Raw genomic sequence first — 72,089 nt, 5'->3', positions numbered from 1 at the left:
CCAACGAGACGCTTGATATCATATCAAGAATTCCAGGAACATCGGCACACACACGTTGGAGAACGCTTGGGAATGTTCCTGGATGGAATTCAGATTTGGCGACCAGAATTTTAGAAAAGGTCGTCTCACTATTAGTCAGGATTTTGCTACAACTTTACAACGTCAACTCTAGAAAGCCCAAGCTCCACCTTTGGACTTTCTAAGATTAAAACAGTACAAACGATTATAGTTGAGCATTATTACCATGAAAATGAAAAGGGCATTGTACAGAACAAGATAAATCGATGAGTTGAATGAACAAAGAAGTTCCTCGAACAATTTCTTCGGTACAACTTTGTTTAGACACTTTTTATGCTTGATTATCATCGACTTTTTGTATTATTTATCGATTCTTTATCGATGTTGTTAATCTATGAATTGCAGAGGATCGTCACGCGACCCGAGATACGACAGGAATTTTTGATCGTGCATGATGATCAACAGAACGACGACGCACAAAAGTTCGAAGTATTAGTTTAGATAAAGATTTGACTTCGCGTCGAGAATGAACCGACGATATAAATACCGAAAGCTTTTGTTCGAACCGAAAAACGTTTCGTGTCCGAACGGATAATATAAATCGACCTTAATTCGTCGTAACGATACATTAATCAGGGCAATATCGGGAACGTCGAAGCTCATGGTTAACGAATAATTGAGAAATTCTGGTTCCCGTTCCTCGTATTCTTACCGCAGGAGGGAACCAGGAGGGAGGAGGACGTTCAGGATCGAACGTCGGGAGCTAGCGAGGTCACTGAATAGCTTAAAGGTCGACCGCCTATATCCACCGAGTGAACAATATCCCGTGGGAATCCTTTTCCTGATTGAAGGAGGGCGCGATAGCTGTTGTTACCGCGGCTACGTGTGCGCTTTCCACGAGCGCGCAACTTCGAAATCCTTCCAGGAAAGATGAGGTACACAATGGGGGAATACTCCCGTCCGTAGTCCTTCAATGGGAAAGTATTCGAAGGCTCAGTGAACACAGAGCAAATGAACACTTCGTAGCGACGTTCCGCCAGTTAACGAGGGAACGAAGAAGGTCGAATCGAAGTGGCGAAGTCGGTGCCGTTTTATCGATGACTTCACGCCGATCTTCGCTCGTACGATCACAGGCGTAGCAGATAGGGTTTATCGTATCTTCGATTCCCAGTTTTTGCAATAATGTCGACCGATATCGCGAACAGCGTACAGAGCGAAACTTTTTAACGCGTTGAACGAAAGTTTTAGCGACGGGGTGAATAGAATTCCAAAATGTCGGAATGGCACCGGAGAAGATGGAGAAGTTAAAGACGCGAAGAAACGAGTTTAAAGAAAAAGAAACGCAAATTATACTGTTTCTGGTAATAATAATAATTCTAAAGGCCTGTTTGAACCATGTTATGCAAAAAATTTCAATCGGTCCACTAATAACAGAATAATTCGTGGTGATCGCGTTATTCCGGTCGCCTTTTATACACAGCATTTTGTAAATTTTGTCGAGCGATCGCAGAGCGGCAATTGCCTCCGTATTCTTCTTTTTTCTTTCATTTCTTCTGAAAGTTATCGTAGTCAGAGTAGGCGAGTTATTAACAGGTTAGGTTGCAGACCTTGGAGGAAGCGATAATGGGCCCTGAATTTATAATAGTAGGTGTTATCATTTTACGATGGAAGACCAAGTTTGTAGCGCAACCTAATGATACCTTTTAACAGGACGTATACCTGTAACGAAAAATTATGTAAATTTATAACGAAACGCGAGTTCGCAGCGGAGGTCATATTAGACACGCAAGATGAAGGTGCAGACCAGTGGTCTAGAGCAGAGCTAGCGAACTTCTTACACGCGTTCAACGCGAAAGATCTTGTTTCGTCCATTTTCGGCTAACAGCCTCGGAGGATATTCGATGGACGATGGACCCTGACTTCCACGGCGTCGTCTTTGATTTTCAGTTTCGTAAAATTACCACGGACACGCTTATTACGTACGTTTGCAAGCGCACAATGGAGATCTACCCGATCGGTGGGCAATGTGTTAAGATTACATAAAAGATCAGGTCGAATCGATCGGACGCACGATCGCAGCTACAAGGTTCGAGGACAAGTGGGTCCACGAAGCGTGTTCGTCGACCACCAGGAAACCGAGGCTGGTCCCACCGGCAACGGGAAGAGATCCTCGGTGACCCGAAATTCGTTCTCATGCCGTTTCGTGGCTCGTCGACGCGTTCGCCAGCGCCGCGATTAGCGTTCCGGCGGCGATGATGACTCTGGAAGCGAGCCGATAGAAGGTGCTTTCGAGGTCGCTGTCCACCCTGAGGTCACCCTCCTGTACCGACCGAACAATATCCCGATGGGAACCCTTTGGCCGCGAGCGAGAAGCGAACGACGGAGAAACGGAGAACGCTCTTGCGAGCGAGAGCGAGACGGCGAAGAGGAGAGGAAAGGAACGAGGCGGGAGAGCGAGAGAGAAGAGAGACGAGAGGCGCGCTAGCTGTTCACATTACCTTACTTACTATACGGGGTCAATGCCACCGCGTCCGTCCCGCGGCCCCACTTCACTTCACTTGGCTTCACTTGGCTCTCCCCCTTCGCGTCCTCTGTCTCTCTCCCGCCCACGTCGTCGCACCCGACTCTCCTCTTTTCCCTCTCGTGGTTCTCTCTCGCGTTCCTCCTGAGGCCTTCCTCCCCCTCCCCCGCGCGCAGCTCTCTGCGCGAACCGAGCCGAGTTCCTTCCTTTTCCTTCCATCCACACCCGATCCTTAGCGTGTCTCCTTCTCCTTCGTCGGTGCCGTCGTCTCCTTCTCTTCCTTCTCGCGTCCTCTTCTCTGCGCCTCGTGCTCCTCTTCGCCCGCGCCGCCGCCCTCGCACCCTTTCCCCCCCGGTTCCACCGCGACCACCCCCACCGAACATTCTCATCGACCGTTCGTGTATAAGAGCACAGAGAGTGGGCTCTTCGGGTATCGTCTCCCGTCGTCCTCCCCCTCTGCTTACATTTCTTCTTCCTTTCCTCCGTTCTTTCATTCTTTCGTCCTCCCCACCCCCTTGTTCGATGCACCGCGTCCTCAACCTCGTCGTTGCACCGCGCGCTCCATCGTCTGGACTCCTCTTCTTCGACGACTTCTCCGTCCGTTCTCCGCAGCTTCTTCCTCCTCCGGCTTTCCTCTTCCACTCCCCCTCTCCAAGCTTTACTCTCCACCCCCTCTCTCCTCGACCAGTATAAACTATTCCAAAAATTCGTACTGTTATTATTATCACTTAACCATTCCCAGCAGCCAGGCCTGCTCCCAACACAATGCGAGACTTTGTTCGCGGTCGATCCAGGAGCGCGCGTCCGCGATCCCCGTCGTCTCTTAGCCGAGGAGGCGTCTGCCGTCTCTTTGGTGGTCTCTCTCTCACGGGTCGAATCGATTTTACGAGAGTTCCTACTCTACTTCTTCGCCGCCTCCCTCGCCGCGCTTGTGCTTTTTACTTTTTTTTTTTTCCTACCTTTTCGTTTCTTTTCTCTTCTCTGCGCTCTCACCCACCCCCCGTCCCCCGTCCCTCGCCCCCGTGTCCTCCTACTCAGGCATCCCCGCCATCCCCCTCCTCTTCTGGCGCTGTAGCTCGCTTTCCGTCGGCGCTCTCTTTCTCGCGGCGTCTGTATTCTTTCATTCCGGGATCGAGGGTGAGAAAGGATGAATGATCGTTAGGGAGGATGGACCCGCGGTTCGGGATTTAAGCCTCGTTCCGCCCGGGATTGAAAGAAGCCGAGGGATTCCCCCCGAAGCTACGAGTTTACCGCCACAAAGAGGCGAACGGGATTAGAGGTCGCGGGACGCCGCGAGGACGCGACCGATAAGGGCCCGCGTCGCGAATCGGAAACGCCAATCGTCGACGAAACGTGATAATGGAAATTAAGGGTCGTTCGATTCTAACCCCTTAACAGAAATCGACAGCTTCGAATACTTTTCTAATTTAAATACGTGTAAAATACTAAATGTAGGGTCATGATGTACTCGTAAAATAAATCTGCCCTTTTTTATATGCATCTATGAACAAATTTAAAGTAAATTAAATGGTATAGAATTTGAAAAATTACTTGCAATTAAATTGGACGTCAAGAGGTTAATATTGTTAGGTACCTACTGCTAGAAGTTAGAACATGGAGTAATGTAAACAAACAAAATTGCTATAAATTACTATACAGGGTGTTCGGCCAACCCTGGGAAAAATTTTAATGGGGGATTTTAGAGGCTAAAATAAGACGAAAATCAAGAATACCAATTTGTTGATGAAGGCTTTGTTAAACAGTTATTAACGTTTAAAGTTCCAACCGTACTGAATTTTTTTCTCGAAATTGCGCAAGATTTCGAGGGTATGTCTATTCACCAAAAATGCTTATAATCGACCCCCGCAACCAAAAATATTTTTTTTAGAATGATTTGAAATTTTTTTTTTCGCCGAAAAATTTCGCACCTAGTCGAATTTTTTTCTCGAAAATGCGTAGGATTTCGGGGATATGTCTATTCACCAAAAATGATTGTAATTGACCCCCGCAACCGAAAATAATTTTTCCAGAACGATTTGTATGTTTTGAATTTAATTGTTAATAATTTTTTAAGGAAGCCTCCATCAACAAATTGGTATTCTTGATTTTCGTCTTATTTTGGCCTCTAGAATCCTATATTAAAATTTTTCCCAAGGGTGGCCAAACACCCTGTACATAGTGAATAGTAATTTCAAGTAAACAAGGAGTTGATTTGTGCTGCGATATTTAAAATAAGTCAAAATATTTCTGAAGAGGTTAGCATTACCTGCGATCGATGGAACGTGATCACGATAAGATATTTTTAGGTTCGTGAAAGATAGATGCTCTCGACAAGGCATTAAGTATTTTAATAAAGTAACGCTAGAAGTCTTTGGCGCAACGTTACTCAAAGTGTAGTACCCTCTATCAGGTTATCACGACTTCTCTCCGACAAATTGTTACAGAATTAACCCCATCACTTTCCGGAAGCTACTCGGTGTTAACATACTCGCGAACACAAACATATATTTATATAAAACTACGTGATATAACATATTGTATTAAATATTACGTTTCGAGAAAGTCCTAAGTAAATTTTTTAAAAATGGTGGTAGATGGTTCTAACATTTGCAACAATTTTTTAATGGAAGCTCCGAGCATTGGTTTTTTCGACCGTGTTACGACTTTTTAGTGTATCGATCCATCATTCGTCAAACGTACGTTCCCGGGCAGAGACGCGCGAGCCAATAGGATTCTTTCGCAGGTCACGTGTCTGTTACCAGAGTACATTTTCTCGCTGGATGAACAATAGTCTGCCTTACCCTAAAACCGACCCTGCTTACTGCACGAATGTATATCATTCCGGATTTTTGTGACTGACTGTATATCAACCTGGATATTCGACAAGGCAGAATCGACGAAAAATGTTGCTCCCTAATGGGTTCGCGCAGCAGTGTTCGTTAACGCCGAGCGTATCGCGAGAAATAAGGTGTAAAAAGCAAACGCGATTTATGTGCCAGCGGCATTACGTCCAGAGGTCACGCACGTACATGTATTGTCAAATTTATCTACTACCGTGTCCTTTGTCATTTATGAGAGCCGTTCGTGGTCTGTACGAACGCCGTGATTGAATTATCTGGAAACACGCTCGCGGTAAATACGTGTCCTTTTACGCCACTGACGTCAATGACGCCAGGCTAAAGTAAATTTCACCATCTGCCCCGTGTGGGTGGTTGTTTCATTCTACGAATCTACGTCATAGTTCATTCATTACAGTTCTATCGGAGGCACAAAGTACGCGCGCCTCTAATTTTACCTCCACCCACCGTGACTATCAAAACCCTCGCAATGATTTCTCGCGAGGGAGGATCCCGAACGCGACCGGGAAATTGAAACTGGGACAAGCTCTAGCTTTCCTCTAAACTGAAATAACAAAATTATTACTAATTTGTTTCTGGTCCAAATGTTAAGGAATTTCTGTATGTATTCAAATCCAAAATAAAAAATTCAAAACCGTATCTACTTCTAGTCGAAGTATCTAAATGTTTTCAATGAAACCATTCGTTATATTAAAATTGTCTTCGAAAATATTTGCAGAGGACTAAAACATAAGGAACAGTATATAAAACTAATTTCGTCGACACGTATTCCGTTGTTAAATATTACGAAACGTCCATTCATAAGTTTGCTTATATCTAGTTAAAGTTTTTCGAGTTTTCGAGCGCGAATATTCATGATAAACATTAGCGCGAACAGGTCTCATGTGCATGAATGTCCGCAACCTTCTGCGATGCAAATGCAACGTGACCAATGTCAAGGCTGCGCCAGCAGCGGTAGCCGCATTCGTAAGTGCTGCAACAAATCTCGCATGCTCGCGAGCATAATTCCGTCCCGCCGTCCGCGTCGAAGGAGCATCGAACAAAGGTTCGTTAATGTCGTGCGAATTTCCCGCTTTACCGAGCGACGATGCTGCGATTCCGTCGCGGAAACAATGTCGGGCTCGTTGAATTTCTACGATTCACGTGACGAACGAGCTTTTGAATATCGCGAAACTTTTGATCGATGACTTCCGTTACGCCCCGGCACCGTCGATCGTTCGATCGTCTCCAAAAGGCTCGCGGAGCTTGCCGAAATTCACCAACGCGAGATTACGGGTATCGCGATTAGATTCGAGGATCCCTCGAGTGGAGATGTGCTTTTAAATATAACTCAAAGTTTCGTGGCGGTATCCACGATGAAGTACCGCGATTTAGAAATTCACGATGTCTCGACGCGTTATTGTAATCGAATTTAGAATTACTTTTAAAAGGCATGCGTGTCGACATAATAAATAAAATTAAATTTTAAATGTAACATCGATGATAAAATCGGGTGTTCTCGATTCCAACGAGCAACGAGATACAAAAGATTCGAGAAACTTCCGAATTTAGGATTTCCTGTCTCGCGTCGTGCGAGTTCGATTGCAGATAATTCAAACCGTAGAGTTCTCCGTGACCTGGAAAGGACGCTTCGGTTTCTTTGTAAAAATGCATTATTCAAACGATTCTCTGATGCAAGGGCGTAGAAAAATTTTTGTGATAATTTCGATAGACACCGGTGTCGGACAACTTACATTGTTATTGCAATATTTAACGTGTTCTCTTATATAAGATTCTTTAAGGTTGGCACTACGCTCGCAATCGTATTCAGTGCCATTTTTTAAGTATATGTTATGATAAAACAGTCGTGACATCGATCTAAATTACGCTTCTTTTTGCAATATCATTATATTTGCGGTAAACAGATCGATATGCATTAAAAGAAGGAAATAATATTCGCTGTAGCTAAGTACGATCACGAATTGGCTTGTACACAGATTTAACGAGTAATATACACATAATTTTAATTAACTTTCAACGCACAAAATAATGGGAGCCTATGTTAAATCCAAAGTTAAACCGACTCGTATTAGTACAAGCATAAAGAATAGTAAAATTACTTGTTTCTTGGTTTAGATAACCTGCAACTCGTAATTTTAATTTTAATTATTGTGTATTATCGATTGGCTCGATAAGTACGCGTGAAAACACGAGCACCGTTTAAAATTTCTATCTCGTATCCAACAGCGCATAAAGGAGGAAATGTGATAAGTCATCCAGCCTGTCACCTACTGATAAAACATGTACAATTTTTCAATTCGAATCTAGATACCGAGCAAAGAGCTCGTGCTCGCGTTCGGCGTTTCATTTAACCGTGGTTTGCCAATAACAATTAACGATACATATTCATGAAATTGACCTATCCGTTTACTGCGTAACCTTCGTAGACCTTTACATCGCGTAACATCGATACAGATCGTAATATACACTCTGGAACCTATTATATATGCTAACATATTTTTTTATCACGTTAAAAAGCGATACAACTGGCTTTCGTCGGAAAATCAATGACGTTATATCAGCTTTCATCTTGCGAGACTTGGCGTCTGGTCGTAAGCAGACTCTAAACGTACACTATGAAACCATCGTACGATCCAAACAAGCCTACTTTTATAATTGGGTAAATCATAGTCGTGTCCAGTAAGTATAATATATTTAACTCTTGCTCAGTCGGAGTCCAGTTGGACTCATGCAAACTTTATTCCAGAGTCGCGAAATTCTAATTTTAGATAAATAATAAATTTTTAATAATGATTTTTAAATAAATTTTCTCATAAATGGAGCAGCAAGCCAAATATTGTATCGTATCGGTCCCTAATATTCTATAGTTGTGCTCCAAATTTCACCACAATCGCTCTAACCGACTTTCCGCGATGCGGTAACAGACAGAATTATATTGTATTTATACAGATTCTAATACATAACGTCGCTTTAAATATCTGACACAAACATCGCGATCCAAGGGAACCCGAGTCGAAAATTCAATTTCGGCGCGAAGCAAGGCAGAAAGCGTGGAAAATCTGTCGTTTGGAGCGAAGTTTCTCAAACTACGAATAATTTAAACCACCCCTTAGGACAGTGGTTTCCAAACTTTTTCAAAGATATCTGTTAAATACCAATGATCAATCTAATAATAAACCTAGATATCCACATTTGCTATATGAAAAATTTTCATTCGTACGTTTGGATTGCAAGACAAAATTCACACTTATTAAAAAACTACTAGTTTCTAAAATCTACGATTTCCAAAATTGTCGTTACGCTGTTCGAATTCATAGTGTCTGTATTACAAAACTGGGGTATCGTTAACAACTTTGTCTCATGAAAATAGGTCGCGAATGAAAAAAAAGTTTAAGAAGCGTTGGCCTGGAGGTAACAAGGAACATCTGCGAAATACCTCCCCCCTCAGATTTTAATGAGACTTTGCAGGTTTATATTGCGGCTAAAAATAAGAGATACGTATTTTTTTTTATACGTATTATACGTATTTTTACCCAAGATTACGAGTTGAAACTACTCTCTAAATTTTCATCCCCTAACGCTATCTTCGCTACTATTGAAAATACAAGAAAGTCTCTGGAATCAAATTCCGTATACTTTGTTATGAAAAACAATATTGGTAAAACTAATTACGAAATTCCTCGCGCCTAGACTGTCAAGAACTATTAAGTAGAGAATCAGAATGATTTTTTATCAACCCCCTGTCCTCTGCTAATCAGTGACAAAAGCTATCCACGCAGGACCTCTGGGAAGAATTTGATCAGAGGGTGCAAAGTTTCGTTCGAGTCCCTTCCCGTCTTCGTTAGCCATTCCGTTTTCACGACTTAACGTCGTAAACTGTAACCTAAAATGTGAATGCTGGTGCAATATATGCAAACATTGTTTGGTTCCCGAGCTCCCTTTTTAGGAGTCCCTCTCTCGCGAGTCCTTCGCCCAGGAACACGAGTCAAAGCGGAATCTGAGAGCCCGCGAAGACACAGATTCTTCGAGCGACAGTCGGGTGATCGCGAATGGACGCGGAGGGAACAAAGATCGCGCGAAAGGGACGTTATCCCGGTGACGACAGGCTGCTGTCGGTTGGCGGTCGTCGTCGAAAATCCGCGGTGATGCGGCTCGTTCCAGGAAGTAGGAGCCACGGGGATCATCGACCCTTCACGGCTATTTCAGTTATTTTGCAGCATGCAGCTATTTTAAATACATATTGTGGAGTAGAGGCGTACGAGCATGAACCATACGGACGGTAAGGACGGCAGAAGAGAGACGGTGGCTGGTAGTCGGGGCAGCGAAGAGCAAGAGGGAGGAACGAGATGGTGGAAGAAGCCACGGAGAGGAGCAGACAGGACCGAGTAAGAGGGAAACGAGGAACTGTTGAAACGAGGAGAGAGAAACGGGGTGGTCGAGAGAAAGAGAGAAGCGTATAGGAAGAGACAGGGAGGGGATGAGGACAACTCTCTCGGGAGGAAAGCAGGGAGAATAGCACAAGAGAAAGAGAGAAAGAGAGAAAGAGAGAGAGATCGAAGGTGAAGAGGGAGGCCAGAGGGGTTGGTATTTATAGCCAGCCCCGTCGACGTCGTCGTTGGCGGCGTCGTCGCCGTTGTCGTCGTCGTCGTCGACAGTCTTGACTCCTTGGTGAAATTTCAGGGAGGGGTGCACCCTCTCCTATCCTCTGCAGACCCTCTCCCGCCCCCTCGCGCCTGCTCCCAGTCACTCTGTTAAAGGAATTTCCTATGATTAGAATGAGTATTTCTATACGCCGCTCTGAACTCCGCTTATGTGTGTCTTAGGACCAGAATAATCCTACACCCGAGTCTGGGTCCGTGGGCGATAGGTTCCTCGATCTCTAGCGAACGAACGCTTCGCGTCGATCGAACCCAGTACCGACGATTACGATGTTCCTGGGATTCCTCTTTGTTGGCATGCTCCAACCAGAGGCCAACCTACGTTGCCTGACTGGCTCTCGAACTGTTCTCGATACGACCGTTTTCCTTTCTTCGCGACACTGCGTTTCCATGAGAGGAATCTTGGACCGCGATGTCGCGCAGAGGGTCGCGACTCCTCCGAAGGGTGATGCTCGTGTTTCGAGATTCGCGTGAGAGGACCACGTCCTCTATCGACAGAAATAATAGCCAAAACCGGGGGATACTTTGTCAGGAAATGCAGGCAACCGTTGGGAAGTAACAGTAATGTTTATAACATTAATAGAATTATTCTGCGTCCCTATAGTGAACGCGTGTCGATCAAGTGTATTACTTCAATCACTCGAACAGTTTTGTTACTAGAAATAATCCCCATGGCTTTCTACACGCATGGACCATTTATCAGGCAGCCGACGTCACGGAAAAACGATACTATTATCGACTGTTTTAAAATGCGTATCTGTAAGGCGATGTCGAAGAGAGGGAAACGGATGGTAATCTGTCGGTGCCATGGCTGGAGAATATGCCGCGCGAGGAAGAACTTCCCAGGGCATACATGACGTTCTTTGTTGATCTTCCCGTGTGTGGCTTTGCATTATCATGCAGCAAGATGACCTGCCTACTTCCTCCGTCGGTGTACCGTCTTCCGCTCGATCGCATCGGTTGACTAACGAAAACGTCTTCGTTAGTTAAAATTACCGTTGAATAGACAATTTGATAACGGTGACCAAACATCTTCGAATTAACTGTTTGGATGAGGAATTGCGACCTCCATTTTGAGAAGAGCTAATTTACATCATTACTAACATTGATACCGACTATCCGAAAACAGGCGATGAATGCCTAAATAGGATGACGACCCCCGTTAACAGCTGAGGGAAAAAAGGATCGTGGATCAAAGGGATTCCCGCGAGTAGGTGAAGAGCACTGTGGAAGCAACCGAGGCGAGACGAGAAGTTGAAGAAGTGGCGGTCAGACGTCTAACAATTTATAAAGCGGAGAATGCTCTCTAGTGTTCGCCGACCGCGCTCGTCAGAACCTGACGAACGCATACCGTAGGAGTTAGCATAATTGACTGCGTACGTTAATCGAGCGGTCATGGAAGAATGCCCCCGCGAACGTTTCGACGCACACGCTGCCTTCTCCCCAACGAGACGGTATTATTTTCAAGCACTTCGGAGTGAATCGAGTTAAGGAAAGAAAAACGGAGCGGAGCGAACAGCAGCCAAACTAACGAGCTCGGAATCCGCACGCAGCGGACGGACGCGGGTCACCGTTTCTTTGCGGTACCACGAGTAGAAAGGTGGATGCGCGTCCTTATTTTACAGTGTCGTGCCTCGTCACGGTCACTTGCGATCGTACGAGCTGACCGAACAGCGAATTGTTCCTCGACGAATGACGATCCGCGGAAACGAATCGCCCGGCCGATTTCAGGCACGGTTTAACCCGTTACGCTCCCAGTTACTCTTCTCTTTCCCTACATTTAAATCCCCATCGCGGCCAGAGAAACAACATTGTATCCTTTTAACGGAATACTCTTTTATCTGAAAACGATACAGCAGAATTCATTCGGAATAATAAGAGTTCCTGAAATCTCCATATAATTACCGTTGTTTTGTACCGACCTGTAGACAAGAAGTTGGCCATCACCGTGCCATACTAATTTCATTGAAATCGTTGCCTGTTGTCGATCACTGTTTTGCTCGTAACGCTCGAACCGTTCTCGTTGTCGTCGGGTCGATCGCCTATTTCGTTCTCGAACGGAAGCCGTCCAGACGGAAAGGTGGTCGAAGACGCGTGAACCGGCGAACGAAACGTATCCCTCGAACGCGAACATCGCCGTTAACGAGCGCAGCGAACGCCGAGCGTGGAACAAATTAGCCTGTAACCCCCGGGGCGCGAGATCATCGTCGCGGTCATTAGTATATGCTGCGAGTGAGATGATTCCGCGCGAATCAATTGGACGATGCGCGTCTCTGGTAGAAGGAGAAAAAAAAAACGACGCTCGAAGCGGCCACCATCGCTTATTGGCAACGTTGCGTACAGAACGCAATATCTCCGGACCAGTGGCTGAGACTGATCGTTCCCTCTTGCGTCTTACCCCCGTGGGTCTACAGCATGGATTAAAAGCAGAGACGGGCAAAATTCTTGTCTGCATAAAATATTTCGAACAACGGTTAAAAATTGAACGAAAAGTTCGTGAGTTTTTATTTTGAATAAAGTTGACTGAAATTTTAGGTACACCCCTAATACTCGAAATGACTTGAAACGGGTTTAGAATTTATAAAGAAAATAATAAGGAATCGAGAATAATTTTTTGTTTGAGTGTTTAAAGAAATTTCAATTAATGAGGCCCCATCGAAGGGTGAGACCCAGAACGCAGCCCCATAGCCTCCCCCTTAATCCGTGCCTGAGGTCGTGGAACGAAAGGCGAGGCGAGCGCCGAGTAAAGTGTCCCGTAATGAAGCGTGGAATGTTTGCACAGGCGAGGAATTCTGTTTCCTTCGGCGACGGTTCATGGAAAATCGCTGTTTACGGCGCGACGCTATAGGACGCCATCGTTCGATTTTGCGCGGTTTTTTTCAACCGGAGGTCCTAATTGGCGTGACCGAAATGTAAGATGGGCAATACGCGTTAAATTTATAACCGCGATTAAAAAGATCTACGGCACAAAAAACCTCAGAAAATGTTAGAAAGAAATACCAAGCATGGACCTGATAAATAAACTACATTTAAATAGATCTGTAAGTAAATTTATATTTAGATTTTACCACGTAAAGAATCAGTTGTTGCTTTTCCGGATATGAAAGTACTGTACTGTAGCAACGACATATAGAATACATTTAACGTAATTACACTAATTTCAACTATTTATCAATACTGTCGAATTTAGATGGCGATTCGAGTAAGGCAATCTTTCTCGATTTAGTCGGAGCATTTATTTTGTTACGAATCACTATTTGCAGTAATGTTGCGTGTAATATGCGGAACGATGGAATGAACTCGATATATGGGCGAACAAATGGGTTTCCTTGGATCGCTCGAAATGTTTTATAAATGATTTCTACCGGGACGCGGAATTTTAGAGTTGTCTAGGTTTATTGGTTAAATCCTCGTGAAAGTCTCTGCCGATAGGCCAAACGCCAACGATCGCGGGAACTCGGAGCTCTAGTATTGATATTCTAGCGTTCGTGTCGTTTTATTTTTGCGCGGATAAAAGGAGACCGATAGTTGAAATATTTAAAGGCACATAAGAATCATAATCGATTAGAAATGCGACGAAATCTTTCGCTTTCTTCTCTTCTATTCCTTTCACCGTGGTTTTGCTCGCTGCTCTGCAGTCTACCCTCTTTTTACGGACGCGAAATCGTTCCTATTTTCTCGGGGACATGGACACATAATTTACATAACAAAGTATAGTTTACATAACGTCGAACAAAGAAACAATACGTCACGATGTTGCACATGATACCTTGATTTTTTGTCGTTAGAGGAACATTCGTTACATGAACGATATACATCTATTTCGATAAATAAAAAAGGGGAGATTAAGGATTCATCGAAATTTTTTTTTAGTGGAACAATATATTTTTGCCATCGTTGGATGATTTCTCAGATCAATACCAATCCATACAATACACAATTCGAACCATACGAAACGCGTAATCGCTGAAAAATGTTTTCTTCCCGTACCGTGAGAAACTATCCAAACCTTAAATTTCCTGAGTCGACGCTCAATCTTGAAACCCCCGGCCCTAACTTCCGAGAATTCTGTTTCGTTCTGCGAACGACGTTCGTTTCAAAGAATTCTAAGAGAATGAAATCTACGAAAAAACAGACCTATTCTATTGAATATATACGATTTAAATGGACGATAGTACGATTCTGGAAAGTTTGATCCAATCTTAAGTCGAGCAGGGTTGTTCTATTGGATATTTATGATTTATGTAGACGGTAGTATGACTTTGGGAAGTTTGATCAAATCCTAAACATAGAAGTCTATAGATCGACTGGGTTGAGCAGATCCGTTCTATTATATATTTATGATTTAAGTAGACGGTAGTATGTCTTTAGGAAGTTTGGTTCTAAACAAGAAAAAGATGTCTTTACATCGACTAGTTTGAAAAGCCTGTTGTATTGGATATGTTTGCTTTAAATAGACGATAACTTCGAAAGTCCTTACATCGACCAAGCAGGTCTGTTGTATCGGCCATGTGCGATTTAAATAGTATGACATTTGGAAGTCCAATTCTAATCAAGAAAAGAAAGTCTCGGGAAAAAGTAGTAAAACAACAATAATCACGAAACTCGAAATCAGCAGCGTCTCGCTCCCGGTCTGATTTCGAGGGTTACATCAAGGTAAAACCAGGAAGTTACTTTTCAAACACCCTGTACCTCTCTTTTCCCCTTTGTCTCGCTTTCTCGGCCGATCTGGCGTCATAGACTCGTCTCCCTTTCTTCGTTCGACTGGCTCGGTCGCTCGTCTTTTTCCCTACCGTCGTAGACCCTTCTCGCCCAACGATCCTAACCCCTAACCAAAACCTGCACCCCCGTTACACTCGACTCGTGAAAGGTTTCCCTCTTTCCCTTCCCTCAGCCACCGCCTCCTACGCGTCGTCGTTCTTCCTGTCTCGCTCTCTCACCCTCTCTCCCTCGCTGTTCCACCCCCGACGAGAGAACTCGACGCTCCTCTTCCACCGGAGAAGCAGTCCCCCTTTCCCTCCTGCTTCACTCAAATCGCATTCCTCTCTTCTCTCTAAGCCATTTTCTACGCTCTCCTTTTCCATTGGCGTCGACCCGCATAAGCGTATCTCCCTCGCTTCTTCCACCCTGTCCTCGTCGTTCCTGAGCTTTTCTTTTCGCCATCTTCCTCCCGCCGACGCACCGACGCGCCCTGCTCTCCCATTTCTTGGAAAAGTTCCGTGCTTTCTGCCTGCCGTTCCTTCTTCGCCATACTTTTCCACGCTGCGACGGAATCCACTCGCCCCCTTTTCTTTTTTCTTCATTCGTATATATGTATATATGTACAGGATGTTTCATAACACGCGGTATCTGCATTAACGGGGCACGCAGAAACAAGAAAACAATTGGTGATAATATCTGCCCTATTCGACCCTGTTCTCGAGTTACAGCTATTTTTCTGCATATTCTCGTAATTTTTAATCGCGAACATAGAATGGTCAACTACTTAAGGGAGGATTTCATTTTTCTTGTATATTAAATTTGAGAATTATACTACCAAAATTTTTCGAGAATTCTTTCGAAAGATAGAAGTAGTCGAACTGATTTTTCATCCTGGAAAAACTCGGTCAAGGTCAATTTTGCGGTATCTCCCCGACATCCGTTTCCATCGAACCAAGGGTATAGAAGCCGCCTATTGTGCTCGTGACATATAATTTAGTAACACCCTGTACATGTTATTTTGCCGCACCCTGTGTATAGGGAAAGAGAGAGTGATAAAGATAGGAAGTCTCTTTCCGCCTTCTTGAGGAAGTCTCGTGTTTGCATTGTTCCATTCACCCTTGTCTTCCCGAAGCCGAAGTTATCAGAGGCGTTCAGCTCGTCGACCATTCGATCCTACGTTGCTTCGAACAGACGATTGTTGCTCTCTTTGGACCGAACAGATCGTAAGATTCTTCTCCACGAGACAAAAAAGTTGTCATCCTGGTCTCGACGTGCATTAAACGTTATCTAACTCGATAACTTACTTCATTTACTTTTGTAAATGTTAAACACGATGTTCTTCGAACATTTCTTCAAACGCACAACAAATTGTAATATTCTGTCGATCGGTTCCAATACAATAGCAGCACAAGCCCTATTTATTAACCACCTCCGGTACAATACCAATTTCTTTAAAAGTACATAAATACGTTTCAGTTTTGGCCGCCAAAAGGCCCTTTCAACCTAGAGCTCGTCCTTTGTCCGAAGATTTTCATGGTCCTGGATTTCTTTAATTTTTTTAAAAGCTTCCGCTCTTCTCTTCGTTTTTCTTTGAAGTGAACGTCCATCGTTTCGCTGGCCCGTTCTCCTTTTTCATTTTTAGTCATATCGTCCATTCTATCGATTTAATTAACGTTCTTTCATTTGGCTGCGCCGAAAGGACACTAAAATCCTTCAGCGACGAACTGTATCGCTGGTCCAGTGTTTCCCTCTTTGAATTTTTCCGAAGCTTTTCGCCGCTGGGTTTGTTTTCTACCCAAAGAAATCCGGGTTCTCTGTGTAGTCTGTCTCTCGCGAGACCTCCATTTTTCTCCTTTTTGTTTGCGTCATCCGCTGATTTATTAATCGCGCTAGAACGAATACACAGGATGGCTCACATAACTCTTTACAACTCGATACCTCGGAAACGAATTCATCGATCTTGGAATTTTCTAGAATTTCGTGGATTCGAAGGGCCTTCAAACTGGAATAGACCGGGGTGGAACGGGGACTGACTTAAAATTTATTAACGCAAATTCCTATGGAAAATTATATTTATCAATTCTTTGAACGGAAAAAAACTTAGTTTCGCCCGAAATATTATTTTTGACAGACGTTTCTATTAAAAAATATGACGTTTTGAAATTTTGATTTACAGCTACACGAACCACTCACGAAATTGAATTTGCAACACTCTTTGACTTATTCCGTTTATAAAATGTTTAAAATGTCCATCATACATTTGTAAAGTTTATTTGTCCGAGGGAAGAAATAATGGACATTTTGATAGTTTCATAAAATTCAAGGCCTAAATCATTAAAACCAGTGAAATAGATTTCGAGATAAATTATAAAGGGATATGTGTTCCCTTTGCAGAAACGACTTTTTGTTTGTTGTTGTTTGTGATTATTTTTCTTGCAGGGAGGTAGTCCCTTCGATCTCGTTTCGAAACGCAATTTCCGCCCGTGCACAATTGCTATCGTTTCCCCGTTTCGGGCACCGTTCAATATTTTGGCCGCTTTAGAGCTACGTCGCCCACTCGTGCACGGTTTTCCATTTTGTTTTTTTTTTCGCTCCATGCTGTGGACATTTGCAATTTTAGAAATTGTGATTGTCGGCCTGTTTCGAGGAACGATTGCACGTTACGTAACATCGTGCGTTTGCCATCTGTTCGAACGTCGAAATTAACGTTTATATTAAAAATGGATCGATTTGCAACCTTTTACAAATTTTACAAATTGAAAAATCAATTACGAAAAATATAAAAGGTTACATATATACATACTGACGTTAATGGCATATATTAATAGTACCTTAATAGCGAATTCAGACACCGAGGGTAACTAAACTGACGTTCACGCGGTAATACTCCTTTATTAATACTCCTAATTATCTACATTTATCCATGTATGCACAGTTGTTTCCACGCCCCCTTTGGATTAAGAGACACGCGGAGTCGCATCCGTTAATTTTAAAAACATTGTTCTAGGAACACTATTCTCACTTAAAGAAAACACCCATCGTATACTGCATATAATAGTATGATAGACATACGTAATAACAGTTATTGAACCATGCTAAGGTCTTTTACGTCAAAATCGATTTCGTTGAAAACGAGCAGTCGGGAATAAAATTTCGTTCGCCGTTCTAGGTAAAACTAATTATTTCAAATTTTGATGCACGAAATTTTAACCCGCGTCTCGAAAATACTTTTGAAACGATTAGAGACATGATTTTTCGCTATGGCGTTTTCATTGGCTACTCACCGCTTCCGGCAAACAAGTTTTCCTCCGATTGGTGCGCGTCGTTGCATCGAACCCGTATCCCTTCGTCCAAGATCGTTTCGGTTTGTTCCCTCCCTTCCGTTCCTTCATCTTCGCGAAATAATCCGTCTACCCTTTTCCTCCGGGGCTTTTCTTCGTCAACTTTCCGCCTAATTTGCCCCTTGCGTGCACAGTGGACCATCCGGGACAAACAATCACGAACCTCAGGCTGTATATTGTCGCCTCGAATTCGAGCAAACGGTGCATCGTAATTAACGATGCCTATCGATAATCGAAATTTTACGAATCCACAATCTACTCTACGTAATTGTTCGATTCGAGATATTTCATACACGAACTATTTTAACCAAAAGCACTAAAGTTTTTCAGTAGCCTGCAACGAATGAACCATTGGAAGTGCTCTTGGATAAGAGAAATTTCTGTTTAGCAATATTCTTCTGCGACTGGTTGTAAATTATAATCCTGTGCGGAGTACGAGTTACGCGGCTAGGTTTTTATAAACATCTGACGTCGAGTAGCTTTCCATTCTGCTAAAAAACTTGTACAATTGTACCTATTTACAAGTCAGGAGATGCGACCGATGTTGGAAATTATCAATCTCGATCGCGTTTTGTCGAAAATATTTCTTGGGTTGATCATATTACGTGATTTTTCTACGTCTCATGTTTTTTCCATTAGAATTAACAATCTGTAGATTTCAACGATTCCAACCTGTTTCCTATGAAACTCGAATAATCTTTTTTTACTCTTGGGACAAATTAAATGCAAAAATATGAATATTTAAATTGACAGCAATTGTAGCTTTCGTTAGGCCATATTAGGTACCTTCACCCTACTGTAGTCGATGATTGTGCCATTTTTAATAACCCGGCTTGCAGACAAGCGTACGTGACGTTGCGAAAGAAGAGAACGAGCAGACCAAACCCTTTGTCGTTCCACGCGACGTCGACTAATTAGACAGAATTTCAAGAACGGCGGCGACGTTCACCGGAGGCCCGGAATTTTTCGTCAGAGAATAGAGTGAATCGTACCGACTTGACCATCCTGATTGGTTTCATTGCCGCTGGATCGATACGAAACTTCTTCCGGCCGAGGGGCAGTTTGGTGCAGAGAGTGGCGCAGGCTGATGGCAGTGCATTTTTCATTGATCGTCCGGTCTTCGGATGTTTTTCGAGACCTCCGTGTCACTTGTACACATGGAGGACTACAAAATAAAAACTTGGTAGTAATAGGTTGTCCAAAAAGTTCGTTCCAAGTCTTTAAAAAGTCTTCAATCCGTCCAGAAGTTCTGATTTTTTAAACATACGCATAAAATTTCGGGGAAATATTTCTGGAATATGTCTGTTCGCCAAAAATGTTCATAGTTGACCCCCGCAACCAAAAATAATTTTTCCAGAATGATTTGAAACTTTCCGATTTTGCCGAAAAATTTCAGCTTCTACTCGAATTTTGTTCTCGAAAGTGCGTAGGATTTCGGGGGTATGTCTATTCACCAAAAATGATTGTAATTGACCCTTGCAACCGAAAATAATTTTTCCAGAACGATTTGAAATTTTTTTTTTTTATCGAAAAATTTGTGACTTCTTCGTTTATGTGAAATATAATCCGTAACTTTATTGAATCAAATATTCGCCGATCTTTTAAATAACTGCATAATGGCTTTGTTATGCAAGAAGATTCCTTACTTCTGACAATTAAATCCAAGTAATCTTTTATGACTTCCAACGACCCGAATTTTTAGGGAAAGAAATAAGTGAAAATCAGACGCAAGAGGGGAATATTTCGTAGAGACGAAAGCTCCTCTTCTCGTCAGTTACTACGCAGTATATACCAATAACTAGAACAAAGCCTACGTTGAAAGACGGCTCTAGCAGCGCCGGTTGAATGGACAGCTCACAGCTTAGGGAGTGGGAGCCAGTCGGGTGGCCGGGTGCTTGAATCATCCCTTGCTGCTAAACATCCCCCTATTTCACGAGCGGGGCTTTTACACAGGGTGAACGCGTGTTTATCTGCAGGGTGTACTTAGGTAGACCCGCGCAATATCCACAAAATCATTTGGTTATATGTATTATCTTGTCACGGCTGGAAAACTTTTTGTTTACATCGACTATGATTCGCGTTCTCCGCGATGGAGAACACGCGTATTCAATTTTTCACCGTTTTTACGTTTCGTTAATTTATATTAATTATTACAAATTTTCGTAATAATTAATTTTTACGTTGTTAAAATATTAGAACGTTCAAACAGTATTCGGACACCGGATGTTCTCTGGCTCACTACACTCGAGGCGTCTAGAACAATAAAGCTAAGAACGAGGGCTTTTATTCGCGCGACTTCTTCCGCCGACCGAATCGATTCATTCTTCAACCTGATTTTAGTGTCTTTTATTAATAATTCATCGCGAGTAAAACATCGACTTTTTTAACTTGTTCATCGTCTATTAAATCGCCGCGCGGACAAGGTGTTGAAATAATGACACTTTTGAAGAAACCACGACGCTATGAAACGACTCGATGCGTGGGCCTTTGATCGTGGATAGTTAGATAAAGTGCACGGAAAGGATGAACGACTCGCGAAGCTTGCATTACACATTATTAAAATTACAGGTCAAGAATAACTTCCTACCATATATGTCCGTCGCCCTCAACTACTTCCCCAGAACAACCTTGCTGCCGCCGACTGACGGAAACCTGATGCAACCACGACGACAATTTGCAAATGAGCGCGAGCGCTTATTACTTGCCATCGCGAAACAAACAATCCTTTTCGCGTGCAAAACGCGCTCCACGGTCGATGATCACCCTTACGCGTAGAATACAAGTCGTTAATTTGAATTAATCACCATTTGTTTTCGAGGAATGGAAACAAGGATCAAAGTCTGAGCCAGTGGCGTAGAATTCGACCCTCCAAGAACATGCACATAAAATATTCTCGAGCAAAAAGATAGAACGATATGCGTGGAAAGTGAAAAACTTAGGATACTATGTCGACGTTTTAATTTTTTTTTCTACTCCTCGTTTCAAACCACTACCCTTTTGGCTTCAACTCCCATAAACCTAGATAACGTGAAAAAAGGCAACTGACAACTAATCCAAACGCTATAATTAGAAGAAACGATGAGACAACGCGATAATTGCGCGGAAGATCGCGAAAAACAGGACGCGCGTTTCCGAAGTGATTCCGAGCGCGATAAAAATTTCAGACGATACCTTTAATCCGACATTTTCGAAACACGGGCCTCAGATAGGATCTAGCCGCGCGATCGAGATCGCCGATAATCGAAAAATAACGCCAACGGCCGCGTGGGATTAAAAGCACAAGCACGACGCAAAGATCCCGCAGAATTTCGTCATTTCGAAAACGGCCCCTTTTGTTTCACGATATGCGTGCGCGTTCACAATGAATTTATGCGACGGCCAGCGGTGCGCGAGCACGCCGACACGGGCATAGTTATCCGCGTACCACCCGTTATTCACATGGTAATCAGAGTGTTAAGCAATAAATTACCTGCATTACTGGGAGAATATCGATTCGGGTAGAAGAGGGCGTACGCTGCAGTCCGATGCAGCTTCGCCGCTCGTGCCAAAGGTTAAGTGCTGCACCCCCTCTATCGAGAGATTCAACCCTCCCTCCCCCCGCCCCCTAAGGGAAGTTTTTTAATTTAACTTTATATTTTCAGGAAATCGGGTGTTTCGATTGCTCCGGGTATCATCGGTGGCGGGACCAGCGTCGGCGCAGTCTTTCGTTATCGCTGTGTTCTGAAACACAAGAAAGAATAAAAATTAGCTGGAGAAATTGTTAAATCATGGCTTCGTTTCAATTTCTATCGATGAGTTTATTTTATTATCTATATTTTCTAAGAGGGAATCCCTTTGCAATGACTACCACTTTAGTTGTATTCGGATGCAAGGCACGTTCTTTTGGGAGAATTGATCCCTGCCAAATTCAGAATTTCATTTATTTCAATTAGACCCAGGTCCCTCTCGCGAGACAGTAATCGAACTAAGCTCGTCCACTCTTTTCATAATCTCCTCGATTGCCCTCTCCGTTGCTTCGTCACGATATCGTAACACGGAAAGGAGCACGGAGAACCGCGAGAAAAAAAATCTTGATAAAGAAGGAACGGACTCCTTTGTCCGTTCGGAATCGCGCGCGCCTCGTGCAGCTTTCTGCTCGCGCGCGCGTTCGAACTCTCCCGTGGCTACCGAATCCACTCCCGCGGCACTTTTCCAGCTCTCTTCCCCTCCCACCGCCCCCTCAGCCACCGATCGAGCGAACGATAATTAAGGATTAGCTAATCACGACGTCCGATTGCTGAAATCTCCTGCGCGCCCGTTTCGCGCGGTCAGCAGGTTTCCTACGACAGCCAATCCCTTTTCTGCGAACCCACCGCGTCGATCGCGGTCGCAAAATTTCCATTTTATTGCAAAATCCGCCTGCGATCCCGGAGGGCAGGCCTGCTCGCTCGGTCGCGCGCGCTGCTCGCTTTTACGAGCCCGGCACTGACCTTTGACACGTCGTAACGTCGCGATGCGACGCTCCGACCGAATCCACTCCTTCTTCGCCGCCGGGGAAAAGCGCAGTTCGCGCCTAAGGTGCGTGCATCGGTGACATCGCGATTCGGTGCGCGTGCGCCGCTGTGTCCTTCGAAGGTTGGAGAGCCTTCTGTTGCGCAGCCGCGGTAAATCATTCCGCGGCGCTGGCGCGTTATCCGCGCGAGCTTGGCCTCCGCGCGTCGATGTATTGTCGCGGTAATAATATCGGGTCGGTTCGTATCTATCGCGCTTCTCCAATCGCGCTCGATCGAATACGTTCATTGTTTTCATTCTATTTTCCAATTTGGGTTATCGGAATTTTCAGAAATCGTGACGCTCTCGAGAATTCCAACGGTTTCGGAAATCCCGACTAACCTCAGAAATCGACATTTTCGGGAATCCCGACCCGCCCTGGCCAACGATTCCCAAATTTTAGCATTGTATATCTATTTCAAAAGACTATACATTATGTGCTTTGACGTAAACTAGTAGTTAACCATGTTGTCAGCCCTAACCGTGCACGTAGAATCTATTAGAACAATAATTAACTGACGCTAAATGCAGATGAGCTATTATTCGTTACAAGTACACAGGATTTAATACCATAGTCCACGGTCGTTTTCAAATGAATCTCAGTATATGTTTTGACGTACAATAGTCCATATGACCGTAGTCAACCATGATAATTTAGTGATACTAAATGCAGACCAATTGTTCTACGTAAAAATATTCAAGAAATGACACCACAGTTATCAATATCTCCAGAAAAGTATCAATAATTGCACTAGCAAGATAATATTTATACCATATAATGTCCATCATTACTCCAAGTAATTTTTCTAAGAATATTTGTATAACTTTAATCCCACGCGACATATTTCATCGTTTTCAGTTCAAGGAAACACACTGTACGTGTGTTCATACCTAAGCATGTTGTCAGCCACACGTCGAGTGCGATGCACTTACAAGAATAGTAGTTGGCCAACACCAAAAGCATACGAACCATTCCACGGCAAATTGCACAAGATGTGACACCACAGTAATCGATCTCTTTCAGGAGACTATCAATAAAGGCTTTTGACGCGGCATAGCTCATATTCTGTGTCCATAGCGAGTCACGCGCTAACTTGCGCTACTCTGTGCTACCTTTTCAAATGGTAATAGTAATAACAACGTCTTTATTACACCACAGATAATGAAAATATGCATACAGATTGGCATAGAGGGTGAGGCTTAACTGCACTGCTATTAAACCTAACTTATAATTACGCAAACAGAAGAGAGATAATTCGAATAATTCGCGAAAAAGATATTGCAAATATGTAAACACTAAAAGTGAAATTTATGCTTCCTACAAAAAGGATCGTCTAGTGTCCATCATTGACCGTATTTGCGAACGTATTAGAGGAAAAGACGACAATTTTCCCTTAATTACTAAATAATCTCTGCTCGACCGCACCTATGAGACCAGTTAGAAACTTTCCGTTTCCGGGTATCTCGGTTATCAAACAAACGTAAATCTTTCGGTTGTCAACATAAGATTTAACTGCTGTAAATGTACTCACTTCAAAGTTTTCAATATCTTCGGTATCACTTTATACGTTTCGAATTTTCACAGCAGGAAGAATCGCGTGTACAAGTTTCGACTGTAATTATAATACTGAGGAACAGAAATTAAGACACCTAGAATCCCCTACTCTTGATAAGGCTGGATCTGTCTCGCGACCAATGAAAGAAATAGTTGACAATTTGGAACGCTGGTTGTAGCAGAGAAACATTTCCAATGGTTAATGTCATTGAGTGAGGTCTCGGTACCTAAATCCCATGTTACAAACAGTCTTTATTGTAGAGGGTTTCCGTTAAGTTTTACCTGAAACCTTTTAACGGTCACGTACATAACAATAACAGAGTGTAACCATTTTGGCCGCTGGTACAATTCCTACACAACCAAACTTAAAACGTACGTAGTTTCTAAAAATTGTTCGTAAAAAGGGCAAACAGAACTACATTCTAATATTCTTTTTCAAATATTTCAAGTTTCCCAAGCTATTATAAAATCATACTTCTGTAATCTCGAACCTGTACGCGTGTTTTGGCAAAAATCGTGTAAAGTTTATGAAACTTGGCAACGCTGTGCAATTGAACGATTCTAAAGTTGTCACGTGTACGTTCGCCTTCCGTATTATTAACCATTCTAGCGTACTATTCTGTTTATCGTTTTTACTGTAACTTTCGTAAATTGTGCTGTTTATCAGTAATAAACATGCCTTTGTATCTCAATAATTTATGCATTGTAAATGCACGTAAGTTCGACGCTTTGATAATTTTTTACCGCTAAGGCGGTACGAGCGTACGGCTTCAAGAACTTGCAAACACGCGCGTATACAACCGAATGGTACCCACGGTATCCCGCCATGTTGTAGCCAACCTTTTCTCGCGAAATGCGACGTTGTCGTAATTTCATCTCTATTTTATAACACTTAACACGTTGACTACCACGTCTGTTTTCTGCGTCTAGGGATGCACGCGACAGTTACGAGGATCATTCGATGAATAAAGAGACAAAAGGTTGTTAATAAGTTTCGATCTATCTCTGGTTCCAGGGTTTAGAGACTCTGAACTGAACTGTCGTTCGATAGAAAGTCGATAGTATGCTCCTAGCTTGACCGTACGTCGGCCATAGCAATTATTCTTTCGGTATTGGGACGACCGTGCGTTTTATGTCGCCGTTAACGTCGATTTTCGTTTCGTCGAAAGAACGACCGCTAACGATGCGACGCCATGCAACGGTTGCTACCTGAAATAATGATGGATCTCCCCGCGCGATTGAACGAGTCGACTACACAGACGGGCATAAAGAGGAACAACAAAAAAATGGTGCTAGTGCACACCGTCGTAAATCGCACGAATCCTCGGCTAAGCGAAAACGCACGGTTTCGATATTCCCGAAGTATGTAATTGTCGTCTTCGTCGAACAATGTCGCTGGTATTATCTCAAAAAGCAGCACGTTGACGATAACGCGACAAGCATGTGACGCTACTTACGCAACCGCGACCGATCGTTTCTTTTCACCCGCTGAGATATGACAAAGGAAGATTTCCGAATGCATAATTAACGCGGAAGCTCGCGGTGACATCGCTTTTTCAGCGATTTTCGTAACACAACGACGAGTAGGTACGAGCATCGAACGCAACTAACGATTCTGCCTCAAAGTTTCGACGTTCGTCATTCAACAACGAATAAAGAAATCGCTCCATGCGATTTAAGTTCAGATATTACAGTGCGTTGCATAACAACCGCGAGTATTTTGGTCGTTGGTATCGGAAAATTTCGATACCTGCATCTAGAACGTGTAGACGGGCTGGCAAATTGCAAAAACCTTCGCAGCTGCTAGTATTTTTGGAAAGGGATGCAAAAGGAGTACGCGTTCGACGCTCGTTGGGCATAAATGACTTTGAGAACCTACCTCGAAACAAGGAACGACCACGCCAGGGAAATTTCCAGAGCCTCTATTCATCCTTCTAGCCTGGCGAAGTTCGACCACCTGTTTTCGGGTAGGTTTCCCTGATTTTTCGGACGTTGTTGGGCGACTTTACGACCGTAACGCGGTTTATTGATTTACGTAGGAAGCCTGCTGGCCATATTTAAATGATATTCTATTATGTCGTTGATTATATATCGAAATAAAATGAATAAGCACCAGATTATTCTTTGTAGTTTCATTCTATTTCCATCGAAAGATCCATCGCTCTTATTGGAAAACCCTATACATTGCTAGAACAAACTAGAAATGGTCTACGGGAGAAACTAACGCCCGTAGCGCAAGGATGTAGGAAAACTGAAGAAAACGTACACCGGCGCGACTAGCCTCGAGTATCAAATCGCTCGTAGCGAAGGACCATTTAAGGCCTCGTACCATAAGCAATACCTCTCGGTGATGAAACACTATCTGCAATCGCAGCAGACTGAAACGATTAACGTATTAGAAGGTTTAACTTGATCGGTCAAACGGCTGCGTGCCGTGGATTGGCAGCAAAAGGAGTTTCCTCGGGGCGATGTCGGCTCGAGCCGTTGTTTTCCTCGTTTTATTTTCTTATTCTTCTTTTTTTTTTTTTTCCTTTACTCCAAGACTCGATGAATTATCGTCGCGCCGCGAATTCCTCCCGTCGTCGTGTAATCGACAAAATTATAGCGTGTTTTCGTCACGCAGCAACTGACGGCGGTCGACGGTGCAACCGACAATCGCGTTATGAATAATTGAACAATCGTTGCTTGCGTCTTAGCCGATTGAAAAACCACGCTCGATGCAAAGTGGATTACCTGGATAGTTTGTGTTTCACGGGTATACCGGAACTTCCGTTCATCCGATTCCGCTCCATTTTTAATCGTTCTCTTAAATTATTTGCGCTATTCGCGTTCGATTTGGCACAATTTTCGTAAAAACGTTGGATGCACGGTGAAGCGTCTGGCTGATATAGCTAGTCTCGACCGTTTTTTTTTAACAAAATAAATCTGGTATCCGAAACAGCGGCGAGGTTCGACTTTCAAGCACTTCCTCTGCTCGTGTAACTCGATCGTTCTGGAACTACCTCCCTATAGAACAGTGGTTTCCAAGGATTTTGAAAGGCGCCCCCGTTCCTAAAAAAGAGTTTTCTGCGTTCGAAACGAACCGATTTATTCGTTCGAAAGTTTACGTAATGTATGCGATTGTCGAAGCGTTAAGGAAGATGCGCCGACTTAAATGCGCTTCCACGCCTGGATTTAAGATCGAGAAAATCCGTCGAACAAGCAATGAACGTCATCGTTCGCGATAAAGTCAAATTACGATAATCCGGCGCGTACAATAAGCGACAAGCAAATCATCGTTCGTCCGTGTCTCCGATCGCGCAATCGTAGACACGATACGTTCCGCTGATCATTGCACACCGAAGAGAAGAGAGTCATTATCGTAGCTCCAGCCGCGCGTTTCCCACCGATGAATCGTAAACGCATAATGAGACTTTTACAGACCTTTGACGCTTATAATCGTCGAATTATCGTCGATTTCTCGCTCAATGCTGAACCACGCAACCTTGACCAGACCGACGTCGAACGTTGCACACTTTATTTGTCCAACATCTCGTGAATTTCCGTCGTAAACGCGATTTGCGCGCAATGCCTGGCGCCAAGAAAATGTTATTCGATCGAACGATTCAATTTTATTCTATTGAAAAATTACGTAAAAATTGCTGTTGATAAAAAGATGCTACAACAATTTACCGAGTGTCCTTACTGGACGAATAAAGGGTTCTTTTACGCTGAACACCTGGAAGCTGACCTTAACGAATAACTGGGCAACTTTCAGCAGACTCTTCCGTTGCTCGTGCGAAAGAGCTCTTATTTTTGATGAAGACACTTAAGAGTAGAATTCTCAAGTGGTTACCAGGCGTAACGCGTCGCCGATGATGCGCTGCACGATGGCAGAAATTACTTGGAAATCCAAGAATTTTCGGAAACAGATAAAGGAACATTTGCCTAGCTCGGTGCACCGTTCGTACTTAAGGGTCGCGACAGGTAGAAAAAAGGAGCATACCGTTATACCCCGTCCTCGTGGCATGGCCTCTGTTTCCTTCTTGGCCAGGGGACTGGTCTTCTTGCCTGCCGACCGGGAAAATTTTAAGAAAGTGGAATTCCGATGCTACGAAGCAACGTTCGAGCGACCGCCGCGATTAGCAATCGAAATACCGACGTTTTGTACTTTGCGTTTCAATATTTAGGATACGTTGGCTCGATTACGGCAACCGTAGCCTCGTAACGACGATAAAAACGCCGTAATAACGGTATTAATCTTTGGTGCACTTTATCGCGAGATGCCTCATAAGTAATTTCATGTATTTCAAAGCGGATCGGGGGAGGGAGAAATTTGTTTACCATCGTCGATACGGGAATTCGTAAGTAGCAGCGTCGCTTACTCTCGGGTTTCATCGTCGAACGCGCGCATACATTATTTTAATTAAAGGCTCGCGTCCTCTATTGTTTAACATATTGTGGCGACGCCACTGGATAACTCGGCGCGGTCGTGAGAGCCCGCGCGTGCGTTTCCAAGTGCGACAGAGAAACGCAGAGGGTTGAAAAAAGAAAGGGCGATTAACGGAAGGGAAAAGAGAAACGATCCTACCAGAGGAGAGAACGAGAGAAAAGATAACGACTCCCAGGCACGGATTTAGGCGTGGGATGGTGGAGTGGTGTAAGGATGAGGGCCCTTTCGCTCTCGATGCACGGCAAAGTACTGTAGCTCCCCGTTTGGCACCATGCTGCACACAACGTACCAGTAATTTTTACGCACGATTATAATGTAACCCTTCTGCATTGTGCGTCGCGGATCATTTTTAACGCTGGCTTTAACCTTCAAAGAATGACGCACGCCTTTCATGGCGGTTCACAAATGACAACTTCCTCGCTACCGATGCGCGTTTTATTAAACTGAAAATAATTAGAAGAAAACTGTTACCGTATGTATACTTCTACAGATATTTTCATCATAAACTGCTACATATTTGTTGCAAACAAATATGTACGATCGTGCGCGAACGATAAAAATAATGTGATCAGAGGTCACTGGTTATATTCCCTCCTCTTTTTTTTTTAAAGCGATTAATAATTTATTATAATCATTCTTTTGCGCAGTTTATACTCGATTTATTATGACTGTGTAAATTACAAGTTTGAATAATACGTTCAGTGCCTCAAAATACTTAAACTTTCCCCTACGCTGTGAACTCAGGCTAACACCCTCCTCGACGTTTATTCTCGAGCTGGCTGGGGTAAGCTTCGTGATGCATAATGGAGCTGCCCGATTGATATCCAAGCAACCGTCCGAAAGTTCTACAATCTCCAATACAATGTCGGTTTAAACTGTGGGTATATCGGATGAATACACAGCGCACATTCAAAACAAAGAAAAACTACTCGAGGTATAATTAAAATTGTTTCACCCATTGTTCTGTCTTACGATTACTAACTCTCTATTTATAGTTAATTCGTCTCCTATACAAACACAATTGCAAATTAAGGACGGCAATTTTTTAACAAAATAATGCGGTTTATTTTGCTTAAAGTATCGAGGTAATTTTTGAAAAAGACGCGTTAGACATCGAGTCTCTCCCTGAAAATAATTGATCAATTAATTAATTAATGAGATCAAAACGAGCGATGATTTAATCGAACCATTAGCCAGTTGCATATACTCGGTTTACAATATTTCATTTTATTTCGCATGTGCATCGATATACATGTAACCAGCGACAAGGCAACACTGCGACCGATCTTTCGAGGCTGCCGCTGGAAAGACGCTCGAGATGACCGTGATTGCCTGAACATACACACACGTATCATTCTAAACATCCGTGGCACGTAACGAGGACTCGAAGAGCAACCTCGTATTCATCGGCAGGCAAATACAAAAATAACGCGTGAACCAACCCATCTTTCTCTAAACATATATATAGGTTCATATATGTGTGTCTACGTATTGTATGCGTACACGTTTGATCATCAACTTAACCTGAAATCCCGTTTTGAAATTCCCGATCTCCGTATCGATCGATCGCGCGCGCACTCGTTGGCAATGAAATTAAAAATTCATAAAAAATTCGTTTCATGGATAAAACATACCTTGCGTCTTTTAGAAGAATCTCCAAATCTTCAAAGATTATTATCGAGCTGATAAAACATTTGTATCACAGAAATCGACAATGCTAAATACATCGTTTGGAAGGAGAAGATAAATAATCGATCGTATAAATATTTACAGCGTAAATTTTTGTAAAGATCAGATTCGAGGCGATTTACAAGTTTCTCCACAAATTGTCTAAGTAATTTCAATTTGCCCGACTAATCGATCCTGCTTGTAACAAGATCGCGTTAAACATCCCATTCGAGGCGATCGACTATACGGCGTAGAGTAGTATGTACACACGATATACCACTATCGACAGAGGCACGCATACCCGTTGGTACATAAGTTCCGGGCGGCGCACGTAGAAATGCCACATGCACCTCGGTTTCGAAGGGGTCTGCGTGCGTCCCGGTAGCGACAACAACAGCGCGGGAGCAGCCGAGAACGGAAGACGGAGGACGCCAGTGTAGAAAGAGAGAACTTATTGGGGAAAAAGAGAGGAGGTAAAAGAGAGCAACGAGAGTAAGGGAGAAGGAGAAACAGACAGACGTGCTCGTTTCTCGGATCGAGCAGTATGCACGAGGACGAGAGAAGAGGACGGTGTTGGTGTTACAGGGGGACCTTTTCCCTCTATCGCGTGGCTCCACCCACACGCCGCCACCGCCGCCGTCGAGGCGCACAATCTGGCAACAGTGGCTCGCTATAACCGATATTGTGGCCGTGGATTGAATGGAGGGGAACTAGCTCAGGTCAAACCTCCCCACCGGCACGACAACCCCTCGGTCGGAGGAGCGACCCCTCGCCACTGTTCACTCTCCGTCGTTTCTCACCCCACCCAACCCCTACGCGTCCTTCTCGATCTCTATCCATCTGCCTCCTTCCTTCCTTTTCTTCCCCTACCTAGTCGAACCGCATCTTCTCCCCTTCCCCCCACCTCTTCGCTTCCGCGCTTGTCGCTCGTAGTCGCCAGCATCCCCACCATTCGGCCGACAGTCCGCGTCTGTGGACTGGCACACGCGTGTGCCGCAGTATTCGTGCGTCTGTGCGTTGGGTGCGAGTGCGCACTCCTGCTAGATGGCGTTCGTGTGCGCCTGCGCATGTATACGTGCGCGCGTGTAACTACTCCCACCGCGGTGTCCAACCTCTACCACACTACCGTTACTACCTTCGTCGTAGTCGTTGCTTCGATACCAACACAGTCATTGCGCGTTACCACCACGACGACATCGTCGTGCCTGCTGCTCTTGCTACTACCTCGGCGCGAGTTACCAATACGAGCAAATATCCACGTGTGTGATACAGGATCGCGACGACGAATGACGGCAGGGACACACGCTGTAGGTACACGAAGCGTATATACACACAACGAACGATAGAGAACGCGCGAGGTGAGCGAGAGAGAAAGAGGGAGCAAGCAAGACCGATGTTGGCCCCAACAGCCTCTCACTAGACAGTATTACTTTCAACCGTTTAGCGGGGCCAATGCTACCCGGCGCAGAGTAGTCAGTCAGCCGAGCAGTCAGAGTCAGCCGTCCGCGAATACCGAAAGGACGCTCTCTCTCCGTTCACGAGGTATCGTCGTCGACGATCCATACACGCGGCGATCTCAAATGTTTTCATCGTTATCCTCAAAGTTTTTGCTGCTGCTACTGTTACCGTCGTTATCATTATTGTCTATGTCGTCGTCGATTCTGCGAACGGTTCGTCGTGCACCGACAGTACGTCTGTGACAGACTGAGGCGCGCGCGTAACACGGTGGGATATAAATAAAAAGTTTCGCCGAAGTGTGTGAGAAAATAATCGTCGTAAGATAAAGAGAACATCGTGCAACGAAGGAAATCGAAGAATAAGACAAATGAATATAGTTTTTGTGTTATGCTTTTTGACATTTGTTCCGGGCGGTTACGATTAGCGCGTCATCGAGAGTAGCCAGAGAGACGTTACTCCCTGATAAAGTTGTTGCCGTTGCTGCCGCAAGGACACAACACCGGTGTTGGCCACGAGCGGAGGAGTTTTACCCTCTCTCACGGCGCATCCGAGTCGCACGCGCGTGCAACACTCTCTGGTGGGTTCCGCACGTTCAGTCGAGTCGTGGAGCATTCTCGCTCGTTTTGTCGTTGTTATAACGAGGTGATGAATAGACGAAAGCGTTGCAGTGTCGAGCAGCGTGGTGACCGTGCTCGTCGTCGTGGCGGACGATGACGATTAACGTAGACAGATTCCGTGGACGCGGGGAAGTGTGCTCGTTAGTGTGATTCTAGTGTTTTCTTTATCTATTCTATTCCATTTACACGAGGAGGATTGGATTATACCGTGGAAGAGGTGTATCTACCAAGGATAATGCTCCTTTGTGTCATCGTTTAGGTAAGTGTAAGTGTGTTACGGGTAACGCATTCTCGCAAGTGGTCGTCGGTACTCAAGATAACTTTGTAACGTGTGTCACGATTAGTTTAAAATTTTTGAATGAAATATTTAAAAATATTCCGGTTTCGTTGTTGTTCTGTGAAAATAGACTCTGTTCGATAAATCGAAACGAGCATCGATACTCTGTTAAACGAAAACAGTGAAACATTTTATTCGATCGTGAAAGAGTGATTAGAAATTCGATGCTTTCGAAGAAATTGTTCGGGACGATGTTTTAAAAATTGGTCCGATCACAAAAACCGTGTAAAGTATTCGAAATATGTAAATCGTGTTTAAATTAGAGATTCGCAAACGGAATGGTTCGCGATCTTTCGATTCGCCACTTGCTCGTTATTACGTTGCAGTAGTAGATATTCCAACCGGTAAGGCGCTTTCACAACGGGTGATTGTTCTAAAGATGTGTCACTCCGTCTTTACTCGTTTCTCCAGCCGATCCCGGTTAACCGTGAGAGAAAGAGTAAGAAGGCGAGAAGAGAGACAGAAAGAGAGAAAGAGACTCGCATAGACGAAGACACAAAAACAGGCAGAAGTCACGTCCACTATAATCTTCGATCGACTGTAGGGTCGCAACGTGTTATACTCAACGTATTAACACCTTTATGTGTAACAACTATAGATGGGGCAGCAGTGCGCTACCGAATAGCTATAAACCGGCAGTAAATACACTTTTGTATTCCATCGCAAATGCGAATATGTACAATGGTGGACAAAAGTATTGGCTCAACCAAGATTTTGTTATAAACTAAAGTGCAAATCGGGAAAAAGTAGAATTATACGATCGATTCTTTTTAGAAAATATACTTTCAAGTCTACAATTTAAATATACCATAAACAGTGTATAGTAAAATGTGTATAAATAACCGTTTTCGTCGAAACAAAACTATTGGCACACTTACAATTTCGGAACAAACGTTAATGATTTTTTCAATTGATTTTGTGCAATTGTTTTTTAGTAACATATATTTTAATTATAGTTTCGTTATTATATGATATTTCCTAATTTTTCTTCTCAATTCGAAGTATAAATCGGGAGATAGTGCTGGAGTTACTAATATATTTGGTACGTTAAAAATAATCCAATGGTGAACGATCTAATCTATAATCGTTATTCTGTTGAAACTAAAACTTCGGTTTAAGGTTTAAAACTTTTCTATTGCAATTTTTCAAGCTTTCTTTAAAAATATTCGAATACATGTGATAGTTTATTACATTTTCCATAAAAACATAAGTTTTACAACCCGGAAGAAACATGTACATCTCTATACTATTACTTTACTACCCTCATGTTCAACACCAGAAACACGTAAAATGTACGATAGTAACGATGATAAATAAATGTCACACTAAACGCCAGACTGTCTCTGAATATAAGGAACGTGATTACATTCTAGAAATTCAGTGTAGAATTTTCTGTGCCAATATTCTGCTGTCGACAAAATCAGTATTAAATGTATATTTTAGTATTTCTTTTGTTTTTATGAAAAAAAAAGTTACTTAACTCGTGGCACATATATTTAAATTGCAGACCTTGAGGTATGCACATAAGTATTTTTTTTATTAAACATCAATTTTAATTTTTACCGATACGTTTGTTCGTCGTTAAATGTATCGCGCACGACTTCAGTCCATTTCCAGCAGGAAGTAGAAGATGCTCGAGAGACGCGTCGACTGGCCTATGCGAGACTTATTATCGAACCGTACTTTCTCGAACGAGCCGTACAATTTTTATCGATAAGCAACGAGTTATTGGAAACCACGCCGCTCCGTAATCTGTCGTACGACCTTAATAATTCATTCCCGAGAAAAAATGTCGAGACTGTTTCCCCGTTATAGATTGAATATCGACTCGGAAAAGTGTGTTTGCGTAGGAATACGCGCGGCAGCGTCCGAACGAAAAGAAAATTTTATCGGTTAATCGCGTGACTCGTAAGGAAACGATTTGAAGTTGGGTAAACTGGCAGTTCTCGCGCGGTATCTCGCTTGGCGTGACGATAATCAGTATGACATTGTCGCTGACGTTGTTATCTGACGGTGCAAAAATAAAAAAGAAAAAAGAAAAAAAAAGAACGAAAAGACAAGAGGCGACGCGAATTTGAATCGAACGAATCGCGCAACCGTCACGTACCGTTTATGCGCGGTCTCTGGCGTACGCTGAGATAATCTTGGCAATATTAAACGCGCAATAGGCTCCGCTGTGCCCGGGGTATCTAATCGTTTATCGCTAACAGTCATACGCCAAGTCGGTGTATTATCAACGATAGTCTGCCGAAACGGGTCTCGCATATCGCATAGCTCGCCGACAATATAATCGACAAAGGCAGTTCTCCACCCGATAACCAGTCACTTCGGGGAACCTAAAAACTATGTCAGGATCCCTTGACATTTATGTGCCGTTGGTTCGAAATTGCAGCGTTACGGCGCCTCTCTCTGTCGCAAGCTTTATTAATCGAGCCGCATTATCGCGGTTATTCAGAAACGAGTTCAATTTCCTCTTATACGTTGAATAAAAATATAAAATTTTTTAAAGAACAAGCCACGTTTTATCGATGCTATTGCAAGAATGTACGCCATTGAAAATTGCGTAAGTTCAAACGGTGATTTTTCTCATCTTGCTTCTTTTAACGCCTCCATTCTGGCGTCTATTCATATTATACGAAGATAATATTACCTCTGCGTTATCTATTCTGTCATTGTGTATTCAATGGGAAATTTACGTTTATTTGAATAAATTTAACGGACACAAACATCGTGTTTCTAAATTTTTGAGTATATGAAGAATCCTTGAATCGAACCTGTCAAGCTTCATTTCGATACAAGCATAAATTCTATCATCTCACGTGGCAATTAATTTTGATTCCATTTGAACATCACTGTTGTATTTCGGAGTAAGAAACGTCAAGTCAGGCACTTGGTTACAAGCAACAAGTGAGGAATAGAGATATTACAAACATATTTCTAAGGGTTTTGTATCTTAGATGTTTGGTGGAGAGAAGATAGCTCTAGCCCTTAGTGGTAAGAGAGATAGAAGTTCAAAGTTCATGCGAAATCGAACTTAAGACTAGAAAGCACACCGTAATAAGTAATATTTTCAGATATTGTGAAGGTGTAGTGACACAGGGTGGATGAGACATATCTTTGTACAGTAATAGTAAATAGGAGGCTGAACATCCAACGTCACTTTCTTTCTCAATGACCTACATTAACGATGAATCGAGGTCAGATCAGAGACGTTCCCTCGAAGATACGAATACCTCTCTCGGCCGAGTCGTAAATCGGTTTTTGGATACACTTTGCGAGAAACACGAACTCGTGCATAATTTGAACACGTTGCATCGACAGCTCCCATTGCCCCGCGTTATTTCCAATCCGCGTCTAGCGCTACTTCTACGATCGTCGAGCTTTCACCTAACGCCATAGAGATAGAACCACTGTTTCGAGAGCGCGAGCGCGGCGGGGGAGGGGTGATGGAGTGTGTCGAGAGAGGGAGGGAGGGGGGTACTTGTCGAATGTGCTCTGTGCACGTACATACGTGCACCGAACACACGCGATCGCTGGCCGTATGCAGGCGCGGTCCGCGTTATTGCGTCTCCACCGCGAGTAAATCGGTTTCGTTGAAAGCCTTCTAATCTCGATACAGGCCCCGTCGCGGTGGCACAATATCAGAAATAGGTTTGTTAAAATAAGCGTACACTCGATGGCGCATACCGTGGCTTCCCAGGGACGTATTACCTCTGGGGGGAATCACCCGTTGGACTAGTGGTGGGGATATGCACCAGGGAGAGCCACGCTGCTGCGCACACTTTGCCCTTATCCACAAATAAATAAGGTCGACTTGCCGATTCATACCTCTCGGACGAGCGTACGCGATTATTCGATCGCGCGTGACCAACGATTTTCTTTCTTTTTCTTCCGTTACTTTTCTCTCGTCGGTTAGTGAACTTTTCCACTCGATTTTCCAACGGCATCCAGACCAGACCGGAGCGGAGCGTCGTAGTTTTTTCTCACCGTGGCACGGTTATCGAAATTTTACCTCGAACGCAAGCTTTCAAGTGTTTCGATAAGGAGGACACCGCTATTTACCAAATTGGCAAATATCAACGAGCCGGGAATATATCGTCATCTTTGATTGCGCACTCCGGCTTGTGGAGCGAGGGTACTTGTTTGTCAAGGACGGCGAACAGACGCCTCGGAACTGACGAAGAATTATGTCAGACAAAGCAGCACGTTATAAATTCACCTTGGCGCGTTGGCACGTAGAAAATTTTTACTCAGCGGTAGCCATCGCGGGGAATGCATTTTCTTAGCTTGTTAACCCTTTGACGAATAAATTTTCTTCGACAATGCACACGGCTGGAGAGCAAGCTCCGTTTGGCAGTCTTCGCAAGCGTGTATTATACATTTCTGTTTGATCAAATACGTTAATAATTATATCGGTGATACTTTTTTACGTACGATAATTGTATATATCCTGTTTTCTCGCTCGTCCACTTTGGATCTACGTTAACGTTAAATAAAATGTTTTTAAAACCAGTGCTCCGTTAAATAAGAGTTTGTATTATTCGCGAATTTTGTCTTCTACGCAAATTGGTACCAAAAGGAGGAGCCCGTTCGCGAACATCAGCGAACCTCCGTTGAAATCACCACGCAAGCAAGAAAAGTCTTTGCTGGAGGAACGAGAGAGCTGCGCGCTTCTCTATCCTTCGAAGACAACCGTACGTACTCGCTTGCGCAAACGATTGGTTTACACGCGACGGAATCCGCTCGGTTGGATTATGAAACGTTTGTTTTGTCGGCGTGAAGCGGCCGCTCGTGACGCTCGCGGTCCAACGACAATGGAGTAGCCTTCGAACATTATATTCCCGCACGCGCGCTCAAGGTGAGGCGTAATTAAATTTTCATAATTGTTCGTTGCATAATGATGTCTCGGGACGCGTCTTCTGTCCATGCGTGGATCGAGTAGATCGGCGCGCGAATTTGAATCTCCCGCGTACGCGCTAATCGACTCCGCGAGATTTTCCCAGAATCGTTTATCGTTGTCGCGAACCGTTTTCATCCTATTGCGCGCCGACGCCAAATAGTATAACCATTTGCAGTCCAAAACATTGTTGATATTTCGTTTCAGTAAATCTATTGTATATTGACAAAGAAAGAATCTTTCTATCTTTAAAGTAACCAATGCGTAATACAAAGCGGTGGATGATTACAACAAGTAAATGTTCATTGAAGGGAACGTACTTCGAAAAAAAAAGACGGATCCGAAACGTTATTATAAGGGCAATATTGTGTAAGGTGATAAGAATTTTAATTGTGGAAAGCACGACACGGTACATTTCGTTTCTTAGCTGTCGGAAGGGTTGCGTGCAGAGACGCGATCTAATGCGCATGCGTGCACTCTACCGCTTAAAGCGCCAACCGCCTAATTTTGTTCCGTGTGCTTATGTCAAGCGCCAGGCAAGAACGTCGATATTCCGAACTATGCAGTCTTGTGATGCATGTTTCCAGAAAATAAGTTTGTTATTTTATTCATTCGTTTTTCTTATATACTACTTATACAGTGCAAGGCGATTCTAAGTAGAACTTCTGTACCAACGCTACGACATTCTAACCGTACGATCGAAGAATCAGTAGAAGGTCGTTAACGAGTTGGAAAAATCAATGAAATAAGGTTAGAAGCATAAGAGTAATTGGCATTCGGTAAAATGAGGTTTAAACTTCGAAAAGCCTAGCAAAACATTTGTACAGCAATACAGTATAGACAACAAACAGTACTGTAGACTGTTACAAGTATTTGTTTTCACAATTGTACTAACAAAATGTAATTAGTTTTACTAACAAAAATCTGGAAATATTTCACCAAACTAAAAATGTTACGTAAATTAGTGTTAGTTCTTCTTGTCGGCGAATATTGGAATAATGACGCAAAATCGGTTCGATCGCACACAGAATGCGTCAATTAGAAGTAATCGCGCACGATGGGTCAGCAAGGTCGCGTTCCACCTTATTCACGAAGGTAGTAAACTATCAGCTGTCATTCGTGTCGCGTATATTAGCTTATGTGTGTCAGTATATGGAGTACACAGTTAAAACACAGCTGTAATAAGAAATATAATACACAACAGTTCCTTCATGGTTCGGTGATAACCGTAGAAACATAGTATATCAAGTTTCCGCTGGAAAGATTAATCGTCAGCACAACGATAACACGATCTAAGATTTATTACAGTGTTTAGAAACGCGTTAACGCATCCGTAGGTAAAACAATGCTCGCGGTTATGAACTACGAAAAATCATATCGACCGGAACGATCGATTAATAAAATACCCACATATTGCAAATGGGGTGCGTTGATTGGCCGGAAGCGATCGCGCAAGGCAAGGTCGCGGCTCACCTTATCCAGGAAGACACAGTGATATCAGCTGTCACAACTTCGGTCGCTCGCTTATTCTTGCCGACTATCAGCTGTCATTGGCAACATGCGCGTTAATCGACGTACCTTGTGCGCATGAACGAGCTGCGCCGTTCGATATGCGCGTGAAAACGTATAATACGTTCGCGAATAATTAAAATCATCATCGTAATTGCGAATATAAAGACATATAAATAGTAGATTTTGAAAGTGAAACTGTGTAAAATGGTATTGCTTATCAAATTCCCATGGGTTATTGGAAGGCAATGCTATAATTAAACGGAGAATATTTATTGGGTTTAGTGTTTCAGAGCATTTTGTTGGCCTTTCTTCGTGTAACTTGAATCTGTATTTAGCGCGTCGTATTAATCACTTTCCTTGTACGTCGCGAGGATATAATTATCTTGCAGCTTTTATCTGGAAGAAAAGCTTAAGAAAGTGGAAGACTTTGTAATCCTGAATAATTAATGCAAAGAGCAGGTGGAAATATAGTGTCGCTTGTGATATATATTTAAACGGTCGTTTCCGCGCACGTGCGAACATGCGCGCGATTATTTGAAATTAACGAGCGTCTCGCTGTAATGGAGTACGTGTCGAGCACGTAAGATCGTATCAAATGATGCCACCGCGACTTTAAATACATTATTTGATAGTACGCAGAAAGCTTCATTGGGTGAATAAGTAGAACGTTCAAAAAGGGCGACAAACTTTTGTTTATATTAAACCTTGTAACGCCGTTAATTTGACGAATTCATTGCAATACGAGAAAAAAAGGTAATATTACAAAATTTACAAAAGGCTATAAAACATACTAGTTTAATTGTTAATAGCAATTAGAAAATTATTATGATCCAAGATTCTACGAGTCATGAATGATGTCTTCCTTGAGAGTTCCCGTGAAAAATATTTTCTAGACTGTCTCCGTCAGCAATACCTTCCAGTATAACCCTGACATACTTCAAATTACCAAGCACCCAGTATAAACTATATCAAAGTTTTCCACGACACTTGGATTTATCCGCTTTGCCTAAGTCGACGGTGAAACGACCGATGTTATTTTAGTACACCGAGTTAACTTATAGGCGTGTGTATATTCTCACTGCTTCCTTGTTTCCAATCTTCTGTATCCATATACACATGTATATGTGTAAACTATAAACGAGTACCGAAGAAAGACTTTCCAGTCTTACATACATTATAGTTCGAAACAATTGTCTCGATTTCTCTGGTAATAAGGTTATTTCCAGCGTCCCTTTCTAATTCCTAATAGATTGCTTCCTTGCTGAACCACATGTATTGTTAAACGATTCAAACGAATCCTGCAATATTTGACGATCGTAGAAAAAAAAATATATTCTTGCAAATTTATGTAACGAATTTGCAAAGCATTCACGTAACAAATTACAATTTAACTCGTGGTTTGCAACTTTTCTACTTCTAGTAGGCTGTTTATGTCCCACAGTATTATATACAGGGTGTTCGGCCACCCCTGGGAAAAATTTTAATACAGGATTCTAGAGGCCAAAATAAGACGAAAATCAAGAATACCAATTTGTTGATGGAGGCTTCGTTAAAAAGTTATTAACAATTAAATTCAAAAATTTCAAATCGTTCTGGAAAAATTATTTTTGGTTGCGGGGATCAATTCCAATCATTTTTTATGAATACACATACTTCCGAAATCCTATCCACTTTCGAGAAAAAAATTCGAAAAAGTGTAAAATTTTCAGCGAAAAAAAAAAATTTCGAATTGTTCTGGAAAAATTATTTTTAGTTGCAGGGGTCAATTGCAAGCATTTTTGGTCAATAGACATACCCCCGAAATCCTACTCAGTTTCGAGAAAAAAATTCCTTACCGAAAATATAATTTCTGGCCAGAAATGTCTGCCCGAATTTTCATGCGAATCTTTAAAACGTCATAACTTCTGAACGGATTGGACGATTTTAATGTTCAAAAAAGCAAACTACGCGTATTTTGATGGAGAATATGTACAAATATGCAAAAATATTCGAAAAGTTGGTCTTTGACCCCGCAAAATAAGAAAAACCCCATAAAAATGGTCCAATTTTCAAACTGCCATAACTCCTACAATAGTGAACGTATCTCATTGAAATTTAGCATGGAAGTAGAGCTCATGGATACGTACAAAAAAGTATTAGACAACTTTTCCGTGGAGCGTCAACCAAATTAGTTACACATGAAAAACGAATTTTGAAGAAAAATCGACAGTGGGTAGGTGCCTAAATTTTTCGACGGAAAAAAAAAATTTCAAATCGTTTTAGAAAAATTATTTTCGGTTGCGGGAATCAATTACAATCATTTTTGGTCAATAGACATACCCCCGAAATCTTGCGCATTTTCGAGAAAAAAATTCAGTATGGTCGGAACTTTAAACGTTAATAACTGTTTAACGAAGCCTTCATGAACAAATTGGTATTCTTGATTTTCGTCTTATTTTGGCCTCTAGAATCCCCCATTAAAATTTTTCCCAGGGATAACCGAACACCCTGTATACACTTTTTTGCCATTCATCGACGATGTTATAAAGCTTAGTTCTTCCCAAATGTTTGAAGGCAAGATGTAACTTAAAAATTTGCCACCGCTGGAATTGCATTTCGAAACTGGTCGACGGTAACGCCATTTGTTACAGTTGTGCCGCGTATTTCGCGTAAGATCGTCGGTTTCTTAGTTGCTTTCACGAACGTGTTACGTGCTTCGTTGTACTTTTACGTGGGAGAGAGCCAACAACGAATTGTTGTCGCCCAAACGTTCCCTTTATCTCATCGTGGTGGATACATTGCTGTAACAACACGCTACACTGGATCGGGTGATATTTATGTAACGGTCAAAGGGGTTAAGCGTTCTGGGAAAGTTTCCAGAGCAACGATTGGCCGGCGGCTTCCGTGATTTCGTCATCCGCCAATCAACGCGCCGAAACAACTTTCTCCGAATCCTGACAGAATGGGCCTTCTTTCGCGTGCACGCGTTCGCCTCTATTTGCAGAAATGCATCCTCTAAAGATTTATTGTGCGTCAACAACAACGTGACGTAAGACGTATAACAATTCTCCGATACAAAGGACAATTTCGACATTCAAAACCGCGGGATACGCGCGTAAAACCATAAATGCTTGACTGCGTTCGATATGCAAAAGTTGGCAGCGCCGTTGGGGAATTTTATTCCGAACGCGGGAATTCATCTTTTTCCCGTCAGAGTCGATCCTTCAAGGATACATTACGGCTGACTCAAGACCAGTGACGGATCGTAGCAGAGACAAATCAGACAATCGTCTAGGTTCTGAAACGTTTAAAAAAATTTTGCAGTATTTATTCATATTATCAAAATCTTTTCGCCGAGTAATTCGACGTACAATCGATGGAAAGGATTTCCAGCGAATCGAATTTATCAAGACTCTCGAAAGCCACCTCTTTGTGTGTCAAGGACGTTTATATTCCACTTTTTTTTTACAGGCAATTATTTATTTTCTTTGTTTCGGCTCAAGGAATAACCTTTCGTTTCAGTTCGTTTTGATACACTTTGCTGAACAAAAGATCGAAATTTTAGCTGCGGATATTACGCCATCGCTGAATCACTGATAAATTACTTCCGTCATATGTCGCGATATTCGGAAGCACGACTGATGTAACTTACACGAACATGGTTGTCCCCGAGAGCTTGGAATTAAATTATTTCCATTGAAGTAAATCGTACGACATCCTATCGCTATTGTTACGAATGCAGGAGTTTCATAATGGACGTAATGAAGTTTTGCTTGCTTCGTACATTTTATCAGCGATGTCAGCAATATTTCCAAAGAATTTAATTCGTATTTATTAATAACGTAACGTATTCCATCCACACCTTAGTTTACACAAAAGATAAAGCATGGAAGCGGCTTCTTTGGCGTTACGGACATCACGTCCAAAAATTGTTAACGTGTCAACAAAGGTTTCGTAATCGTTTCGCAAGTTGCAATACCAAGGATCTTCCTTCCAGCAATATATTCGATAAATTATTCTCAAATACTGCAATTAGCCTCGCGTTTCCGTTGATACGATCGTTTCTAACTTTGAACTTTTGTCGGTTATTTCTCGTAATATGATTACAATCACAGCGAATGGAGCCAACTTGCCTCGCGTTCTCACTTGTACGTATTATTCTTTTAATGAACAAATAATGGATAAATCAGTGAAGTGTAACATTTCCAATATCTTTTATCTAGCCGACAAAGTTGATTTTTAGCAACGATTCTCTTTTCTGTCTTAAACTTGTATGTCAGGGCGTGTACCACTCTGTGGCTGTGCCCTTCCAAACACAATAGGCGACCAGGATTTGCCTTCGCTTGTCGCACGATGCATTTCACAACCAAACGTGTAGTTACTTGTTTCACTATGCACGTAGATAATTGCAATAAGTCTTTTGAGTTCTCCTAGATCCGTCATCGTCCACGTCGAAAATTACCGTTTCTAATATTTAAAAAACACACACACACAAATTTATATTCCATTTGGAAATAAATAAGTTACAGGTAAAAATATCTATGTGAAGATAATCTTTAACGTGTTTGCGGAGATGGTTTCAAAGCGTGGGAAGGCGGTGTGAGAAGTGGAATATGGAAGGTATATTTGTCCTATTAAATGAACGCGACCCATTAAGTCCCGTCGTTTTTGTCAGGCGTTTTGTTCTTTTTAACAGGTGGTAATTCACTTCTAGATATGGTCGTGTTGATCCTATTGTAATAGATTTCGTGTTAAAATATTGAAGTTAGCGGTTGAGACGACTTGCGTAGTATGGACGAGCGAGTTAGCTAACGAAAAAATCAATGTTGGAGATAACCTATACTTCGTGCAAATTTTTACGTACGTCGTATGAAATCTTATATATGCAAATACAGGGTGTTTATCTTGCACCTTTGTCATTAGTTCAATTTCAATTTGAATAGGATATTCTATTTTTCGCTGGAGCTACCTACTTGCTTGTTTTGACAACTTCTGACTTTTATGACAAGAGGTAGAATAGCCTATAGTGATATAAGTGATATAAGTATATCACTGTACTTACTCAAGCGGTATAGGTGTGCTATACCTTTGACGCTTTCTATCGTTGTTTAATTGTAATTGCTGCAAGGTACCTTTAACAGTATCATATTACAATTATAATATAGTTGAGACAAAAATCCTTGGAAATTTTTAAAATATGCAACAAAAAGTATGGCTCTAAGTAACTCGATTCGGAGCTCGATTTAAATCTGTAACAACCTGTACAAGACTGTTTTGCGACGTTTCCTATTTATGCACCGTCACATGCATTATAGGTCATAATTACTAAATCGTCGTAGTATTGTTCCTGAATTGGACTGTGATCCTTATATAATGACAATGCGAGGCATATATCGTCCAGTTGCATAATCTGTTTGCTCTTGTCTTGCATTCGTTGCAAATAGTCCGACTAACGATCGTTTTGCCGTATATGCGGACATTTCAAAGAAAATACTGTGAAACCTTGAAAATTATACGAGAATAAAAATTCTTGTTTTTAGAAAAAATTGCGAGATAATTTCGATATCGTTGGAACATCTTAGAAAATAGTTTTCTTGCGTACAAATTTTAATCGTTTGTAAAATAATTGAATTAAATATGAGTTTCGAAACGTACGAAAGCTAACTCGAAGGAATGCCCTGGATAATTTCGCTGAACAGAAGTAAGATTTCTCTTCTGCTTACGTTTACGCTTAGTATGAGTGGCTATTGTGGTCGTTCTTTGTACAACATTCTTCATTCATATACAAACCGAAGGAAGTTACCTAAAGCTTTGGAAGTCCTGCGGTCGAATTTTACAGTTTTCAGCTTCTTCGTAACGGGCGGCAGATGTTATTTCCGTTTATATACGCACACGCGACATGTGCCGCACGTGTTTCCAACGATTTGAAACATGTTGGAAGCGATCGAGGAAAACTGCAAAAGGAAAAAGTATCCTTGACCCTCTTCGAGTGAATTCATAATTTCGAAACACATGAAGTTAATTTTTTCAACGAATTATAGTTAGATTATAAAACAGGAATCGTGTCGACGGGTTCCGTAAATTTATTCTTAACCGACGAGTTAGCAAACTGCTCGTAGCAACCAACTCGAACGCAGAAACGTTCGATTCAAAATTTCGGTGCACGAACTGTGCGTAGAAACGAATTTTCGTAATTCGCGTTATCGAAGGAAACCGCAACGATTAAAGGTCACCGATGCATCGGCTAAGTATTGCACCAGGATACGTGATCGAATCGATAAATTAATCATTCGAAGGCGAGGCGAGTCCCCATCGTCTATGAATGCGCGAATAAAAGCGCGACAACCACGTGCGCTCGCGAACACAGCGAGTCGGTCGACTGCTGGCCAAACGAACGATTCAAGGCGTCTTTCTGTCGTTCGACCTTTTCCTTCATCGGGAAAAATCTATCCCATCCACCTCGAAATGCCACGAACGTTTCTTGCGAATGACAGAATCTTCTCATAGGCAGGCGACGGGAAAGAAACTCTCGAGGAGCGTAGATTCGCTTATCAGACGCTCATCCAGTCGTTTTAAGTGGAAATAAAGGACTGGTGGGGGGAATAAGGTTTTTATTCGATTTGTTGGAAATCGGATTTTTGTCCCTCTGTTGCGTAATTAATTGCGTATTGCTCCATTTGTCACGCGAGGTTCGTGACAGACAGTTCGAAGCGGATGCAAGACCAATGATTATAGGCTGGGAAAAGAAGTCGCGGAGTTTTTGGAGCGAGAGGAGTTGCGAAACTTATTGTCTCACATGTGATCGAAATATTATTCGAAACGCATTGATACTTACATTCAAAAACCAAAGAATCGGATTGATCGAAATCGATGGGAAATGCTCGAGAAACTGTACACACCCGAGTTTGACTATTCACTTTTATACGCTACTTAGCATTCGCGCGTCCGTCGTAGACATTTTTTTCCTCTACGTTCGCCAAGTTAATTAAAATCGATGTCATCGACGATGACCAACTGAAACTGAAAATATTTACGATAATGACGCGAGATCTCATTAGGTAACAGGCACGTGTCGAGTTCCCGTCGAAACTTCGGTCTCCTCCTTGAAACGGCCTTGATTTTTATGTAAGTTGCTCTTTGTGGTGTTCTCTGTTCTCCGGTGCACGATCGCGAGAGTCGAACAACGGTATAATTATTAACAATAATTCGAACTATTCGTCGATACAACTAACTGAGTTCAAAACAGTGGTTTTCAAAGTATTAACAAAGACTGCATCGCGATCTAGCCCACTATTCGAATATTGTTCGAATTAAGTTCGACCCGTCTCCGAACCGAAAGTAATTTTGCGAACGTGATAAAGAAACGTTAGCCTTTTCGCAAAACGAGGGACGAGGATTTCCATGAAAATGCTTTTGTCTCCGCGATTCGTACCGAAAATAACGACGAGATGCAGCAGTCGAGATCAAAGCCCTCTGCGTTGTCCCTCCCTCCTCCGTGCGCTCTCTCTTGATATCTCTCTCTCTCTTTATCTCGCTGTCGACTTCTCTCCTAAGCCCTCAGAGAAAAAAAAGTAGGAATTCCTCCCACGATTCTCCTCGCGAGTCGACCTCGGACACACGCTCTTGTTTACGTGTCGCAGGCTCGGGCGTCTTGGAGCTCTCGAGACTCTCTCGAATCCTCGTTCCCATCCTCCTTCTCTCGTTGTCCTGATTTTAGTGAAGTGTTGCGATCGGCATCCGGCGGCGTGTTCGTTTTTTGTCCTCCTTACTCCCGCGCTCGTTCACCGTCTCTTTGTCACACCCGTTAAAGGTGCGTTTAGACCGGTTCAACCGGGCGACGTGTAATTCCGATAGCTAGACTACACCACGAGTTTTCCATGGCTACGCTCGAACACACGATTTCGATGCTGGTGTCGTGCCCGCTTCAAATTTTTTATTTATTTGGTAAAAATTTATTTCTCTAGAATCTCTAGAAGAGACGTCTTTCGATCCAAACAACGTTGCGTATAAAATCCGATTAAATCGAGTAGCGTTTATTCGTCGCTTATGGTTACTTTACTCGCGTGAAATTATGGACAAAGATCGACGTAGACGTTGACGATGACGATGATCGGAATTGGATTTATTAAAGTGCAGTTCAGATAGGAGTTCACGGTGTACCAAGCGAGGAGAACGCGGCTATTATATGTCGACGCGCGACGACCGTGAGAGACCCATTTTATCTCGTACAAGGATTCCTCGCTCGATATTATTCGCCTCCACCTCGACACGCATCGCCGGCATTAGTCGCCTCCTCGGTTTCTGTAAATGGGTAAATAGCCTTTAGGCTAGTCTCCATGAATATGCGAATGATTTCGAAACTATCGTGATTCTGTACATACACGTGATCGGTACGATATAAAAAAAATTAATACAAAGCAAAAACTGGCAACTTTATTTTCTCCATTAACGATTCTTCAACGGTTCTCACAGTTTCTTTTAAAAATCGATTCGTTTTTTAAATCGCCATCGCAGGAACATTCTACGTACGCCACTGCACTCTGAATCGCGTGTCCCTTGAATTCTACTTTTGCGTTTCTGAAAGTGGCATTGACCCACTTACGCTTACATTTTTTAAGGAAACGTTATGTTACAGACGCCGGAATGCCATCGTCGTTATTAACAGACACGCGTGTTACCCTCCAAAAAAAAAAAAAAAAAAAAAACATAATGTGAGAATTTCTGTTTCTGCAAAAGTTCCTACGTGGAATTTGAAATTCTCCGCACAGAACGTGTTAATAAACGGGAATTTAATGTGCTTCGTATTCGGTTTCCCGCTAGGCGTCGCATTCGCACCCGTGTACGCCTCGTTTCGCCGTTGCATCCTCTTCTAAACACACCATCGAACGAATCACGGACGCTGACGGGCCTTTCTTCCTTTCTTTCTCTCACGCCAGCCACGCAAGCTGTGTGTAGGGTCTTTTGTTGCGTGCCGAGTGGGCTCTAGTTGACGAAATATTGACATCCGAGAATAGAAACCCGTTGCGGGCTTTACAGAAGGGGCCCACCCCGCCCCCAGTCTCTATTCGGAGGGGAAGACAGAAGGGGAGAAGGAATATACGGTCAGGATAAGGGAGAACAGAGACGGTCGAAGGGAAAAGGCATATACATCGACGGGTCTCTTTTTCTCTCTTACTTTTCTCACAGAGTTGCATTCAACACGAATTTAAAGGGGGTGGGACTCGGATGACGTCAACCTTCGAAATGCTCCCCGTACGTGCTATATCTGGACGTAAGTACGTTACGTGTATACATATGTACAGGGTGTCTTGGAAATCTAATACGGGACGATGACTGCGATGATTTTGCAGAGGGAAGCCACTGGCGAGCAACGAATTATTCGCGACGCGTATCTTTTTACGGATTTCGTGCGAACGTTGGTATACTCGGTATTGATTTTGCGACAATGTTAATCACAATCGACTATGTTTACGCTATTCATTTGCACTCGTGTATCGAACCACGATAACAGAATCCTGAAACGCTCGAAGCGCGGTAAATGTAATTTTTTTGTATAAAATAGCTGAGCATATTTTCAGACGACTCTATAGAAGTTGAACTCGCGACCATTTTTGGAACGCTTCGTGTACAAGATGCTACAGGGGATCTTAAGTCAACAGAAATGGTCATTCTAGAAAAATAAATTTTTTAACCGTAAGTCTTAGTCATCCGCGAACTGTAAACAATGTAAGAAAAGAATCCGTAAATTCGTGTTTCTTAAAATTTGTATATTGCCGAATTCGAAACGAAATTTGATTTACTGTTTACAATGCTGTTTGCGACTCGACGGAATCGCTCGAAATATAACGTTAAAAAAGTTTCTCTTGGCAGTTTCGTCACTGGGCTCCAATGTATCCGTTTACGAACACCCTATATGCCAACAGACACCCATACGTATGCGTACATGTATATATACGAACGACAGTACGAGTGGACGTGTTCCACCACCACCGATGTATTGAATTCAACCGAGAGGCTATTATTCGGAATTTGTTTTTGTTCGATGCGCCATAATCGCGTCTCGAGGACACCACGCTCAGAGAGAAGGCTCTCTTTCCTTCTGGCGACGAGAGAGGCGTCCCTCTTCCGTTGACTTTGAAAACCTCCGGGGTCAAGCGAGCGTCGAAAAAATTATTTAGCAAACGATTAACAAGATTTTTGTCTCCTTCTCTGTTCCGTTCTCTAGTTCTAACGTTTCTCTCGTCCCTCGATTGTAACGGTTTTATTCCAGACGGTTAAAATCAGTCCCGCAAAATATTTGTTCGCGACAAACTTATCTGAGAATTTAATGTATTATATAAATAGTATATTTGATTAGTGTACGAAATACCGTATTTTGAAGTAACTCCCAACATGGCGTGTTTCGATAAAAATATGTCCAGTTTTAAGTCAAGTTGCAGAAGAGAATTTCGGGGGGGCGTCACTTTCGCCAAAAAATAGACGAAAGGGATATAATCCGGTGAATTTCCGACGGAAAGTATGACGGATTGGAGGTCGTTCGAACGGCGAATTAAAGAGCGCCGATATTTCTGCATTTGCGCAGAAATCCACTGTCGTTTTATAGAATAGCCAGGAGCACGCGCAAAAGTGTCAACGTGCACGTGGTAACGCGATATCGCGGAGGATACGCTACGATACACACGGTGCACTCTTTCACGTGGCTCGCCGAGTTTCGAACATTACATAGAACAATGGTCATCGTATACCCTTGTTCGTAACTTCTTTCACGTTTCTGAGCAATTTCCTCTCGACTCCCATCGGAGCTCTAACTTTAATTGCCGTACAATAGCGCAGCCTACTACGTAGCGTTCAACTTCCTTGTCTTTGTGATATTGGTATACATACTTCATAAACAACTTTGGACTTGAGAGCGTGTTTTATGCATAACTCTTCTCTGTTAACAAGCATACGTTACTTTCTAACAGATAGCATCAAGTTCTTCGGAGCGAAATGGTTACAAGTGCTACGACAAACAGCACAAATTATTAATCGTCTATGACATGAATTTTGAGGAGGGTCGCACATGTGGCGGCGCAGCGTTTCAATAAGGATCGATTCGTACTACCGGTCTGTTCTCGATCATTTAAACTGTACCAATTTACAGCGTGTATGTGTGCGTATTGTACGTATTTTTAAGTTTTTAAAGCACCGCGGGTCGCCGAGATTCCGCGGCAAATACATCGAACAAGTCGAAAACGATCGAGAGAGGCTCGGTTCACGGGCGCAATTGCACCGGCAAGCGGTGTTTGTAGCAGAACGGTATTGTAAGCGCAGCACGGTGTGTGAATAGCGAGCACGTGCATTTCCCACAGAAAACCAATAGGGGCCTTGGCCAGCTGGGAATATGAACGGTGCGCGGGGTTCGGTCTGTCTTTCGGTCTTTTGGGGTACGCGCGTCTCGAACGGGGACAGAAACGAGAATACTACTCGACAAACAATATTCGAGTCTGGATACATCGATAAAAGGGCACGACAAAGCAACCGTCTTCCTTCGCATTCCAGGGCTACGGAGTATATTTGATTTCTATACACAGTCAAATCGTTCATCGAGCAGAATCAGGGATCAGTCGGTAATTTTGGCTGATTACTATTTTCTCAGTATCGAAAAAACCGCGGCGCGAAATTGTTAATGGATTAATATTACAAGAAATATTGTATAGTAGAACGAGTCGACAGTAAGTTAAATTAAATCGTCTGAAATGATATTCAGTCACTGTTCTGCGTCGTTCGTTTCTTCTTTTCGTACTTCTGTTTTGTTTTTACAATAGCGATAAGAATTTTACGCGTTCGTTTAAACGACTCTAGATAGCCCTGCCGACAAATGCAACGCGGCCGGTGATAGAGCAGCGTCGTGTTTCTCTTTTTATTTCTTTTACCATTTTCAATTCGCGATTCCCTCGAGCAGACGAAACTTTAAAATTCCGTGAATTTTAATCAGCTGATTTTAGAGCAATCGCGAGCCAGGTAATTTCACCGATAAGCGCCAAATGAAACTGAATACGTACGTTGGTATTTGAACATCGACGAATGAATATTAACAATTGTCGATTACGGCACGGTTCGGGCAGTTGCCACGTAGCGCGCGATTTGAGCTGACGACCTTCTCAAATAATTCAGCAGTCATGAATAACTGTCGTATATTATTGCTGCACTGCAGAAAATAGAGAACGGTTGCGATACAATCGATTACTCGTACAGAACCGTTCGAACACGAATTTGACCTACAAAACGAATATCTATATCGCTCTGGCATCGATGTTTCGCCCGATTGTTGCGACTCTCGCGAATGATACACCCCACTCGCAGTTAACAGAGTTATTATAAACGTAGGGTCACACCTCGCTGGTTAGATCATTTTCTCAAAATTACCATCGGGACAAGTTATTATGCGATCTAAATCTAGCGCGTAACATTTGCGATTCTCTTCGTCTAAAGATGAACGCGCGAGTCTTTCTATCGTTCATTGACTCAAGATCGCCCATTAAAATGCAACCTTCGTCTCGTTTCAGCACCCCGATTGTCGGTGAATCGTCTGTACCGCGCGACACGCGATCGTTGTCGTTTTTTACGAAGTTGGTAACAAGAACACCATCAACAACGGCGGCGATCGGCGTTGGGGTGCAGCCCGTGTTATCATCCGGCTATCATAGCACGGTGCCACCCCAGAACGGGAGTGGTGGTTCGACATTTAGTGCCGCGGCGATGGTGGCAGCTGCCACCGCTACGGCCACCGCCACTGCCAGCGTGGTGGCCATGCAGGACCGCCAAGACATCCCCTCGCAATTCAATCAGGTATGGTTCCGTTTGTTCGTCTTTATCCTCCTCTATATCATTTAACGTATACTCATTCGAGGCTAACGCAACCCTTTGTTCATACAAATACTTTACCTACGCCTGTAATGAATAATTTTCACGGATACAATTACGTACGTCCAACTCAAAACGAATAAAATTGAAACTAAAGGGTTTCGTTGATTACAGATGCAGAGCCAACATGGAATACCCCACCAAACGTACAACGCAGGGTACGCCCAAAGAGGACCAATGGCCGGAATGGGGCCAGTCGGGATGAGCAATTTCAATAGCATGGGCACGATGAGCCCAATGCACTCTATGAATTCCATGAATTCGATGAACAGTATGAATGGCATGAACTCGATGAATCCTATGTCGATGGGAGGTATGAACGGTATGAGTGGTATGAACGGAATGACCCCCATGAACTCCATGAGTACCATGGGTAATATGGGCATGAACAATATGATGGGACCTAACAACATGCAGATGAACAAGATGAGCATGCAGGTACGTAAATTATTATTGTTTTTTTCTGAAAGCGTCAATCAGTAGTACTTTTACCTTGATATTACCAAATCATGAGAACATAAAGTGTCTTAACTATCTGTTTTGTGTACAATCGAGGCCCCTGTGAGAGGCCTGGCTGGCCCACCCTGCGATAGGGCCTGTTCTCGATTACTAAAGACGAATATCGTCTATTTCTTCTACTCCAAGAAGCTATAAAGAATACCCCTGTGTGTTATTTTATAAACAGCAAAATCTTGTTAAAAAGTTCCAATTGCTAAATCCGACTTCCACACTTGGGCATTCTCTCCAGCTCTCTCTAGTATAGAAATTGAAGAAAACACGCGTTGACCCTTTCACGTTTTCAGGCTCAGCCACACCAAGGGTATCCGAGGAGATTAGCGCCTTACCCACCCCCCGCGATGCACATGGCGCAAAAGAGGCAACAGGGGCCTTACGCGGGCCCGAATCCGGCCGCGATGCAACCGGCCTTTAACAGCATGTCGACATCGCAGTATCCGACCAACTACTCCGCGGCAGCAAGGCCGAACTTCCAGCCTCAGTATCAGCAGATGCAGACTATGAATCCCACGGCCGCAGGCTTCGGGCCCAACACGATGATACGAACTACCACTATGAGGCAAACCGCGCCGTCTTACAACACCGCCAGTCAGGCGGCAGCTAACCAATACTATGGTAGCAACGGTATACCGGTTAGCATGGGACCTACCACGGTTGGCAATCAATTCGTGGGTCACCAACCGAATTCAGGATACGCTGGTGGCGCGTCCTCGTACGGGGCACCCGCTGCGACGACCAGCCAGTATCAACAGGATGTGGCGTCGATGAGGACAACGGGCGCGGGGAGTCTGAGTTACCAGCACAGTCCTATCCCTGGCAATCCGACTCCGCCATTAACGCCGGCCACTAGCATGCCCCCTTATATCAGTCCAAACCCAGACATCAAGCCCAACTTCAACGAGATGAAGTCACCCGTTAACATTCAAAGTAAGTTTATTCGGCAATTTTAAGCTGCGAAGCCTAGACTTATACACGGCTAACGTTCACTAAAATCTGCACGCTTAACTTTCCACGAGCCATTTGCCCCCATTCCTTCCGCCCAACAAAGGGAAGCATGCAATAAGAAAAATTGATACTTTCCATATTGTTCATCGTGTCTAGTCTTAACGTAACGTGTTCTATCGTTGTTCACAGAGGACGATGAGTTAAGATTAACATTCCCTGTGAGGGATGGCATCATTCTTCCACCCTTCCGCTTAGAACATAATCTGGCTGTAAGCAATCACGTGTTCCAATTGAAGTCCACGGTGTATCAGACATTGATGTGGCGGTCCGACTTGGAACTGCAACTCAAGTGTTTCCACCACGAAGACAGGCAAATGAACACGAATTGGCCAGCGAGCGTGCAAGTCTCTGTGAACGCAACGCCGTTGGTTATCGATCGCGGTGAGAATAAAACGTCTCACAAACCCTTATACCTGAAGGACGTGTGTCAAGCAGGAAGGAACACGATACAAATCACCGTGTCGGCGTGTTGTTGTGTAAGTTTTTGTTTCATTTAACGCGATCGGATCGCGAAAACGATAGTAACTTTCACAAAACGGACTACGCCAAAGTTTAGAGCGACGTTTACCAAAGTAAGAACACCGTAGAATGTGTAACAACTATATTTTGGTTTGTCGTTTACAGTCGCATTTGTTCGTGCTGCAATTAGTCCATCGACCAAGCGTACGAAGCGTACTTCATGGATTGTTACGCAAAAGGCTACTTACGGCAGAACACTGTATAACCAAAATCAAACGGAATTTTAGTAATACAATTTCCAATAATGGCATACAGTCGGAAAAAGATGTCGTAGAACAAACAGCACTTAAGGTGAGCAGAGTTTAACGATACTGACAAAACGCTAAACGAAATGTTCTACGAGCAGATTTTTTTAAAGCGTAAATTATTCTTCCTTCAGGTATCCTTAAAATGTCCTATCACTTTTAAACGTATTACACTGCCAGCAAGGGGACATGACTGTAAACACATACAGTGCTTCGATTTAGAGTCTTATCTACAGTTAAATTGCGAAAGGGGATCTTGGAGATGTCCTGTATGCACGTAAGTAATTTTATGATCGACTTACAATGAATTCTTGTACCTTGAATTTTGTTATTATAATTTTATGCGTACGTCTTATAGGAAACCTGCACAATTGGAAGGTTTAGAGGTTGACCAATATATGTGGGGCATTTTGAACACTTTGAACGCTGCAGAGGTCGAGGAAGTTACGATAGACTCGGTCGCGAATTGGAAGCCAGCAAAGAATTTAACCGGTATTAAATCCGAGGAAGAAAGCGATTGTAAGAGAATGACCAAGGCAATGTCACCTGGAAGCATGAATATGCCTACTATGAATAATTGGGATATGAATCAGGCGATGAGCCCGTACATACCGCCTGATATGAGCAGTATTGTAAGCGGCTCTATGATGAATAATCCATCGTCTACGTACGGAAATAACAACATTAATCATCGGAATTCGTCGGGAGGATCCTTCGATATTAATACCGGAACGAATACAAACACCAATAACGATTACACTAATGGAACAGGGCCTCTTTCACACTTAAACGAATCGGTAAACTCTCTAGATCCTCTCAATGCTATGGAGAAGTCACTTAACGATCAGGTAAATTAAAAGCTGTTGTTCAGAACTATTACATTTCTTAACCCTTAAATATTTGTAATAATTTTTATAGTATATAATTTGTTTTTTTTCTGTACCTTGCAGATGCCCCATACGCCGCATACACCTCATACTCCTCACACACCTCACACTCCAGGTGGCGGAAATAGCGGTCCACCAAGTGTTCCTCCTGCATCTCAGGAATCTACAGGAAATCATAACACATCTGGTAGTACGAGTACAAACATAAATAACGATTCTGCAGATATACCATCGGACTTAAATTTCGATCCAGCTGCAGTAATAGATGGCGAGGGTACAGGTCAGGAAGCATTGAATGTGAGTATCAAAAAATTTATATTCATATTTTAGTTTAAATTCGTTTTCAATAATACTATACAGGGTGTTCGGCCACCCCCGGGGAAAAATTTTAATGGGAGATTCTGGAGGCCAAAATAAGACGAAAATCAAGAATATCAATTTCTTGACTGAGACTTTGCGTTATGTTACAGCTCTTGCCAGACAATGTTGTGGATCCAATGGAACTACTTTCGTACCTAGATCCACCAGATCTGAATACGCCTCCCAGCAGCGGCGCTAGCAGTGGTAACCCCTCATCGAGTGATGATATTTTGGCACTCTTCGAATAAAAGATAACTGACATCTTTTAGAGGAATAATCAAATTGCGACTCTGACGTTACGAAACAAAAGCGATCGGCAGGTTTGCATCTTACTACAAATATGTTTCTAATCAGACGAAAATACTTGTAGTGAGGGATTTCAAAACGTATTGGGGTCACTGTGGGTGCTTTCACCTAATTCAATGGTACAAACAATCTTAGCTCTAATTATAATATTCCTATTGACGAAGTTAGGGCATATTACTAGATTTAAAAACGATGACTTTTAATTAATAGCGGAACGAAGCACCACGTAGCGTGCTTATTTGTAAAGATGTTATTGCACGGATTGTGTTTAGTCCTTGATATTGGGAATTTTATTTCCAATAGAGACGCGTTATAACATTGTGCCGGGCATATGTTCCAGAACTGATCACCGAGTACCACAATTATATTAATTGTGTTCAAACGAAGGTAATACGAATTTTTTAATACCGAACGTAGAGCAATCTTTTCCATGAAGAGTTTTACATACAGATTAATAACTACGAACATATTTGTTTGATACAATAAATGTGCGATACGATCGATAAACTTACATATATTTTATACACATTGCCATTTAACCATTTCTTCATTCCGAAATAAGTTTTTACATGGACAATATTCAAAGAACGTGCTGCAAGATGTTAATAATACTAAAGAGGTTGATATTATTACGTTCGATAGATAAACTAATACCGTTTTGGTCAATAAATTTTACAAATCGTATAGCACATTTATAAAATTTTATATTGAAAATACGGACTTCTAAGTCCAACATCTGCACAATACTGAAATAATTTTAGAAACCGATCATTCTTAGTGTACCTTCAAACCGTAGGCGTTTTTAATGGATTTATGATTTTGGAATATTTGCTTGACAAAATGTGCTGTGCTATTTCAAAGGCTTCACTTTGAAATTCTCGCTGCAATATGATCTTTACCTCAATACCGGTCTACTCACATTCAAGGCTATGATGGACCCACATCACAACAGAATTACAATTGTACAGTAACTTTTGTAAATAAGTTTTAATCGAAAATAGATAAGGCGTTCATCTGTTGTGAATCACCCTGCTTATTGATGGATATAGCGCATATAGTGTTCCTTTCCTTTAGATGATTAGTAACAACAGATGAAAAAGAATAATCGAGGGCATATCGGGCTTCACACTGCAGACTATGTAATATTTTCATGCGATGTATCTTCGGAGTTTTTAAATTAGCTGTAAAAAGTTCACGAGTAAACAATTTTCATTTACTGGAAAATTCATTGATTATGAATGTACTCTCGTAACTATTACTAGCAATATTGCTAAAAAATTTGTGGGAAACTTATGCTGGTCAGCATAGTAACACAAAATTTTTAAAAATCAATTCTGAGAATTTATCAAAATGTTAACATCTACATAATGTGAATAACAGAATATTTGTTCTAACATACGAAATCTCTGAAGATACATCAAAACCATTTACATATATAGAGTTTATTTTCACGTTTTGATATAAATAATTTATCATTAATAATTCAATTCGCGAAAAAAGAATTACTGGTTTACTTATTATTTTTCTGAAACACTAAGGGACTTTTATAATAATTACAAATTAAACTAACTGATCTAAGATCTTTATGAAAGAATACGCATAGTAATGAAATACAGAAAATCAAATTTTATAAACAAATCAAATATCACGCGCAATAAATATATACAGAAATGATTTTCCGTGTTCTATCGATAAACGTATAAAAATAAAAATGCTTTGGATTAACAAAGAAAAATAAATTGTGTAACAATTAGCACAAATTCTTACTAAATTGATTTCTCATTTAATAAAAATTCAAATGTACTAGAATTATTTGTATGATATACTGCCAGAGTGACACCGCCCATGGCCCCCCGCTTGCGTAGTAGTTATTACATTTATATCTTTTGTGATTAAAAGAGAAGATATACTTAAAGTGATTCATGTAGATTATACAAATTTTATATTAAAATGTATTTATATTCCAGCGTGCAACACTAGCGCACATTGAAGGATTAGATGCGGTCAAGTTTCTATTCGTATAACTACTATAACATTACTGAAAATAGGATAATAATATTACTTATATTAAGCGCGACTATTGTATATTATCTGTATATATGATAAATAGATTAATAATATAAGAAAAGTGGCAGATACTTATTGGCCAGTTATAATAGTAAAATGATTATCTTAATTATGTCTCAGAACCAAAACATACAAGTGTTGTATGAGAATACTTTAAACTAGAAAACGTAATATGTAAATGGCTGCAGGATAATAACAGTTCAAATATTGTACTGTTATTTCTAATAGAATTATTACTTACTTATTAAAGACATAATTATCTAAAAAAAAGTTTATTCAAACTGTAAGCTTTACTTAGGATTGCCAGGAAGTAGGCACGTGCAACATCGTTGCGATTGTACATAGGCAATGTCTACCTATACCTACCTAATAATATCCTAAAAATACACAATACACGGTCTTGGTTTACAAGTTGTAGAGTTTTATGAATATCTGGTATAATTATGCAAATCTATCGTTTTCGTCAAGAATATCTGTATATAAATCACAAAGTGAAATTGCTCCAATTAAGTAAGGGCACTAAATATCACATTTACTACTATTATCGCCGATTGATATTTGACAGTTAATTTATATAAAAATACTTCGCAAAATGAACTATGCTTATTCTATTAATCATACAGAATTTTTATACTGAAAAGATGATAATACATTTAATTTTTGCAAAACAAATGATAACACTATTAACAAATAATAGAAATCGTGCGAAATCGGCGATTTCTGATAAATATGGTTTTATTAAATTTTAATACTAACTTGATAATCATTCAGATTATTATAAATCTCTACAACTTCATGATTATATACATATTTATCTATTGTTAGGAGGCCTATGATTTGATCCTACAGTGCACCATTGAAAACTTAAATGATGAAAGGTCATGTGTGTTGTCTTATGCAAGGCCTGAAAAGCTGCACTAAGAAATTAAAATATTTTCATGTAACATGACACAGCTGTACCTACTTATGGCAAATTTAACACATTTGATGGATCAAATAAAGTGCAGAGTATTTAAGTAAATAATAGGCATTTACGGATAATCGATATTTTCACTTTGTCGTTACATCAACGTGCGATATTATTTAACAAAGTTCACTGACAAATTGATATAATTTAGATACAATCTATCAATTTAAAATATTGTTGTACATTTTAGATATTTATAAACCATAATTCTTTACTAAAGTGGACATGGACCAAATTTCGATTATAAAAAGAACGTTTAGAAATTGATAAAATTTCGGCAGTCTTAAATATCGATTAAATGTTCATATATTTCAAATATTCAATGATTATTTTGATATAGTTTTGTAAATATAAAAATGAGGTTGCTGTCTTAAACATTGCTAAAGAAAATCAAAATTGAAAATATCGAATAACCGAATAAACTTAGTTTACAATCAAGACCACAGTGTATGCAGAAAAAGAAATTGACATACGTTTTACTGGAAAAAGATTTGAACCTGAAACCTTTCGTTTTCTGGACAATTACTTCAACCAATTATAATAGGCAATAGCAATTATGATGGTAGGATAAGGAAATGATATGTGCTGGATTAATTTGAACTAGTAATTGTTTAGAACAGTTGGCCAATAAATGTAAGGTTCTAAAATGAAGTCCCAATCCAGTAAACCGAATGATTACATTCTTTTCTCTCTTATAACAGCATTTTTATACTGATAAAGCTTTTATAAATTTACTTAAAATTACTACCCAAAAACTGTTCATAGATCATATCAATCTCATAGATAAGTAACAATATTTCATTAATCAATACACAGAATGATTGTTGTCGCATTTATCATGGTCGCCATAAGTGATTGGTACAGGCTTGTGTAAAATACTATAAAAAGTGCGCAATAGAAGAAAAGAAACAAATATCATTGGTTATATTCGTGTAAAAAATTTTAATACACAAGACCAGTTTATAATATGTATGACAGACACCACATTGTTTCTCGATAACAGTTAGAAACATTCAATAAAAAAGTCATAAAATATTGAACGGTCGTACCATTCTTGGATCATTTTTCCTGTGGCTCGATCATTCAAAAGGAAATATATTTTGGAAATAAAATTGTTGCGATAATATACGAATAAAATCCTTATAGTAAGGTTATGAGTATCTATGAAACTACAAATAATTTTAATAAAATCGTTAGAATTAGTTATGTACTAAATAATTAGAAACAAAGTTATTGTACTTTCTTTCACTATTATTAATAATGGAACTGATTCGTAAGTCCAAGAATTTCTACACTTTAACGAGATTACAAACTTTCATTTGAAAATTTCATCATGAATTTGTAAACCTTTTGTAGTGATATATTTCTTTTTTGGTTCCCTTGTTAAAAAATTGAAAGTTACTGACAAAGTGCACGAATGACCATTGAAAATTTAAAGGTAAGTAAAAATAATATAGAACATAATTAGGGATAACGAATTTAATTCGCAATTATTGCGAACATATATTAATTTTTACAGAATAAATTTAAGAATAAATACTTGGCTGCTGAGAAACAACAATATTTGTCTCACTTTATTATAATGCTAGTGCTCTGCTACAATATGCGATTTTCCTACATACGCATATTAATATGTAAATAAAATTATAATGTGAATCGTTTATCATCGAATGAATCAAACCTTACTTTTTCAATTATTTTTTATTAATACTGAATTAATATTGAAAATAAAACTTTTCATATCTAATAAAAAACTTCTTGGTCGTTCCGTTAACGACATAATGCTTCCGAAGTGTACTTTGCATAAAATACGCTAAGTCGAGCAAATTTTATTAACATTACATATATTAAGTCAATAATTTTATCGACTGAATGCCAATACATTAGTACCATTTCTAAAAAGATAACATAAAAATTACGGAAAGTGAGATTTTGTATATTACATTACTTTTTGTTTTGGCGGCATTTCTTTCCATTCGCGTATGATTTAATTCCAAGTAATTTTTCTCAAATGTGTAGTATTTGATTTTGTTTTAATTTGTTCATACATGCAATGCTCACAAAAAAAGACAGATATGTTTTACGAATACCTCATGAATGTGAAAATATATTGATTTTGATATATTGGACTTCGTGATTGCAAAACTTTGCATAAAGAACTTATGACGAATTAGACACATTACTGTACGGCAGGGGGTGAAATGCCGGGACTCGATTGTCGCTGCTCGTCATATTATATTTATCTCGCTTTCTCCCATTATAAATATTTTCTTTTTTTTTGTCGAGCAATGTTAGAGTCCATTTCGATAAAAAATACACTACCTTGTACGCGAGAACTTTGTTGCTAGGTCCCAAATTTGATGAAATTATGTTGATGAGAAGATGATTCCTGAGAAGCAGAACCGTGGACAGCGTTTCACGTTACGAGAGAGAAAAGTCATCAGTTTCGACACCAATCATGATGCCATTTTCTTTTGGGCAGCCATCTTGGTTGTGACGGAGCTAGTGAATTCCCCCTCTCATAGCACGAGTCCGACTGTTCATGAATCTACGTAACGTATGCCAGTTTCTTTCTCTGCATACACCATGGCACAACTGATTCTAGTACGACCGTGCTGAGCGAGAGTCAGTAAAGCCACGAGAGTCTGATTTTACATTAGATAGAAAAAAAACGTACAAATACCGTGTATTCTTTCTATTAAGTGCAAAATCAGACTCTTGCGATTTTACTGTTTCTCAGCATGGTTAGTATGTACTAGGGCTGCTACTGTGACTCTGGTCTTAATTATAAACCAAGTTTATTCTGCTATTCGATATTTTCAATTTTGATTCACTTTAGCAATGCTTAAGACAACAACTTTGTATATTTACAAAACTGTATCAAAATAATCTATAGACATTTGAAATATATTGAACATTTAATTGATATTTAAGATTGCCGAAATTTTATTAATTTCTAAACATTCTTTTTTTAATCAAATTTTAGTCTATGCCTAAAATCATGGTTCACAAATATCTAAACTGTACACAATATTTAAAATTGATAAACTATATCTCTAAACTATATTAATTTGTTAGTGAATTTTATTAAATAATATTGCATATTGAAGTAATAATAAAATGATCAAATAATAGGCTTCCTAACAGTAGAGAAAAAGTTGTAGAGATTCATAATAATTTAAATTGTCATCAATATTAAAATCAATAAAAAAAATACTTGTTGGAAATAAATAATGTAATCCAATGTTCATTGTTAACATTGCATTCATTGTTCAACAGATTTTATTGCTTGATATTATTTGTTAATATATCATGTTTTTTGCAATAATAAATCTTATCACCATTTTTCCAGTATAAATATTCTTTACGGTCAATAAAATAAACAGCATTAGATTGAATATTAGCCATAGGATCATGATCATTAGGATCCTCAGCCAATGGTGTTTGACCTAAAAGTTTAGTCCACGAATTTTTAATATCTATTACCATTATTCTATTCCAAGCTTCACTAATTATGTCAATGCAGTCTTTGATACCATAATTTATATAAAATTGCTTAAGTTCATCATATTGAAGTACCCGATGATGTAGATCATGCTGATACATTTTTTTGCATTCTTCAATTATACCTTGATCCAATGGCTGAATAATTGAAGATGTATTTGGTGGCAAAAATATTACTTTAAACTGGGAATCATCCCATATTTGTTGAGTAGGCATATGTTCTTTAGAATTACCAATTAATAGCAGCACTTTTCCCTTTCGATGATTCTGTCTCTGATGGTGCAACACACTGGGTTTGAAATGATTTGTGAACCAATCATTGAAAATAGTTTCATCAATCCAGCCATTAGTTTGAGTTTTATATACTACAGGCAACGTAAGTAAACAATCTTTTATAGATCTTGGATGGGCAGATTTGTTAATAAGCAGCAGTGGAAATTTGTGTGAGCCAGTGGCATTGGTACAAAATATCAAAGAGATTCGATTGGGTCTTACTTTTATTCTTTTCTTCCCCTGTTCTCTTTCTTTAGATAATGTTTTTCGTGAAAGAGCTTTCCACATTAAGCTTGTTTCATCCATATTATATATATTTTCTTTATGGATATTTTCTTCCTCTAATAATGTTGACAATTCTTCTATAAATTTCTCTGCAGCTAAATCATACTTGTTGGGTTTTTGTAGGTGAATGCCAGAAAGGTGCACATCATGTCTCCTTTTGAAACACCTTAACCAACCCCGACTTGCCGTGAATTTCGATGTACCGTCAAATTCTGCATGCAATTCCCTCGCTTTTTTCTGCAGTAGAGAATCAGTTAGAATCTCTCCTAAATCTTGTTTTTCTGTAATCCACGCGTATAGTCGATTATCTATATCTTCATGTAGTATGTGTATCTTTTTTTTCAAATCCATATAGTTTGGTTTCTCCATAAAATTTCGAATCGATGCTGCGGAATTTCGGTATCGAAATATGGTTCTCTTAGAAACACCATACTCAGCAATAAGCTGTTGAACGGATACACCTTTTTCAAACTTTTGCAGAATCTCGAGACGTGTTGCGATTGTAGTTCGTCCTTTTTTTGTAGGAACGGATGTCATATTAAATGTTGCGTCCAAGCTTTACAAATACACTACGCCAACAAAATAGATACCAGATAGCAAACAGATACCAACAGGAAACTGCCCCTCTACTTATAGAACATAGATGTCAGAAGGCAAACCGGTTTCATAAAGAAATTGCTCCTACTCTTACATACACTAACCACAAACACGTGTACGTGAACTCGACACTTCGGACAACTTCGGAGAATTGAGAAAGAAAGCGAATGTGAATCTTTCTTTGTTATTCTCGTAAGATTGTAGCACGAGTTATCGACAAACAGCAATATGATCTTCGCAGACTCGTTTACTTTTGTAAACAATAAACCTGGGTACTTTTGAAATAATGTTGGGTCATTCTTTGTCAAGGTGAACTCTTGCCGAAGTTAGACACGTCCTAATTATAAACTTAATACTAAGTTAATTATAAAGATAATTGAATAACAGTAAAATCCCACGCTTGGTGTATACCATCCTTAAATTCTGTTATTGTAGCATATTGCTACAGTGCTGGACATAAGTATTGGTGTAGTACGCGATTTCCTATACGAACAATTAAAACTACTAAAACAATTGTATATACTAGTTGTTTTTTTGTATGTATCTTTATTTTACATGCCTCGCTTGTCTATATAAAGAAACAAAACAAAACTTATAACATAAGGAATATGTGACTAATGATAATGATAAATACAATTCGTTGCATAAAGATCAGACATTTCGAAGTATTGAACCATTTTGCCATGCAATGGACTGAATTACAATTCTACGCTTTTCATGTTTCACTGTTGCAATAACACCATCAAATGTTCCAACTCCGCAATAACTACAAACTTGCTAAGAAGAAGGAGTAGTCTACATTAGTGACTTTTCCTTTAGATGACAAGAATTATTACGATTGTAAAGTATACACTCGAGACAGAAAACTAGTCCAGACTACATAGATGCAACTAAAAGCTCTATGTACGTTCAAAGTTCTGATTGGCAGAATGAGATGATGATGCGCATTCTACTAATCGAAAGTCGCAACGTACCTAGTATCTTTTGTACATCTGTGAAGAATGAACAGAATCTTTAAGGCATGTGTATGCGAGGACGAAAGTGACTGCGAAGAAAATACAATTAATGCTGCAGAAAATGGTGGGGGTAACTACGCGACAGTTTGCAGGTCAGACTGACAGTTGGAAGGACAGTATTACATTAGTGTATTTGCAACAATAGCAAGATTAACCGTCGATATGTCATCCGTCCCTGCACGAAAAGAGCAAAATACTGTTGCAAAACGGTTGGAGATTCTCCAAAAGTTTGAAAAAGGCGTACCTGTTGAACAGCTTGCTGCTGAATATGGTATCAATAGGAGAACTATATATCGATACCGAAACAATGCAGCATCGATTCGAGAATTTTCGGAGAATCCGAACTCGATGGATTTGAAAAAAAAACCGACACTATTGCACGAAGATGTAAATAACCGGCTATATGCGTGGATCATAGAAAAGCAAGCATCAGGAGAAGTCTTAACCGATACTCTTCTACAGAAGAAAGCTAGGGAATTGCATGCAGAGTTTGCAGATCCGTCGAATTTTACAGCGAGTCGGGGTTGGCTCAAGTGTTTCAAAAGGAGACACGGCATGCATTTTACTAGCATTCACGGAGAGAAACCCAAAGCGCATGAATTAGCTGCAGAAAAATTTGTAGAAGAATTGTCGGCAATATTAGATCAAGAAAACATCGATGAAGAGAACGTCTATAATGTGGATGAAACGAGTTTAATGTGGAAAGCCCTCCCGCAAAGAACATTAGCTCACGAAGGAGAACGTAACATAAAAGATAGAAAAGTAAAAAAAGATCGCGTCTCTGTGGTATTTTGTACTAATGCCACTGGCACGCATAAACTGCCACCATTATTTATTAACAAATACGCCCATCCACGAGCTTTAAAGCATTGCATACTTACTTTACCGGTAGTGTATAAAAGTCAAAATAATGCCTGCATCGACGAAACCGTTTTCAATGATTGGTTCACCAATCATTTTAAACTCAGTGTGTGGCAGCATCAGATGCAAAATTATCGAGAGGGAAAAGTACTACTATTAATTGGCAATTGTAAGGGGCATATGCCTTCTCAACAGCCATGGGAAGATTCCCGGTTTAAAGTAGTATTTTTGCCTCCGAATGCGTCCTCGGTTATTCAGCCGTTGGACCAAGGTATAATTACAGAATGTAAAAAATTGTTCCGGCACAATCTACTTCGCCGAGTACTTCGATATGATGGAATTAGACAATTTTACGCGGATTACGATATAAAAGACTGTATAGACTTAATCAGCGAAGCATGGAATGAAATAACGACAACGAGTATTAAAAATTCGTGGAGGAAACTTTTAAATCGACCGTTATCGGCTGAGGGTCCCGAAGAGCAAGATTCAAAGGTCAATATTGAACAAAATCCAGGACAACTCGGAGGAAACATTCCTACCGACGAAATAATAGAATGGTTTTCGGAATGTGATAAAGCAGAATCAACTGTCACAGAAGAGGAAGAAATGGATCGTACATTTAATGCTTTATTATCTTGGGCAGAAACAAAACCCAAACGTATTAAACTACACGCACAATTTCTAGTAGATTATTATAACCTAAAATAATATAAATATATTTCGGCATATACATACGTGTTGAATATCAATCTTGTATCCCTGGTCCTTTACTAGTTACATATTGTTCGTCTAACTCAAAGTCAATGCAATATGATCATCTTTGAAGTCATTTTTGTCATTACTATGCTTAATAACACGAATTGTTGCCGCCTGAGGGGAACGCCAACTAGTTCGCTTCCCCCCCTTTTTCACGGTACGTTCTTAGTTATCACACGAATGAAACTATGAATTAGAATTAGATGATTACACTTAAAATGCAATCATACATATTTAATATACATGTAATAATTCAATCCTTTTTAATAACCTATAAACTTCTATGTTGTGAAGCAATTGTTAGAGTAATCAAATTTAAGAACAGTACTTATTTTTATTAATCAAACCCACCTTACAAATAGCATTTAAGCCGCAATATAATCGCTAATAACCTAAGTAGGTTATTAAATTTCTACTTTTAGTCCCTATTTTAATTTAATTTTCATTTTCATAAATAAGGTCATAGTAGGAACTAGAATTAACTAGGTACTTAGATGAAGTATATAAATTTGCTCTTTACCAGCGTAACTGAGAGCAATTTAGTTCTTTATAATTACCAACAGATGCCGTAAATAAAAAGTAAATAAATAACATGAAGGTAAATACGAACTGAAACATGTAGCATGACAGTGAGCGGTACCGTACCGTTAAGAAATTAAAAGGGAAGTCTCACTATGGGGAAGTCTGTTGGAATAAGGGGCTGGACTAACATTCTCCCACCACAAAGACCTTTTCTTGGTATTAAACTGTACATACCTACATGCATACGTATAAACGACGCACGCTGAAGTGAGTCATATTCATGTTTCGTTGCACTAGTAAAGTGTGATCAAGAGATTGTTTTTTAACGAAACTGTTGTTCCTTGCACTGTGAGAATCATTTCTAAAGTGAAATCATGTGCTCGACGGAAACTGGTGATATAAACGAAAGCATAAAATACAGTAATGATGTCGCAGACGCATTTGGCTGTTCCAGGTATGGCTTAATATAGAGAATGCATCATATAATCAATCGTACAATGTATGAAAGAATGTCAATGCCCTTGTGTTATTGTTATTCTCCATATTGTATACTAATACGTGTAATATGCTTGCATGGGACTATTTAATTCAGACTATCTATTCTTAGAATTGATTGAGAGTGATGTAAATTTGTTTATTGAAATTATGGTATAATAATAAGATAACATATATAATATTTCAAATATTAGAATGCTAGAAAATACTGTGTTGTAAACAAAATAGATAGTCTGTAAAACCTGAACATTAATTATTTCTATGTTGGTTTTTATGTGTAATGAGTTAATGTTTTGTTAAATGGACCCAGTATCAGGCATGCTTTTTCTTTGTTTTACAGAAACAGCGTCAGTCCCCTCATGGGCCCTATACAAATGGCACCCACAGAACGTTATGCTACACATTACAACATGAACCATTCAAAACGTGGATTAGCCATTATTTTTAATCACGAATTTTTCACTGTTCCACATCTTAAACAAAGATGTGGAACAAATGTTGATTGTGAAAATCTTATCACTACATTGAAAAATCTTGGTTTTGAAGTAAACGATTATCATAATTCAACACATAGAGATATAGTGCAAAATTTAAGAAGAGGTATTCGGTTGATGTTTTATCCTTTTATCATTTTAAACTTCCTATTTAATTACAATGAGAATGTTCCCTTAATGGTTTCAATTGGTCCTTATTTGATGAACATGAACTGTGTTATGCTAATTTTGTGTGACATTCCATTCTGGTCACATGGACCATCAATGGTCCATGTTGAGATTACAAACATTATTACAGTAGTGCCCACTTAAGCGACCGCGGCTGATCCTGAGTGCGGACATTTAAGTGGGCACTACTGTATTAAGAAGAAAAGTTAATGTAAACAATGCAGTCATTTGTTTGTTTGTAATGCACTGTTTGTTTTTAATCCTTTGCCTGCTTTGGTCTGCATTAGTCAATTGACCATGAAACCTTTGTAACATAATTTTTAATCAATATTTTTATCACAATATACTCATACATTTTATCTTATTCTATAAATTAGAATGGTTTTGTCCACAAATCACAAATATCAAATATATTACAAAAAAATTAATTAAAATTAGTTTTTCAATTAAAAATATAAAAAATATAGATGAGTTTGAGACTCCTTGCAACTCAGTTTTTTTAGGATTAACAATATTATGGTATAATCTGTGATAATGTTTCTTTTAATAATGAACATCATAAAGGCCTACAGTGAGTCACCAATGTTCCATGTAGCATGGAATGTGTTAAGTTTTAAATTTCAACATACAGTAGTGCCCACTTAAGTGACCGCATTTTTGCCCACTTAAGTGTCCGCTATTATCCCCACTAATTCTTGGAAACCAAGCGGCTTCGAATATCGAGCATGTCGAGCGTAATTTGGCGCTGGTCGTTATCGATACATTGTACATATGGTTTCGGGTGCCAGCTATTGTATCTCACTTGCACTTATCCTCTTTTCTTATCTCCGTTGAATTCTCAGAAGTAATCATGCCCACTTAATCGACCGCGGCCGGTCCCAAGCGCGGACACTTAAGTGGGCACTACTGTACAAATGAAGGCTCATTGAATACATTTTCAAAAAATCCTTTTCTGATTTTGCAGTCGCTGGTATGGATCATTCGCAGCATGACTGTCTGCTTGTAGCTGTATTGAGTCATGGAGAGTTAGGGTTACTTTATGCCCATGATGTTTCATACAAGCCTGATTCCATTTGGAGCCATTTTACATCAGATAAGTGTCCTACGCTAGCTGGGAAACCAAAGTTATTTTTTATACAAGCTTGTCAAGGAGATAGATTAGATGCAGGTGTATCCATGAAAGATCGTACTGAAACTGATGGTCAATCTGTTTCTTCATTCCGTATACCAACTCATGCTGACTTCTTAATTGCTTATTCAACAATACCAGGTATGTACCATATAACAATATAATTTAATATATAATATTGTTAATTTTATTAATATTCATTGTACAGAACGATCCATCAAAAACAAAACATTTAAAAATTTGATCACTTCATATGTAGGTATAGTCTAATTATCTGGCATTGCCCCGGTCGCGAGTATGCTAAATAATCGGGATTTTTATTGTACATGAAAAATTTATGTAGGAATATAGAGACAATCAAGTGTTCTGATTTTGATAAATCATTTTGTGCAATTGATTTACAAAAGGGGTATTTCTTAAAAACATAATGCATAGGTTATTATTCATGGAGGAATACCACTCATGGCTCCTGGTTCATGCAAGCACTATGCGTCGAATTGCGTGAAAATGGTACTCGGTATGATTTATTAACTCTTCTCACTTTTGTGTGTCAACGAGTTGCTATTGATTTTGAGTCTAATACTCCAGAAAACATAACAATGCATCAACAAAAACAAATTCCATGCATTACTACAATGTTGACACGTTTGGTAAAATTTCCACCCATGAAGAATGGAGTGGTATAGTCATTTTATACATGAAATATTTATGCAGTATAATAGATTTTATACAGTGTGTACCTTCATTGCACCAACAGCACTGCCATAGGAGTTAAATGATAATATTTTGTCTATGCTGCTCCCATTTGTGGTGTAATTGTATTGCATTTAAATGATAGCATTTATCTTATGCAAATTGCTATTGTACTATGCAAAACTAGCACCATAAGACACAACATTATAGCAATACAATATAATAGATTTGATAGTATATATAAATTTTTGTACTTGTACAATTTAATAAGAAATCTTACAAATCTTATATCTTTTGCAAGGTTTATAAAAATATTAAAAATTTATAATGATAGAATCCTGAACTATAACCTTTGAACATTTTTAAGCCATTATAAAGCTGCAGAAAATATTGAAACATATTTAGCGCATTAGAAGTAAGATATTAAATAAGTACAAATGCAAATTAAAATTAAGACAGCAGTGTCATAAATATTGCCTTTTTGATTGCTGCTTTTAAGCAAAATTTGATAAGTAATTTATATAATAACTACACAGTTATTACATACACACTGTTCAGAATAATTAGAGAATCGTTTATGTAAACGAGATAAATAATGACTAATATTATTCACCCAGTGATTCATACATGCAAAGTACAAAAAACAAGAAAAAACCACGAAAATGGTTTATAAATATACAGTAACATTTTTGTTTCTGATATTTACTTCAGAATTCACAATTCAGCGTGGTTCTCCAGATTCTCTAATTAATTTGACCAGTCTATTTAGAAAGAAGTATTTTTGAGCCATTGTAACAAAAGCAACTTAAAAAATGTATACATTTATATACATACATTTAATATACCTGCTGCTTTGTACAAATGTCAGGAGGACAAAACTTGTGTCTTTTTGCAAGAAGCAATAGTCTATCTTACATAAAAAATAAAATATTTTCTATTTAATAGTAGATGAACATTACTTATGCAAGTAAAGTAGTTGTGATTATATAAGGTGCAATTACAACGAATATTCAAGTTTTATCTATTGTTAAGAAAGAAACTATAAAATGACTTATGCTATAACTAGATTATTATGAAATGCAGTTTGCACATACTTTTGGAATTGTTCGCTGGAATATAAAATGTTATGTTGCTTCATAGTTTGAGAAGTCATTGCTAAATGATGTAGATAAGAATTTAGGAAAAACGCAATATTAAAATGGCAAAAATTGCTATATTTGTAATTGAAATGGCATTATTATAATCTATGAAAACTTGATATCGTGATATAACAGTCTTTCATGATAAGAATATATAATTCTTAAATACTTATTAATGTAATTTTACAATTTTTAATGTTGCTTCTGATTGTTTGATCATTATGCTTTTATTATTGGTATTCATATATGTGGGATAATTTGTATAAAATACTTCTCATAAAAATGTTAGTTATCTTTATATTACATGAAACACATTGTTCCTTATTGTAACAATTTTCAATATGATCTTTCAATGTACTAATATCTCATATTTAATGTTATAAAGTAATTGCTCAACAATATAGAATAATGTTGCAAAAATATTTACAATATTTATTGTATTGTAAATTGTGATAAAGTATGTGCTGTTGATGTATGCTTGAGATGTTACAACATTTTTTTACATAGTTTCATGTAATACATTTATATGGTCGAAAATTTTATAATACATCTTTACTATAGATTTTATAAGCCTTTCATATGTACTGTAATTCATATATTTGTCAAACTTTTGCGTATGTAAACTTGTATACATGCTTAAAAAATAAAGTTAAAATTTGAAAAACTTTTACAATGACTAATAACGTAAAATAAAAACATACATGTTCCGTTCGGTCAGCTCGGTTTTTCGAATCGGTCGACAGCCCCGCGAATTCACGTATCCGGAAGGGGTCGAAGCTGAAGAAGAAGTGGACTCCGGAACTATCCGACACAACGTATCGAAAGGTGACATCGTTCGGTCGTAATAATCTTAAGTCTCTTACCAGTGACAGTATTCAGTCGCACTTATTTATTCGTTTAAACAAGCGATATCGTTTCGGTCACAATACAACGTTCCAACAAGCGACATCGTTCGATCGCAATCGATCATACAATCGTTCAGTAGCGACACGTTCGGTCGCAATCGATCATAGAATCGTTCAACAAGCGATACGTTCGGTCGAAATCTTATACATCCGTTCAACAGTGACATCGTTTTAAGTAATCATTTAATATTAGTTTGACGAGTGACGTGCCAAACGATACGCGTACCGCGACGGTTAATTGGGCCTTACAACCCCAAGAGAACAATACTTAGTTCGCGCGGATAGTTTGACCAGTACCCGCCATAACGGTACAAGTCAATCCGTATTTAAATATTTAAAAAATATTTGACAAAAAACAATCGAATTTAGAACTGATTAATTTAACGTAA

General features: G+C 40.4%; 3 protein-coding genes across 4 annotated transcripts in view; 2 read left to right on the top strand and 1 right to left on the bottom strand.

Moving 5' to 3' along the window:
• The first annotated feature begins 31,239 nt into the window (after positions 1-31,239).
• On the top strand, positions 31,240-58,431 carry Tna (Zinc finger MIZ domain-containing protein tonalli). Of its 2 annotated transcripts, XR_013080337.1 has the most exons (11): positions 31,240-32,616; positions 51,631-51,913; positions 52,103-52,426; positions 52,792-53,431; positions 53,639-53,985; positions 54,134-54,319; positions 54,408-54,550; positions 54,632-55,121; positions 55,224-55,457; positions 55,631-55,840; positions 57,794-58,431. XR_013080337.1 is itself a non-coding variant. In XM_076773497.1 (10 exons), the coding sequence occupies exons 2-10, from the start codon at positions 51,824-51,826 to the stop codon at positions 55,766-55,768; spliced, it is 2,592 nt and encodes an 863-aa protein (XP_076629612.1). In that variant the 5' UTR covers positions 31,240-32,616; positions 51,631-51,823; the 3' UTR covers positions 55,769-58,431. The 2 variants fall into 2 exon arrangements, 1 of the variants encoding a protein (XP_076629612.1); XM_076773497.1 differs by having other exon boundaries at positions 55,631-58,431.
• An 8,373-nt stretch (positions 58,432-66,804) lies between these two features.
• LOC143345964 (caspase-1) lies at positions 66,805-71,459 on the top strand. The gene is made up of 4 exons (XM_076773682.1): positions 66,805-67,131; positions 67,513-67,772; positions 68,799-69,104; positions 69,399-71,459. Exons 1-4 carry the CDS (start codon positions 67,052-67,054, stop codon positions 69,647-69,649), a joined length of 897 nt encoding a protein of 298 aa, XP_076629797.1. The 5' UTR covers positions 66,805-67,051; the 3' UTR covers positions 69,650-71,459.
• Positions 71,460-71,974: 515 nt separating this feature from the next.
• Positions 71,975-72,089, bottom strand: part of LOC143345962 (uncharacterized) — a 3,161-nt gene continuing 3,046 nt past the window's right edge. The window contains exon 8 of the mRNA XM_076773680.1: positions 71,975-72,089. This exon is cut by the window's right edge and continues 617 nt beyond it. The gene's annotated coding sequence lies outside the window, so the exon portion shown is untranslated.

The sequence above is a fragment of the Colletes latitarsis genome, chromosome 9 (assembly GCF_051014445.1).
Source record: "Colletes latitarsis isolate SP2378_abdomen chromosome 9, iyColLati1, whole genome shotgun sequence".
In the NCBI taxonomy this organism is placed as follows: Eukaryota; Metazoa; Arthropoda; class Insecta; order Hymenoptera; family Colletidae; genus Colletes; species Colletes latitarsis.
Note: the sequence above shows the minus strand (reverse complement) of the source record. Positions and strands in the feature narration are given on the sequence as shown.

Bases quoted from the DNA above. Each gene is read 5' to 3' on its own strand.
- Tna (XM_076773497.1), top strand. From the start codon at position 51,824: ATGGTGGCAGCTGCCACCGCTACGGCCACCGCCACTGCCAGCGTGGTG. The intron at 54,551-54,631 runs GTAAGTAATTTT...TACGTCTTATAG, and splicing joins TGGAGATGTCCTGTATGCAC to GAAACCTGCACAATTGGAAG. The intron at 55,458-55,630 runs GTGAGTATCAAA...GTTATGTTACAG, and splicing joins CAGGTCAGGAAGCATTGAAT to CTCTTGCCAGACAATGTTGT.
- LOC143345964 (XM_076773682.1), top strand. From the start codon at position 67,052: ATGTGCTCGACGGAAACTGGTGATATAAACGAAAGCATAAAATACAGT. The intron at 67,773-68,798 runs GTATTCGGTTGA...CTGATTTTGCAG, and splicing joins AGTGCAAAATTTAAGAAGAG to TCGCTGGTATGGATCATTCG. The intron at 69,105-69,398 runs GTATGTACCATA...CATAATGCATAG, and splicing joins TGCTTATTCAACAATACCAG to GTTATTATTCATGGAGGAAT.